The sequence below is a fragment of the Nicotiana tabacum genome, chromosome 1 (assembly GCF_000715075.1).
Source record: "Nicotiana tabacum cultivar K326 chromosome 1, ASM71507v2, whole genome shotgun sequence".
NCBI classification, from domain to species: Eukaryota; Viridiplantae; Streptophyta; class Magnoliopsida; order Solanales; family Solanaceae; genus Nicotiana; species Nicotiana tabacum.
Window position 1 is genome coordinate 91,444,748 of NC_134080.1, and position 72,089 is coordinate 91,516,836.

Here is a 72,089-nt window from a genome sequence, read left to right on the forward strand (position 1 = left end):
TTTAAGTTATTACCTAAGGCTTGCCTAGGTGCAAAGCGAAATGCTGCAGTTGTTCCAAGTCATTAAGACAGTTTGGAGATTATTTTTATTACCTAAAACATGTTGTTCTAGTTGCAGAGGTTGTTGCCACTTTTATTCAGAAAACATCACAATGTGAAAATCATTACTTACTACATTTTCATGAATCAGTAATTAGCTAGGCGTTTTAAATAGAATGCAAACAAGATCCTAGAATATGGTATCTAATATACACAATTCCTAAGAGTAGGATTTCTAAATGCACATGCCAGGAATGCAGAACTTCCTAAGAGCAAGATTTCTAAGTGCATATGGCAGGAAAGCAGTAAAGCGCCAATTATTAGCATATTTTAAAACATGATGTTGTGAAGGTGCACATGCTGAAACAATAAACATGAGACCTAAGAGCATGATTTCTAATGCATGCATGAACCTTAAGCATGGTTTCTATTGCGCAATTAGGAACATAAACCTAATAACATGTTTTCTACCCTTAACAACTGTAGCATGCATATTTCCCCATCCCTTTTCACTAGCCACCCCAATACTAGTTTACAAATTATTATAGCCCATGTGATAGAATCACATAAGAAATGAAGAATAAGAAGTTACAACTATAGGAAGCCTGATTCTGACTTCCTCTCTGAATTATGTAATAAACCACCTCAAATTCCAATATTGTTCCAAAGCCTTTCTCATATCTGGGTGTGTCAGAGTTCCCTAAGGACCTCAAGGGATCCCAGGCAGTGCGCACACCCAGATTGCATAACCAAGAGTAAGTGTAGTGTGGAAGGGCCAGCTCTCATGTGTTCAGGTTCAGAGGGAGCTCAACGGTATCAAAGCAAGGCTCACACAAGAGGGGCAGAACCTAATTATCTAAGAGTGCATGTGAGAGTGCTTGACATAGATTTAAGAGAGTTGAGTTGCAAGATAGTTTTTAAAATGATTGATGAAATAAATTTGCAACAGCAATAGAATAGTTGCTTAGGTAAAACAGTTTTTTGAAAGGGAAAGGGGATAGGAGCAACAACACACATATAGAACTGGTTCAGAGAGTATTACAACTTCAGTAATTACAAGCATGGGAGTAGGGTTTGGGGAAATAGAGGACCCAAATCAGAAACACGCAATCAATCATGAATCAAGTACATTAGGAGACATACTAGTTGAGGGACATAAACAGGAACAAGTAAACATGCTGATTACATTTTAACAAAGGAGAGAAGAATTTTAAGCATGATAAGTAAAGTAGTAAACAAGAAGTACAATTTAACAACATGAGCTATTAAATTAGTGCAGAAAGAGACAAGGATTGACAAACAAGGGAACACATAGAGTTGAGCTTCAGTATTTAAACTAAGAACATACGAGTTGAAGAGGCAAGTGTAGAAAAAGTAAAGCAATCAGTGTTCCACAGTAGGGCCTTCATTCTTGAAAGGGCTAAAAGTAGCGCCTTCGCTTTGTTTGTAATGAAAAGGAAAGAGAAGATGCCTTGGCTTTTAGCCGGCAAGACAAAGCAGTACCACAAGTAGTAGAGAAAGAAAAGAGAGTGTGGTATGTGTGTGTTCTGAACTCTGTTGTTCGTGTGTTTAAAGAAGAGAAGGTATAGGATTTATAACTTTGAAAAGAAATGGAAATAAGCTAACAAGTAAAGGTTTAACACAACTATTGAAATAATCATCATAAGAATCAATTAATACAAGTACTTCCCCGTAATCAAGAAGTTACAGCTCAAACAGATACTATAGGGATAATTAAGGAAAGATAATCAGTTTGAGAAAGATTGATTTTTACCATATAAGGGGTAGTAAAAGTATAGAGCATATAAATAAGTCTAAGTGCATAATATAGTTAATTTTGGGAAAGGATTCAGCAGAGGTGAAACATCACAACAAATAAAGGAAGGGAATCAGTCAACTTAAAAAAACGAGTAAAATTAGTGGTTTATAAGAAAACCCTACGATCAAATCGTAATTTAAGGAAGTCAAGATCAATCAAGAGGGAGTCATGATTCTGCACTTCAACATATAAATAGAAAAGAATGAACGGGCGTATCAGACATGTAGAGTCAAACATATTGACAAAAGCAGCAAACTCGATGAACACAAACATACAGCTGCAACATGAGTAGGCTAAGGGCTTAGTGGTAAAAGAACTCACTCGAAATATGGTAATCAACGAGTCAAGTAGTCATGGCTAACACACAGAACTAGAGTGGAAAAACAAACTAACAGGTAAAGAAGGTTAGAAACAAGTAAAGAAAGCCTTTAAAATCACAGTAATAAGTGACGAAAAACTTTAAAAAATTAAGGTTTTGACAGAGTTGAGTTTAAAGCAATGAGAACTCAGAATCAGTTAAGATAAACAAAGAAAAAGGATCTAACCATAAAGAACCCAATCAAATAGGTATACGTACAAAATAAACAAGGACAGTTCCAGGACCCTGGATAAAACCGAAAATACTTAGGGTTTTAAACACGATGAATCAGGTAGAATAAAAAACATAAATAAACCATTTAAACATAGTAAAATCATAAGATAATACTGAAAAATCAGAGGAGAAGTCTTTTAAAAGAGATTAAGAAACTCAAATTTTAAAGACGGAGAGTCACTTTGAAAAATCGGAAAGATCTTTGAGGAAAAGACCAAAAGGTTCATAACATTCACAAATCTAAGACAGATCTAAAAGAAGATCGAAAAATCTTTAAAGTCATGGGACTTACTCGAACGGCCATGGTTTGCCGGAAGAAGACCATGGATAGAAGTTGAGCAAAGACTGGACTAGATGTCTTCGAGATCTTTCCGCGAAATCACAAAAGCGGGCTACCAGGAGACATAGGAGACGAGTACATGTCTCAAACAACCATAGGAGTCCATGGATTGGGTGAGAATCAAAGGGGAGTAGGGTTAGTTTAGGTGGCGACAACTAGGGTTAGCTTTCAGTTTCAGAAAGAACTGGAGAGGAAAGGGTATTCAAGGGCTGCGGGTTGGTAGAAAATGAATTAGGTTAGGGGGTCATTTGGGTTTAAAAATGGTAATGGAAAAGGGGGCCATTGATTTGAATAATCAACGGTCAAGATCGAGTAGGGTAGGTGGGGATCCGGGTGGGCTTGGTCCGATGGGTTTTCAATTTAGTTGGGGTCTGGTTTTATTTAAAATTGGGCTGGGATTTGGGGTCCAATTTGGGCTAGATTTGAAAGTCAATTTTGGCTACAAGTTAAATAGCCTTTTTCCCTTATTATTTATAAAAAATAGTAAATAGTTTTTGAAAATAAATTGAAAGTATTAAAGTGTTTTATAATATGTAATTAGCAATTTAAAATTACAGGATCCAATTTTATGAATATAAGACATAATTATACCTTAAAAAGGCTAGTATTGTTGTTATGTGCAGTTTAGCTTTAAAAATACTAAATCAAATTGTAAAAATGTGTAAAAATTATTTAGTCATATTTTGGCATAAATATAAAAATCCAATAGATGAATTATAAAAACAATAATTTTGAAAATAATTATTGGGATTTTATGGATAAAAGAGGGAAATAAATTAATTAAAAAAACTTTAAAATTATGAAAAAATAATAAAACTCTTGGACATTCTTATATATGCATACATATGCTACTTTGAAGGAATTTCACAAATTGAAAAATATATAGGGAAAAATTGGGTATCAACAGGTATCACCGTCGAGGATGCATGCTCGAGGGGGCGGTGCTCGGAGATGTTGATACCGGAGATGAATCTTCGATAGTAGATTAGGTCCCAGGCTTTCACTGCGTGTGTACCCTCTCTCCTTTTTGTTTCTATGTAAGGACCCTTTGTGGGCTTTTGTAATCATATGTAAGGACCCCTCGTGGGCTTTTGTAATTGAATATTTCATGAGTACAAAGATATTTTCTCCAATTTGTCTTCCACGCTTGCTATATTCTTTTATGTTTGTGGTGATTCTGAATGCATGGCTCCGTCTTCTATTGCCAATACCAAACCTGGGTGCGAGTATTCTCTCTACCCTTTGGCCGATTAATATGGCCTCACACGGAACCCTTTGCGATCCATTGTATCGAACCTGAACCGGACCGATGGACTCGGATCACCGGGACCTTAACTTCGAGTAGAATGAAAGTAATGTTTTGGGCCTTAGAATCATGGTTTATTAGTTAAACTCCGTGGTAACCTTCGAGAAGAAATTTTCTCGGAGGTCCGTGGACAAGGATTGCCATTGATCTCTCGAGGGTAGTCCCCGAGCGGAGGTTTGTTCAACTTCGGACCACCTGGAAACTCGCTCTGGGCTTAGCGTAAATAGCCTTAGGGTGCTGTAGATAGATCTCGAAAGAGGGTTTGTCCGATCTCGTATGGTACCCTGGGGCCAAGCCCAAACGGGTAGAGTTTAAAAGCTTATTACCTTGGAGGCTTATTCCCTTTTATGGAGATCCTCGAGGCCGGGTACCACCTCGGTATTGGCGAAGGTATCATTAGCTTCCTGGAGCCTAGCCTTGTCTTGATGGAGGTCTACGTGGTCGAGTACCACCTCGGGACTGGATAAGGTGTTATTGGCTTCTAGGAGCCTAACCTTGTTCTGATGAAGGTCTTCGAGGTCGGGTACCACCTCGGGACTGGAGAAGGTGTTATTGGCTTCTTGGAACCTAACCTTGTTCTGATAGAGGTCCTCGAGGTCGGGTACCACCTCGGTATTTGCGAAGGCGTCATCAGCTTCCCGGAGCCTAGCCTTGTCTTGATGGAGGTCCGCGTGGTCGAGTACCACCTTGGGACTAGAGAAGGTTTTATCGGCTTCTTGGAGCCTAACCTTGTTCTGATAGAGGTCCTTGAGGTCGGGTACCACCTTTGGACTGGAGAAGGAGTTATTGTCTTCTTAGAGCCTAACCTTATTCTGATAGATGTCCTCGATGTCGGGTACCGCCTCGGGACTAGAGAAGGTGTTATTGTCTTCTTGGAGCCTAACATTGTTCTGATAGAGGTTCTCGAGGTTGGGTACCACCTCGGGACTGGAGAAGGTCTTATTGGCTTCTTGGAGCGTAACCTTGTTCTAATAGATGTCCTTGAGGTCAAGTACCTTCTCAAGACTGGAGGAGGCGGCATCTGTTAGTGCTCTTGACCGGCTTTGAGGAAGGTGAATCGTTGTCGTTTTCTCCATATATAAATTGGGTTGTCTCTGCTTTTTCAGGGGTTACATCATTTTAATCAGTTGCCCTTCTTTCTCTGCGTCAGCCTTTCGCACTCCAGCACTAACGCGTCTACGCATATTCCTCCCTTTTAGTTCTCTAATTTTGTTATCGCCACAGCCAATATGTCGGGGCCTGTTCGATAGGGAGAGGAGAGCTTCACCTCCGGTCTTCAGGATCAACGAGAGTACATCTTGAAGACCACTTCATTGATAGGAGAAGAGCATCTTGGGTTAGTGAGAAAAGACTGCGGATGGGGGGTGAAAGTGATGCTATAGGCATTTTCCCCGGGCGAAGGCATCATGGATCATGCTGATGGGTTTTTGAATGTGTACACGTATCCGTTCACACTAGGCCCCCTTGATAGGGTTGTGCTCGACTTCTGCTTAGAGTATCGGGTTACCATGGCGCAGGTCGATCTGTAATTTTGGTGAACGGCCATGGTTTGCCGGAAGAAGACCATGGATAGAAGTTGAGCAAAGACTGGAGTAGATGTCTTCGAGATCTTTCTGCAAAATCACAAAAGCGGGCCACCAGGAGACATAGGAGACGAGTACACGTCTCAAACAGCCATAAAAGTCCATGGATTGGGTGAAAATCAAATGGAAGTAGGGTGAGTTTGGGTGGCGGCAGCTAGGGTTAGCTTTCAGTTTCAGAAAGAACTGGAGAGGAAAGGGGATTCAAGGGTGGCGGGTTGGTAGAAAATGAATTAGGTTAGGGGGTCATTTGGGTTTAAAAAAAGTAAGGGAAAAGGGGGTCGTTGATGTGAATGATCAATGGTCAAGATCGAGTAGGGTAGGTGGGGATCCGGGTGTGGGCTTGGTCCGATGGGTTTTCAATTGGGTTGGGGTCCGGTTTTAATTAAAAATGGGCTGGGATTTGGGGTCCAATTTGGACTAGATTTGAAAGTCAATTTTGGCTACAAGTTAAATAGCCATTTTTCCCTTTTTATTTATAAAATAGTAAATAGTTTTTGAAAATAAATTGAAAATACTAAAGTGTTTTATAATATATAATTAGCAATTTAAAAATACACGATCCAATTTTATGAATATAAGACATAATTAAACCTTAAAAGGGCTAGTATTGCAATTATGTGCAATTTAGCTTTAAAAATACTAAATGAAATTGTAAAAATGTGTAAATATTAATTTAGTCATATTTTGTCAAAAATATTAAAATCCAATAGATGAATTATCAAAATAATAATTTTGAAAATAATTATTGGAATTGTATGGATAAAAGAGGGAAATAAATTAATTAAAAAAACTTTAAAATTATGAAAAAATAATAAAACTCTTGGACATTCTTATATATGCATATATATGCTACTTTGAAGGAATTTCACAAATTGAAAAATATATAGGGAAAAATTGGGTATCAACAGGTATCACCGTCGAGGATGCATGCTCGAGGGGGCGGTGCTCAGAGATGTTGATACCAGAGATGAATCTTCGAGAGTAGATTAAGTCCCAGGATTTCACTGCGTGTGTACCCTCTCGCCTTTTTTTTCTATATAAGGACCCCTTGTGGGCTTTTGTAATCATATGTAAGGACCCCTCGTGGACTTTTGTAATTGAATGTTTCATGAGTATAAGGATATTTTCTCCAATTTGTCTTCCGTGCATGCTATATTTTTTTATGTTTGTGGAGATTCTGAATGCATGGCTCCGTCTGCTATTGCCAATACCAAACCTGGGTGCGAGTATTCTCTCTGCCCTTTGGCTGATTAATACGTCCTCACACGGAACCCTTTGCGATTCCTTGTATCGAACCTGAACCGGACCGATGGACTCGGGTCGCCGGGACCTTGACTTCGAGTAGAATGAAAGTAACGTTTTGGGCTTTAGAATAATGGTTTATTAGTTAAACTCCATGGTAACCTTCGAGAAGAAATTTGCTCGGAGGCCCGTGGACAAGGACTGCCTTTTATCTCTCTAGGGTAGTCCCCGAGCGGAGGTTTGTTCAAGGTCGGACCACCTGCAAACTCACTTTGGGCTTAGTGCAAATAGCCTTATGGTGCAGTAGATAGATCTCGAAAGAGGGTTTGTCCGATCTCGTATGGTACCCCGGGGCCAAGCCCATACGGGTGGAGTTTAAATGCTTATTACCTTGGAGGCTGATTCCCTTTTATGGAGATCTTCGAGGTCGGGTACCACCTCGGTATTGGCGAAGGCGTCATTAGCTTCTTGGAGCTTAGCCTTGTCTTGATGGAGGTCCTCGTGGTCGACTACCACCTCGGGACTGGAGAAGGTGTTATTGGCTTCTTGGAGCCTAACCTTGTTCTGATGGAGGTCTTCGAGGTCGGGCACCACCTCAGGACTGGAGAAGGTGTTATTGGCTTCTTGGAACCTAACCTTGTTCTGATGGAGGTCCTCGAGGCCGGGTACCACCTAGGGGCAGGAGAAGGTGTTATTGGCTTCTTGGAGCCTAACCTTGTTCTGATGGAGGTCCTCTAGATCATGTACCACCTAGGGACTAGAGAAGGTGTTATCGGCTTCTTGGAGCCGAACTTTGTTCTGATAGAGGTCCTCGAGGTAGTGTTCCACCTTTGGACTGGAGAAGGAGTTATTGGCTTCTTAGAGCCTAACCTTGTTCTGATAGATGTCGTCGATGTCGGGTACTACCTCGGGACTAGAGAAGGTGTTATTGTCTTCTTGGAGCCTAACCTTGTTCTGATAGAGGTCCTAGAGGTCGGGTACCACCTCGGGATTGGAGAAGGTGTTATTGGCTTCTTGGAGCCTAACCTTGTTCTAATAGAGGTCCTTGAGGTGAGGTACCATCTCAGGACTAGAGGAGGCATCATCAGTTAGTGCTCTTGACCGGCTTTGAGGCAGGTGAATCGTCGCTGTTTTCTCCATATATAAATAGGGTTGTCTCTGCTTTTTCGGGGGTTACATCATTTTAATTAGTTTCCCTTCTTTATCTGCGTTAGCCTTTCGCAATCTAGAACTAACACGTCTGCGCATATTCCTGCCTTTTAGTTATCTAATTTTGTTATCGCCACAGCCAATATGTTAGGGCCTGTTCGATGGACAGAGGTGAGCTTCACCTCCTGTCTTCAGGATCAATGAGAGTACGCCTTGAAGACCACTTCATTGATAGGAGAAGAGCATCTTGGGTTAGTGAGAAATGACTGCGGATGGGGGGAGAAAGTGATGTTACAGCGAAGGCATCACGGATCATGCTGATGGGTTTTTGAATGTGAAAACATATCCCTTAACACTAGGCCCCATTGATAGGGTTGTGCTTGACTTCTGCTTAGAGTATTGGGTTACCATGGCACAGGTCCATCTGTCATTTTGGCGAATGGTGTTGATGGTGAGATTTTTCGCGGAGAAGGCAAGGCTTGAATTTTCACTCAAGCATCTTATTAGGCTATACCGGCCCTTTCACCATTAAGGTCTGCTAACCTTGCGATGTCGGTTGACCACGTCCTTCGTTGTTGATGGCGAGGAAGATGAAGATCGGGGTTGGACGAGTCGTTTTATCTAAGAGCGGACTACTGACATTATTCCCGTGGAGCTTATGCCATTCCCTAAGGAATGGAATTATACATGTAAGTGGTGTGAGCACATGATTTTTGCTCTATGAGAACTACTCCCAAAAATTCAAAATAAAATGATTTTCTGTTGTTTGTGATTTATTTGTATTTTTGTCTGTGCATGTTTATTTCTACTTTGATTAAGAAAATACAAAAATATGTGTTGCATGTGCATTTAGGAGTTAATTATGCATTTTTTGGAACTAAGTAAACCATGTCCTACTTTAAAGAATGAAAATCACAACAAATGTGAATTCCGGTAGTTTTGCCAGTTTTATTGTGCGATTTTATTTTTTCGATCTCGTGTGTTAATTGTTGATTAAGAGTTAATTAATATCTTTTTAAAATAATTTGGGTTTTACAAGTCAATTTAGGAATTTTTGGTTTTAGGAATTGAAAAAAAGAAAATAGAAGAGAAAGAAGAGAACAAGAGAGATTTCAGACTGGGCCAGTTTTAAATAGAAAAAGTCCAGGCCCAATGTCACCCCCAAATCAGCCCAATGCCCGCCCCAATCCAGCACGTCTCCAGCTCAACCAAATGACGCCATTTCAGGCACTTCAATCGGGACCATTGAAGGATGGTTTGGGGTCTAATCGACTTTAGTCGAAGTGTTCTCAGTTGAGAACACTCGATTAAGGTCCGTTCGACCTCAAACAGTTCGAGTTTGAGTTCGAATCAGGGTCGTCCAGGTCCCGTGTTCTTGAGGTAATTTCACTTTCCTATTTGTTCCAGCTTGTGTTTGTTTATTCTGTTTATTTTCTTAGTTTAGTTTTATTGGTTTTTCAATTTCTTTTATCGACTGCTTTTGCCCATCTTCAATGACCCTTTTATTTGGTCAAACTTTTTCTGGTCAAGGTTAATGAATGTGATAAAACTATATAATTGATTTGAATGAGTGTCGTCGATTAGTTAAGTTTTATTATGAATCCCTGTTTCCATCAATAAGATTCAAATCACCTGTGTGCATGTTCGATTCTTATTTGCCGTATGTGTTGTAATTCGTATAGTCGATTGAATAAGTGTCGTCGATTAGTTTTACACGCTTCAATTCTGATTAAATAACCTGATAATAACCTGATATACTAGTGGGATTAAAAGGAGATGATGGGCATAATTAGTGGGAAAAATTTCTGCCCAAAGTGCTGTTGAAAGTTGAGAGGCAGGGCAGTGTTTGGTTATGAATAGAGTCACTTAGGACAGATGGGAAGGTTTTTTTTTAAACGGGATTAATTCTGAAAAATCTGGAGAGAGAGCTTGAGAGACACACACTGCCTGACCTTGACAAAGATTGAGAAACCTATTGTTGCATTAGTGCTCCTGAGTTCGAATTAGAATTCCAGTTGATGAGTTGCATGTTTCTAGCTTGATTTCTGGTTGGGGAGGTTTCAGAGTGTTTCTTGGTTGATTTTCTAGTGACTTGGGGCTTACTCAGGCTGGTTTTGGGTCAGTCCTGGTAATCCTGTTTGGTTTCAAACACTTCTGGATTTCTGGTTTATTACTTGGGTCTGCTCGTTGTTCTATATTACTGGGCATTGATTACTGCTGTTGTTGTTTGAGTTATTGCTGTTGCTAGCCTCTTTCTTTTCTCATTATATTTACATTTCCAGGTACACAACTGTAACCCTGGTCATTTGTATATACATGAAGATTTGAAGCTTTAAGTTTGATATAGCTTTCTACTGATTTGTATATTAGGATATCTCACTCACTAATATCATGAATGCCTGCGGGATGTATAACTGGACAGTTCTTGTAATGGTTTAATCTGTGAATTTTCGAATGAACTTTATATCATGTATCTTCTCTTGTCTATTTCGAATGTATAGTTGTAATCAATAATATTTGGTTGGTTTTAGCTTGATTATTAGGTAGTGTATTTCGAATGCAGGTCCGTTAGAATCTGGCCTAATATACTATTTAATTAATACAACAATCTGATTGTAACATCAATGGCTTACGTTTAGGATTAGGCATAAACATTTAAATAACCTCTTTCTAACTATTGCTCTTCTAAAACCTGTAGTAATATACTTAATTAGATATAATCACTTCACATTTCTACATGGCAAATTGTTGAATACGAATGGAATAACTCAAGTAAGTCCATTAAGTGTTTAGTTCATTTAATGTCGGAAGGGTGATGTGTTTTGTCGAAAAGAGATCGATAGCCCGTATTTAGGATGATCGGGCCTCTACGCCTGAATAAGATGGTCTGGGTCCTGTTTTTAACACTACATTTGGTCGGACCTGCGCCCCGGTTGGTGAATAACCATGCCGGTCTGCGTACGTAGGTTCTAATTTTAAACGGGTGGCGTTCACGACCCAATTATAAAAGCTCTTGAACCATATAATTAACTAGGACTCCTCTTTTATTTTAGAAATGAACTAAGTAGAACACTATAAATTGCTTTAGGTTTACCCTTGTAAAATAAAAATGGGATGAGCCTCGCAAATAAAGCACCTAGATTGCAGGGCCCTCGATAATTGTATATATTAAAACACCTAGATTTTGGGAGAAGCCGTTTAGCGAGTTTTGCAGCCATTTCTCCAAAATAACAACGCGTTAGTCTCTTTAGGCGCGTAATTTAAATAATATTACCTTCTCAAACCTGGGTGCACATTTATGTGACCCAAGTCCAAGTCTAAACGAAGTCGAAATGTATCGCTAATCACGGGTACATTGATTGTGACGTTGTTCGAGATGCATTTCCACGACGTTGCAAATTCCTTTTAAAAATAATGAATGAGACGAGCCTCGACAAACCAAAATACACAAGCTGCGGGGCCCTCTATACGTGTTGGTAAAATTACTTAGACTTCGAGATGGGCCATTTAGCAAAATTTCACGGCCCTACCCAAAATAAGGATACGCTAGCCGCTTTAGGCACGTATTTAATAATGTTATCTTCTTAAACTCGGGTGCACATTTATGTGACCCAAATCCAAATCTCAACAGAGTTGAAATGTGTCAATAACCACGGGTACATTGATGTGACGTGGTTCGAGATGTATTTTTATGATGTTGCAATTCTCGGTAAAAATAAATAAATAATAATAATAAGAGCGGTACACAGTTAAAATTTGCACATAGATTCAACATGAATTAAAAATCAGATAAATAAGTCGAATATGACAATTGAGCAACCGTGCTAGAACCACGGAACTCCGAATTCCTAACACCTTCTCCCAGGTTAACAGAATTCCTTACTCAGATTTCTGGTTCACGGACTGTAATACAGAGTCAATATTTTCCTCGATTCTGGATTCAACCTGTGACTTGGGAATCTATAAATCTCCCAAGTGGCGACTCTAAATCTTTAAATAAAATCCCGTTTCGATTGTCCTTTAATTGGAAAAACTCTTTTATACACTCCCTCTCGAGGGTGTAGGTGAACAAGGAGGTTTGACAGCTCTGGCGACTCTGCTGGGGAGATAACCCAGAATCTCTTGTTCAGGGTTCCAGAATTCGAGCTTGGAATAATTGTTGTAATTGGATTTGTTTATTATCTGATTTTTACATGTTTGGGCCTAATGTGCTAAATGCTGCTTTTACCGCTTTGATATTATCTGAACTGTATATAAACTGTGTCAAAACCCTTCTCTTCTTACCTCCGGGGATGAGCTTGCTGGTCGAGACTCCCTATTCTGTTAGTAATATACTTAATTAGATATAATCACTTCACATTTATGCGTGGCAAATTGTTGAATACGCATGGAATAACTCAAGTAAGTCCATTAAGTGTTTAGTTCATTTAAAGTCGGAAGGGTGATGTGTTTTGTCGAAAAGAGATCGATAGCCCGTATTTAGGCGGATCGGGCCTCTGCGCCTGAATAAGATGGTCTGGGTCCTATTTTTAACACTACATTTGGTCGGACCTGCGCCCCGATTGGTGAATAACCATGCCGGTCTGCGTACGTAGGTTCTAATTTTTAACGGGTGGCATTCACGACCCAATTATAAAAGCTCTTGAACCATATAATTAACTAGGACTCCTCTTTTATTTTAGAAACAAACTAAGTAGAACACTATAAATTGCTTTATGTTTACCCTTGTAAAATAAAAATGGGATGAGCCTCGCAAATAAAGCACCTAGATTGTGGGGCCCTCGATAATTGTATATATTAAAACACCTAGATTTCAGGAGAGGCCGTTTAGCGAGTTTCGCAGCCATTTCTCCAAAATAACAATGCGTTAGTCTCTTTAGGCGCGTACTTTAAATAATATTACCTTCTCAAACCCGGGTGCATATTTATGTGACCCAAATACAAGTCTCAACGAAGTCGAAATGTGTCGCTAATCACGGGTACATTGATTGTGACATGGTTCGAGATGCATTTCCACGACGTTGCAAATTCCTTTTAAAAATAATGAATGAGACGAGCCTCGACAAACAAAAATACACAAGCTGGGGGGACCTCTATACGTGTTGGTAAAATTACTTAGACTTCGGGATGGACCATTTAGCAAAATTTCACGGCCCTACCCAAAATAAGGATACGCTAGTCGCTTTAGGCGCGTATTTAATAATGTTTTCTTAAACTTGGGTGCACATTTATGTGACCCAAATACAAATCTCAACAGAGTTGAAATGTGTCAATAACCACGGGTGCATTGAAGTGACGTGGTTCGAGATGTATTTTCACGATGTTGCAATTCTCGGTAAAAATAAATAAAGAATAATAATAAGAGCGGTACATAGTTAAAATTTGCACATAGATTCAATATGTATTAAAAATCAGATAAATAAGCCGAATATGACAGTTGAGTAACCGTGCTAGAACTACGGAACTCGAGAATGCCTAACACTTTCTCCCGGGTTAACAGAATTCCTTACTAGGATTTCTGGTTCACGGACTGTAATACAGAGTCAATATTTTCCTTGATTCGGGATTCAACCGGTGACTTGGGACTCCATAAATCTCCCAAGTGGCGACTCTAAATCTTTAAATAAAATCCCGTTTTGATTATCCTTTAATTGAAAAAACTCTCTTATACACTCCCTCTCGGGGGTGTAGATGAACAAGTAGGTATGACAACTCTGGCGACTCTGCTGGGGACATAACCCAGAATCTCTTGTTCAGTGTTCAAGAATTCGAGCTTGGAATAATTGTTGTAATTGGGTTTGTTTATTATCTGATTTTTACATGTTTGGGCCTAATGTGCTAAATGCTGCTTTTACCGCTTTGATATTATCTGAACTGTATATAAACTCTGCCGAAACCCTTCTCTTCTTACCTCCGGGGATGAGCTTGCTGGTCGAGACTCCCTATTCTGTTAGTAATATACTTAATTAGATATAATCACTTCACATTTCTGCATGGCAAATTGTTGAATACGCATGGAATAACTCAAGTAAGTCCATTAAGTGTTTAGTTTATTTAAAGTCTGAAGGGTGATGTGTTTTGTCGAAAAGAGATTGATAGCCCGTATTTAGGCGGATCGGGCCTCCGTGCCTGAATAAGATGGCCTGGGTCCTATTTTTAACACTACATTTGGTCGGACCTGCGCACCGGTTGGTGAATAACCATGCCGGTCTGTGTACATAGGTTTTAATTTTAAACGGGTGGCGTTCAAGACCCAATTATAAAAGCTCTTGAAACATATAATTAACTAGGACTCCTCTTTTATTTTAGAAACGAACTAAGTAGAACACTATAAATTGCTTTATGTTTACCCTTGTAAAATAAAAATGGGATGAGCCTCGCAAATAAAGCACCTAGATTGCGGGGCCCTCGATAATTGTATATATTAAAACACCTAGATTTCGGGAGAGGCCGTTTAGCGAGTTTCGCGGCCATTTCTCCAAAATAACAACGCGTTAGTCTCTTTAGGTGCGTACTTTAAATAATAATACCTTCTCAAACCCGGGTGCACATTTATGTGACCCAAATCCAAGTCTCAACGAAGTCAAAATGTGTCGCTAATCACGGGTACATTAATTGTGACGTGGTTCGAGATGCATTTCCACGACGTTGCAAATTCCTTTTAAAAATAATGAATGAGACGAGCCTCGACAAACAAAAATACACAAGCTGCGGGGCCCTCTATACGTGTTGGTAAAATTACTTAGACTTCGGGATGGGCCATTTCGCAAAATTTCACGGCCCTACATAAAATAAGGATACGCTAGACGATTTAGGCGCTTATTTAATAATATTATCTTCTTAAACTCGGGTGCACATTTATGTGACCCAAATCCAAATCTCAACAGAGTTGAAATGTGTCAATAACCACGGGTACATTGATGTGACGTGGTTCGAGATGTATTTTCACGATGTTGCAATTCTCGGTAAAAATAAATAATTAATAATAATAAGAGCGGTACACAGTTAAAATTTGCACATAGATTCAACATGTATTAAAAATCAGATAAATAAGTCGAATATGACAATTGAGCAACCGTGCTAGAACCACGGAACTCGGAATGCCTAACACCTTCTCCCAGGTTAACAGAATTCCTTACTCGGATTTCTGGTTCACGGACTGTAATACAGAGTCAATATTTTCCTCGATTCAGGATTCAACCTATGACTTGGGAATCCATAAATCTCCCAAGTGGCGATTCTAAATCTTTAAATAAAATCCCGTTTCGATTGTCCTTTAATTGGAAAAACTCTCTTATACACTCCCTCTCGAGGGTGTAGGTGAACAAGGAGGTGTGACAGCTCTGGCGACTCTACTGGGGAGATAACCCAGAATCTCTTGTTCAGGGTTCAAGAATTCGAACTTGGAATAATTGTTGTAATTGGCTTTGTTTATTATCTGATTTTTACATGTTTGGGCTTAATGTGCTAAATGCTGCTTTTACCGCTTTGATATTATCTCAACTGTATATAAACTGTGTCGAAACCCTTCTCTTCTTACCTCCGGGGATGAGCTTGCTGGTCGATACTCCCTATTCTCTTAGTGTCATACCTCGAAATAAGAAAGAGGCCGGACAAGTTACAAAGCCGGATGATCCCGCGGGTCCTCGGTACGTAGCCCCCTCCTCGACTCGAGTTGTCCACTCGGGTACACAGTCTAGAACAAATGCCCAGGTTATGAGCCTAGAATAACTCAGCTTCATGCCGGATCCCTAGTAGGAACGTTTATTTGCATCACGTGCATTTGACTTTGGAGGCTCAACACAGGGGTTGGGTCTGTCTAGGATAGGTGTACCAAAAATGAAAACGACCATCCTGATGCATCTTACTTGTTTCTACTTGTGCATTTATTTGTTTCGAACCAGCATGCTGATCGGCTTTTGAATCCTTTGAGGAAAGAGAAATAGAAGTAGCTAATCACCTGTTTTGAAAAAATAAAAAAATAAAAATCAATGTCCAAATAGTGTCGAAACTCTGTCGAATTTTTGAAAAAATGAAAAAAGGGGTTTTGTTTATGAAAAATGGTTTTTAATTGAAAAGTCTTATTTTCAAAAGAAGTTTGTTTTACCTACCCGAACTACGCCGGTTTAATTCACACAGGGTACGGGATACGTAGGCAACCCTCATCCGGTCCAACCTCCCCTCTTACAAAAATAGCCAAAAATGTCAAAATTTTAATTTTCGTCATAAATAAGGCGGGTGACGCCATTTTTTGTCAAAATAGCCGAATGTTCTCGAAGGGGATGCCAGAAGGCTGACTTTGCATAAACGGCCACTCATAGTCGTTTTTAGATTTTTGACCGGGTAACTTACCCAGCTTTAAAATCTTCGTTCCTGAAGCGCTGAAAAGCCGTGTGCGGAACCGGATTTTCCTTTTAATCTGTGAAAAATTTAAAAATAGTCAATGTGTTGAGTCAAATAAATTTTATTTCTTAATCACCTTAATAAATGTGTAGGATGAGCACGATGCAAAATGAATCTTTTTCAATAATGACTTAAATTCCTTTCAAGTTGCGACTATGGTGGGATGATTTAGGTGGTGAAGGGCAAGATGAGGTCAAGAAATATCTAAAATGTCTTACGGGTTTATTGGAAATCCAACCTCGGGGGGATATCATAAGAGCTTTGGCCACCTGCTGGTACCCGGCATACAATGTCTTCCACTTCTCCGATTTTGAACTCACCCCGACTTTGGAGGAAATAGCAGGGTACGTCGGAAATGCTGAAGTTCCGTTGAGGCAAAAATACCTGGTTGCTCCAAGAGCTGTCACTGTGCATCGGTTTTTAGATTCTTTAAAGATACCCAGGATGGTCCATAACCCAGATTTGGCCGCAGGGTTTTGTAATCCGCGCTTCATATACGACAGATACGGTCATGTTGGAGGATTCAACAACCCGGGTAACAAGTTATGCAGCAAAAGTAACTGTCAAAAATGGGATGAGCATAGACGAGTGGCTTTTATGATAACCTTTTTGGGCCTTTTGGTATTTCCAAGGAAAGACGGAAACATTGATCTGAAAATAGCCGGGGTCGTTAGTACCTTGCTCATTCAAGCCGAAAGCACTCTTGCGCCTATGATAGTATCTGATATCCTCCGATCTCTCACAGCCTGCAAAGACAGAGGGAACTTTTTCGAGGGGTGTAACTTGTTGCTACTAATATGGATAACTGAGCATCTCTACCACCGTTCCCAGCTCTTGAGTTATGGTTCCTCGAAGAAAAATTGTATAGAAGAGTTCTACACAAGAATCAAGGAGGTCAGTCTACCCGAGGGAGTTACGGCGTGGACATCGTTCTTTCGGACCCTCACCGCCAGCCAAATACAGTGGACACTAGGATGGTTGCCCGTTGATGAGGTCATCCATATGCCGGTAGCTACAACCTACTTTCTATTGATGGGGCTTAAGAGCATTCAGCCTTACGCGCCATATCAGGTTTTGAGACAACTCGGGAGATGCCAAACAGTGCCACAAGAGGAAGATCTTAGTGCTCAAGTAATTGAGATTAGCCCTAACGGACAGTTCCCTGAAGCAAGAGTCCGTTAGATCTGGAGTGAATGCCAATATTTAAAATCAGATACTTGCATGCGGGATCGGGCCAAAAGCGAAGTGGCACCAGGATACCTTGCTTGGTACATGAGAGAACTTGAGCACGAAAGGGCGGCTATAAAACCCCATCTCCAGGAGTTCGTCAAGGCATCGACAGTGGGATTGGTTGGTTAAAGAAAAGAGTTACAGGGCAGAAATAGGCCAGCTAAAGCAACAGATTAAAAACCTAGGATTTGAAAATAGTCTGCAAGTTGATGCCAATCAAGGAGAAAAGAAAAAATTGGCCCAAGAAAATGAGGCACTGAAAGCCCAAATCCGACAAATGAGGATAGATGCCGACAACCAACAAAGGAGTCGATCGGATGAGCGAGAAATAAAAGGGTTGAAAAAAGAAATCAGTGAGTGCCGGAATGATTTGAAGTAATCTGAGGGTACCATAGCCCAACTCCAGGCGCAATGGGCAAGAAGAACCAAAGAGCGCACCTAGTACTTACAGCAGGCGAGGAAGGATTATGAAAAGATCATTGCCGGTCTAAAAAGAGAGTTAACCACCCTAGAGAGCAAGGCGGCTAAACAAGCCAAGGCTTTTGAAACCGAAAGTAAACACTGCTATAATCTAATGGCCTCGATGGAAGATGAAATACAGCAGTTACAGAAACAACATTTGCATGACACTCGGGTTTTGAAGGTTAGAGGGGATCAGGTAGAACGCCTACTCCTGGAGAAAGACCGAACCAGGGACAAGATTATGACTATTGCTCACGCCATTACCAGGAAATACCGGGTGTGTGAAAACATGACCCGCACTACTTTCTTCTCGGCGGTGATGATATTTGTGAAGCAAATAATGCATGAACTGGAACAGCTGGAAAGGAACCTCACACCTAAACCGGCGGCGAGGCCAAATGACGCCCCGTGGGCACCCAAATTTAAAACTTTAATGTGTTCATAGTTTGAATCTGCATTTTTCTTTCTTTCCTAGAGTCTGTTGTCTATTAAAGTCTGTCTTTCTTTCGCGTCAAAGTCTGTCAGTAGTTATCGAGTTCGTACTTGGCTTGGTTTCGAGTCTGTTATTTTCCTTTCCAAAAAACGTCTGGTTTGTAATAGAATATTTATTAATGAAAAATCAAAAATTTCCAAAAAAAATTATCTCTTTTCTTTTCGCACTTGTAGGGAAGAACTACGCCCGGTCTGATTCATGCGGGGACATGATACGTAGGCAATCTCTATAGTATTCGACCACCACTAAAAAAGAAAAAGAAGGGAAAATGAAAAATGAATAAAGAAGGATAGAATAAATGAAGCTTAAAAAGGGGCACAATTATGAGAGGCCGGAATGACGCATGCAACTGAAGCAAATGCATGATAGAGATGGTTAATTGCCTAGATACATTGCATCCCAACGTTTAACCGCATATGTGTTAAACTTTGAAAACTAACAAGTTTGTTGATTTCTAGAGAATTCAAGCAGTTAGTTTATTTAGAGGATACTGGCACATTACCATTACCAAACTAGATCGAAGGGACCAATACCGGAAATCATGTCTATTCCAGATGTCGACACTAGTGTTAAAGTAGAAGAGTTAGACGTCTACAAAATGAAAGAGGAGATGCTCAAGCTCAAGCAACAGATGGCCGAAATGTACCAGACCTGGTCCAAAGAGCAATCACTGCCGGCTTACCCTGCCAACCCAACTCTTACCCCACCATTAGCTCAGTCTCAGGATCCTCCCGCCACCGATCTAGGATTTCCCATTTATCAGCACTACCATGGCACTACTTCTCATACGGCACAAGCTCCACCACCAAAATCAGTCCCATACCCTCCTCCGCCAATCACCTGTATCTTTGTGACATCTCCACCAACTGCACTCCATAAATCCCCGAGTGAACCTTTGTTCCAAGAACATGACAACCAGTATTATCCCCCGAGATTACCTTCAAAGCGCCTGGAGCTTATCCACATGATCCACATTCTGACCTACCGGAGAAAGCAGAAAAACCGGCCAGAAATCCTGAACAGGAAGAGATGTTCAGGAAAATGAAAAGTATAGAGCAATCCTCCAGGGATATGAGAGGGCTAGGAGGTTAGGTAAGCGTGTCTTACAAAGATCTGTGTTTATTCCCGAATGTACAACTACCGGCAGGGTTCAAAATGCCCAAGTTCAACTTGTACAACGGACACGGCAATCCGGTGGCTCATCTGAGAGGTTTTTGTAGCAAGATGAGGGGAGCGGGCGGAAGAGATGAATTACTGATGGTGTTTTCAGCCAAAGTTTGAGTGGATCGGCGCTAGAATGGTACACCAGGCAAGATCATAACAGGTGGTACACATGGGACGATTTGGTCCAAGCATTCGCTTGTCACTTTCAATATAATCTTGAGATCATTCTGAACCGACTGTCCCTGACCAAACTGGAAAAGAAGCACAGTGAAAGCTTTAGAGAGTATGGTTTCCGGTGGAGGGAGCAAGCAGCAAGGGTAGATCCCCTAATGAAAGAGAGCGAGATGGTCAATTACTTTTTGCAGGCTCTGGAGCCGACTTACTTTGGTCATTTGGTGTCCGCAATTGGCAAATCTTTTAATGAGGTTGTGAAAATGGGAGGCATGGTCGAGGAGGGGCTGTAATCCAACAAAATCATGAGTTATTTAGTGATCAAGGTAACCACTCAGGCCATCCAAAGCGGCACTGGGGGTGTACTTGGGAAGAGGAAGAAAGAAGATGTTACGACTGTTGAGTCCGGAGCCTGGTTCGGATCTATAGGCCCGTCACCCTACTATAGCCAACCACGACCCTACCACCAAAATTACCCCCACATTCCTCCACAACATTACTATCCACTGCCAGATCCCCATTTTTCCGTCCATCATGCACAAACCTATACCCAAACTCCAGCACACGCGCCATGTCGTACGCCAGCTCCACAAAATCCGTACCCAGCTCAACAAAACACATATCCACCCCCAAGGGCCTACATAAATCTCCCCGGGACAGGTTTTCGACCAAACCCAGCCCTCAAGAATGAGAGGTCACAGAAGCAAAAGACTTTCACTCCACTGGGAGAATCATATACCAGTTTTTTCCACAGATTGAGGCAGTTGGGCATGTTAAGTCCAGTTGAGCCCAAAATGACAAATCCTCCTCCTACATATCTTTACCATTCGGTGAGTTGTGAGTACTGTTTAGGGGCCCCAGGGAATGATACAAAGAAATGTTGGAAGCTGAAAATAGTTGTGCAAGAGCTTATCGATACTCATCGGATCGAGGTTCAAGCACCAGAAGCACCAAATATTAATCAAAATTCACTGTCAGCTCACCATGAGACACACATGATTGAGTTGATACACAAAGAGGGGGAGCCCAGGAAGCCCTCACAAACGGCAATGATGATCCGTTCCAGCAAAACCAGCTCAAAGGAAAAAGTAACCAGTGGGAAGTCCGTGGTCCAGTTGAGAGGGGTAGATGATAAGCCAGCTATGGTAGCCGAGAGAGGGTCGTCAAGTATTGTTGCAGTGAAACCAGAGAAAGCTAAAGTGGTAGTGCCAGGGGTTGCAAGTAAACATGTTGTGGTTGTGAAGGGTGCTCGCACAGAGCCTATCATTATAAAATCGGTAACTCAGCTTCCAGTGATCAACATCAAAGTTGTTCATTGGAATTATGAACGAGCGACAGTGATATACAAAGGGAAAGAAGTCAAAGAAGAAGTATGTGAAGCCCAAGGTCTAACTCGTTCGGGGAGGTATTTTGCTCCCGCAGAGTTAAGAAGGGCCAATCCAATAGCAATAAAGAATCCAGTTACCGAGGAAGAGGCGGAAGAATTCTTAAAGAAAATGAAGGTACAAGATTACTCTATTGTGGAGCAGTTGAGAAAGACCCCGATACAGATCTCATTGTTATCCTTGTTGATCCATTCAGATGAGCATCGCCAGGTATTGATGAAAATTCTGAACGAAGCCCACGTTCCGGATAAGATCTCTGTGAACCATCTGGAGAAAATAGCAAACATGATTTTTGAGGTCAACAGGGTCACTTTTTCAGACGATAAGTTTCCTGTAGAAGGTACAGAACATAATAGGGCCCCCTATATGACTGTGAAGTGTGAAGACTCGGTAGTCACTCAATTACTGATTGATAATGGTTCTAGTGCAAATATCTGTCCGTTGACCACCTTGAACAAACTGAAGGTCGATGGTGACAGAATTCACAAGAACAACATCTATGTTCGAGGGTTTGATGGTGGTGGTACAGACAGAGTGGGTGACATCGTACTTGAATTAACAATTGGCCCGGTCGAGTTCACCATGGAGTTTCAAGTGCTGGACGTTGCAGTGTCATATAATCTTCTGTTGGGGCGACCCTAGATCTACGCTGCCAAACCAGTGCCTTCTACATTACATTAGATGATCAAGTTCGAGTGGGACAGGCAAGAGATCGTAGTACATGGGGAAGACAATGCAAGCGCCGTAAGTGATGCCATCATACCCTTCATAGAGACTGATGATGACAAGGCGCCGTGGGTTTACCAGGTTTTCGATACAGTTTCAGTGGACAAAATTCCCATGGGTGAAAGCATCCCACTTCCCAAAATAGTAGCTGCAACCGTCATGGTAGCCTCGGAGATGTTGAAAAACGGGTTTGTGCCAGGCAAAGGTTTAGTGGTTGATCTTCAGGGTATTGTTCAACCGGTTTCTTTGCCCAAAAATCTGGATACCTTTGGGCTAGAGTTCAAGCCTACCGTGGCGGATGTGAGACGGGCCCGCAAATTGAAGAAAAGAGTCGGGGTCCTTCCCAAGCCAATCCCACGCCTGTCCAGATCTTTTGTCAGGCCAAGCATCAAAAAGCAATTGCTGTCCAAGATTACAGGGCCATTGACTGGTGCAGATGGAGACTTAGATGAAGGTTTCGAAAGATTATTCACCGAAATCAACATGGTAGATGTTGGGGAGGGGTCCAGCAAGGCGGATGTGCAATTTGTGTGGCCAAAGGCAAAAATCAACAATTGGATGGCTACTCCTTTTCCCATTCGGAGGGAGTCTTCGTAGTTGGCTCTGATTTTCCTTCCCGTTTTCTGGATTATTCCAGGGTTATAGTACAGATTTCTTTCATTTTGTTGTGTTCATTGAAGTGTGAAACCTTGTTATCCCGTAATTCAATAAAATAAAAAAGTTTCTTCTTCATTCCTTATTTTATTTTAATTTTGTTTTCTTCTTTTCTTTTTCTGTACAGTTCTCTTTATACTGGTCTTAATGACATGGCGTGCATAAGGAATCCTCAGCCCAGTCTTAAAAATCAATCTGATTCTGAAATGATAGTTCAAGAAGTAGATTGCGATTACTAATCAGAATATGATGATGAGGATGAAGCGTTCGAAGAAGTTAGTAAGGAGTTAATTTGCTTAGAAGAAAAACCCAAACCCAATCTGAATGACACAGAAGCCGTCAATTTAGGGGACACAGACAATATCCGAGAGACTAAAATAAGTGTCCACCTCGAGCCAAAAATTCGGGAGGAGTTAATCAAAGCACTCATTGAGTACAAAGATGTTTTTGCGTGGTCATATGACGACATGCCAGGGTTAAGCACTGATTTAGTGGTTCATAAATTGCCCATTGATCCAGCATTCCCTCCCGTCAAGCAAAAGTTGAGGAAATTCAAAACTGATATGAGTGTGAAGATTAAAGAAGAGGTTACCAAACAGTTGGATGCAAATGTTATCCGGGTCACTCGATATCCTATTTGGTTGGCTAATGTTGTGCCTGTGCCGAAAAAGGATGGCAAGATCAGAGTATGCGTCGATTACCGCAATCTCAACAAAGCAAGTCCGAAGGATAACTTCCCACAACCCAATATCCACATTTTGATCGATAATTGTGCCTAGCGTGAGATCGGATTTTTGTGGATTGCTATGCTGGGTATCATCAGATTCTAATGGATGAAGAAGACGCAGAAAAGTCGGCATTCATCACACTCTGGGGAACTTATTGCTACCGGGTAATGCCATTTGGTTTAAAGAATGTTGGGGCAACCTATATGAGGGCAATGACTACTATGTTTCATGATATGATACACAAGGAGATTGAGGTATATGTAGATGTTGTGATCATAAAATCAAAGCATCAGGCCGACCACGTCAGGGATATGAGGAAATTCTTCCAAGAGGCTTCGCAGGTACAACCTCAAGCTCAACCCCGCCAAGTGTGCATTCGGTGTTCCATCCGGAAAACTGTTGGGATTCATAGTCAGTCGGCGAGGCATCGAGTTGGACCCATCAAAGATCAAAGCCATACAAGATTTGCCCCCTCCGAGGAACAAGACTGAAGTGATGAGTCTGTTAGGAAGGCTGAACAACATCAACAGGTTTATTGCTCAGCTCACGACAACTTGTGAGCCTATTTTCAAGTTGTTGAGGAAGGACGCGGCGATCAAGTGGACTGATGAGTGTCAAGAGGCGTTTGGTTACTTGACAAACCCACCTGTGTTGGTTCCTCCATAACCAAGGAGACCTTTGATTCTTTACTTGACAGTTTTGGAAAATTCATTTGGATGTGTACTGGGGCAGAATGACGTCACCGGCAGGATGGCGCAGGCCATCTATTATCTTAGCAAGAAGTTCACAGCTTATGAGGTTAAGTACACTCACCTGGAAAGGACATGTTGCGTCTTAACTTGGGTGGCACAGAAGTTGAAACATTATTTGTCATCCTACACTACTTACCTCATTTCACGCTTGGATCCATTAAAGTATATCTTTCAAAATCCTATGTCGACAGGCAGACTTGCAAAATGGCAGATTTTGTTCACAGAGTTTAAAATAATCTATGTGACTCGGACTGCGATGAAAGCTCAGGCATTGGCCAACCATTTGGTCGAGAACCTGGTCGATGAAGAGTATGAGCGACTGAGGACTTATTTTCCTGATGAAGAGGTGATGCACATCGATGAACTAGAACAGGCTGAAAAACCAAGCTGGAAACTTTTCTTTGATGGCGCTACAAACATGAAAGGAGTCGGAATAGGAGCTGTGCTTATTTCTGAAACAGGGCATCACTATCCTGTTACGGCTCAGCTTCGTTTTTATTGTACCAACAATATGGCTGAGTACGAAGCATGCATTTTGGGTTTAAGGTTAGTTGCGGACATGGATGTCCAGGACGTCTTGGTCTTGGGAGACTCGGACCTCCTGGTGCATCAGATTCAGGGCGAATGGGAAACAAGGGATTTAAAGCTCATACCATACCGACAATGCTTGCTTTATTTGAGTAAACGATTTCGATCAGTGGAGTTCAGACACATCCTAAGAGTTCATAATGAGGTTGCCGATGCTTTGGCTACTTTAGCATTGATGTTGCACCACCCAGAAAAAATTCATGTTGACCCGTTGCATATCCAGGTTCGTGATCAGCATGCTTATTGCAACATGATAGAAGAAGAAATGGATGGCGAGCCATGGTTTTACGATGTCAAGGAATACCTCAGGATGGGGATATACCCGGAGCAGGCCACCGGAGATCAAAAGAGAGTCGTTCGGCGATTGGCAAATGGATTTTTCCTCAGTGGAGGAGTGTTGTACAAAAGAACCCCAGATTTGGGATTGCTGAGATGTATAGATACTGGTCAAGCTACGACAGTGATGACAAAGGTACATGCGGGAGTTTGTGGGCCACATATGAGTGGATATGTATTGGCGAAGAAGATTCTTCGAGCATGGTATTATTGGCTCACTATGGAGCGTGATTGTATCAATTTCGTGCGAAAATGCCATCAGTGTCAGATACACGGAGATCTAATTCATTCTCCGCCGACAGAATTGCATACAATGTCAGCACCATGGCCATTTGTTGCCTGGGGCATGGATGTCATTGGACCTATAGAGCCAGCAGCTACCAACGGTCATAGGTTCATTCTGGTGACCATCAATTATTTCACTAAGTGGGTTGAAGTTAAGACTTTCAAGTTGGTAACCAAGAAGGCAGTGGTAGATTTTGTTCATTCCCATATCATCTGTAGATTAGGGATCCCAAAAGTGATCATCAAGGACAATGGTGCTAATCTTAACATCGGCTTGATGAATGAAGTATGTCAGCAGTTCAAGATTACGCATCGCAATTCCACCCCATATCGTCCCAAGACGAATGGAGCAGTTGAATCAGCCAACAAAAACATAAAGAAGATACTTCGGAAGATGGTAGAAGGTTCGAGGCAATGGCATGAAAAATTACCCTTTGCATTGTTGGTTATCGCACTACTGTCCATACTTCAGTAGGTGCAACTCCTTATTTGTTGGTATACGGAACTGAAGTAGTGATACCGATAGAAGTTGAAATTCCATCCCTTCGGATTATCGCCGAGGCTGTGATTGATGACGACGAATGGGTCAAAGTCCGATTGGGGCAGTTGAACTTGATTGATGAAAAGAAATTGGCAGCTGTATGCCATGGCCAGTTGAATCAAAGGAGAATGGCAAGAGCCCACAACAAGAAGGTGCACCCCATATAATTTGAAGTAGGACAGCAGGTGTTGAAACGGATCCTGCCACATCAGGCTGAGGCAAAGGGCAAGTTCGCCCTGAATTGGCAAGGGCCATTCATCTTGGCTTTCATCTGTTTGGGTACCTTTGTCTTGATAGGTAGTCTGCAATAACATTCTTGTCAGTTCGTATTACTTCAATTGTAAATGTAAAATTTTGTATATTTAATACAAGTCTCCTTATTTCCTTTGTAGTTACTGAATCCTGTACTTTCTGAGTTATCCACCATTTTACTTGTGTATTATCTGTTCTTACTATAAATTTGTTATAAACAATATATGGCTCAAATGCTAACAAACATTTATATAATCCAAATAGTTCTTTCCTATTTATTTCCCATTTTAATTGTGGTTCCGTGTATGATCCGGAATAATATCTACAATGGTGTTCAATTTTTTCATTATCATATTTATATTTTAGAACTCCTCCGTAGCTGTGATCACTAGAATCAGTTTCTACAATATATGTAAATTGTTTCTTTTCATCTGGAAAATATAGTTTTGGTAATTTTTTACACATATTTTTTATCTTCTGTATATGTATTTTATCTTTTTCGTCAAAATGATATTCTATGTCCTTTTTTAATTTTTTCTGTAATGGTTTTAAGTTTTCTGCTAATTTAGGAATATATTCTCTTACTTGGTTAACCAATCCTAAAAATGATTGTAACTTCTTTTTTGTATCAAGTGTTTCATTCAAGTTAATTATTTTTTGTACTACATGGGTTTGCATTTTTATTCCGTTTTTATCTATTTGTATACCTAAAAATTCTATTTGATTTTTCATTACTTCTGCTTTCTTTTTACTTAAACTTATTCCTGATATTTCTACAATGTGTATGAATTTTTCTAGTAGTTTTATATGTTCGTTCTCTGTTCTAGAATATAGCAATATATCATCTATATATATTATACAATTTTCTAATTGGTTGAAGTAATTATCCATAAAATGTTGATACCTACCTGGTGCATTTTTATATCCAAAAGGTAATACGTTCCATTCGTAAAATCCTTGTGGTACTGTGAATGCTGTTAACTTTTTAGATTCATCTTCTAGTTTTAAATGGTAAAATCCTGATTTACAGTCAAATTTACTAAAATAGTTATATCCTTGTATTTGTCTAATTTTCAGTATTTTATTTGGTATCGGATAATTATATGTTTTTGTTTTTGCATTTAAGTTTCTATAATCTATAACCATACGGCTTTTTCCTCTTTTTTGTTCACTATGCTTATTTACTATAAATGCTGGGCTAGTATGTTTACTATTACTTTCTTGTATGTAGTTATTATCTAATAATTCTTTTATATGCATTTTAAATTCTGTTAAATCATTAAAATTGTATTTTAAAGGTTTTTGTGTTATTATGCTATTTTCATCTATTAGTTCAATCTTTATTTTTGTTTGATGTTTTTCCCATCCTTGGAGTGGATTATCATTATATAGTAATTCTAGTTTATCTTGTAGTGGTTTTATCTTATTTATTGAGAAAATGATTATCTCTATATTATGGTTACTTTGTATTACATTTTCTAATTTTTGGGTAATCTTTTCACTTCCTTTAATCCAGGGTGTTGTTTTTCTTACTTTATTATTTACTCTTTTTGCTCCTAATTTTTGTTTACACGGGGTAGTAAACCACCAATGTGTTTTTGTTATAATATGTGGGTATAATTTATCTAAAAATGGCATTCCTAATAATATATCTTTATTTGTGAATTCGTAACTATATATTTCTTCTATGGTTAATATTTTATCCCATATTTGTATTTTTATATTTCTTGCTTTATATGTTATCATACTTCCTTCATTATTAAATCCTGTTACTACTATGGGGGTTTTTAGCTTTTCCCATTTACTTTCTGGTAAACAATTATGTCTACACATATTAGCTTCTGCTCCTGTATCCACCATAGGTGTATAATATCTATTATAATATCCTTCTACTATTATTTTGGAAAGTATGTATATCTTTGGCATTATATCAAAGTTCTTTTTATTATTATTTTCTTATTTTCATAACTTATTGTTAATTGCCTATCTTCTAATTTATATGGTTTGACTTTTTCTAACCATTTTATCCCTAGTGTAATATTTTTATCTCCTTGATATATTTTAAAATTTATTAATATTGGTATTCCTCCAATAATTAATTCTTTTTCAGTTGTTTCTTCGTTTTTTCTTAACGCTTTTGGTAGTTCTGAATTTTGTTGTTCTATTGTTACTATCTCTTGTTCTGGTATTAGTTCTCTTATAACATAATTCTCTTCCTACCATGTATTTATTAGTATTAAATATTTTCTTTGGTCCATTATTCCTGTTATATAATAATGATGTGGGTTTATTTCTTCTATTTTTTGTTCTATTAATTTTTGTGGAGTGGTATAATTTATTCTTTTTGATGTACTTCTTGATGTACTTCTTGATGATGTTTCTGGCATTTCATTATTTATTCGTTTTGATGTGCTTAATCTTTCTTTTACTATTTCTAAATCTTCATCCATGTCTATTTCTGTATAACTGTAATCATTGTTGTCTATAACTGATACTATTCTTTCGAATGGATTTTCTATTTTTATTTTATTTATTTTATTTTTAGCTGTTATCTTATGTTTTGTTGTTAAGACATATAGATTTTTACATCTTGCTGTGAATATTTTACTTCCTGGTGCTAATTCTATTCCAGACATTTTCCAGTATAATACTAATGATTTATCTATATTTTTATCATCTACTGCTACTGAATAGTTAGCACTTACTATAAATTTAAATTTTTGGTATATTAAGTTACCTCTTACAGCACTTATTATACTCTTTTCTATAGGTTGTACAATCCTATCATCTGCCAAGTATATTTCTATAGGGGTATCTATTCCTTCCCTAAAACATGCTTTTATTAGGATCTCCGTTCCTCCTAAGTGTACATATTTTATTGGATTTTTTGCTTTTATATCTTGTATTTCTTTATTTAGTAGTCTTTTATTTATAATTGGTATTTGTGCTTTACCTTTGATGTATTTACAATCTATTATATGTTCTCTTTGGCTTACTACATAGTATTCTTCTTTTTGTCTTTTAAACCAATTCTTTATTGTTGGTACTTCTAATATTTTGTCTATACTTAGATCCAATTCTTTTCCTTTTATTTGTTCAAATATATTAGCAGGGGGGGGGGGGGTTGTTTGAGTTCATCTTATTTTTCATAGGATCTTTTTCATGTAGTTGTGGAATTAAATGCTTTTTCATGATTATCTGTAGCTAACGAAATTAACCTTGAAATTTCTTTTATATTTTCAAGTGTGTATTCTAAGTATTTAATATCTTTAGTTTTTTGATATTCTTCTATATTTTTTTCTAATATTATTTTGGACATATTTATATGTTTTAGAATTTCTAACCAGTACTTAAAATATTTGTAACTATCAATTTTTGATTTGTTCATATTAATACTGAGATGTATACCTGTTGATACATATATCCATGGTTTCTATATTTCTCAGTGTTATTTCTTTTCTGTGTTGATAACTTTCAAGTTTATCTTCATAAAATTCAATTTCATTTTCTATAGTTAGTAAAGCTTTATTACGTAATTTATTATATCTAATAATATCTTTGCAAGTTTTAATATTGTATTTAACACAATCTATTTTTCTATTTATGTTACTGAGGTTTTTAAGAAGTTTCCATTTCTGGGTATTATAGAATCTTATATAATGAAAAGTGTTATGTTTCATTTATAAAAAGATTTTATTAACTTGATATGTGATCATTAGTCTGAATATAAATCTAGTTCATATAGATCTAATATATCTATTTCATGTGATACAATTAGTTCCGTAAATGCTTGTTCCATTACATATATTATTTCAAAAGTAACTAAAATATCGTAAATTTTTCTTTTAACATCGTTATTAAGTCTCTTAAAGATATATAACATAAGTATTTTGTAGTCAATATTTTCTTCTAATAAATATGTGTGGTTGTTCATTCAGATTTCTATTTATCCTTATCATGTGTTTACTAAACATATTCCATCTAACCTCTTTGTTTATCATAGAGTTTATCATATTTTAATAAGTTATACTGAACAATCTTTTCTGGTCACTACCATGTTTTTCATGCTTCAATCATTTACCCTAACAGCGCCTCAACTCTGTGTACTCCCCTAAACGGCTTCCTTGCCTACTGGTTTCCACTTTAGGATGGCATAGTCTGGGCTTAACTACTCTCAGCATTATTAGACAGGCAAACTTTCTCAAGATGTTCTTTATAACAGTACTATAATATGATAATCAATTATGATATTCAAGAGATTATAAGGAATATAAGAGTTTAGTTAAACATGATTATGAATAAACTTACCTGGTTTTGTAACTCGTTTGAAGGCTCCATAGCTTTCTGAAGTTTGTATATAATTAGATATTTTATTGAGAGAAGATAAGAGAGAGAGTGAGGATGTCTGAGGATGTCCTCCTTCCTCGGATTTACATTCTATATAAAGAAAATTAAAACGACTCTTACTGTTTACAAATGACTCCTACTATTCATGAACGACCTTTACTGTTCATGATTATGACATATACTATTTACTTTATGACTCTTACTATTCATGAACGACCTTTACTGTTCATGAATGCGACTAGTACTATTTACTTTACATTATATGTTTCCAGTAGTTGTCTTCTTCTTTTGTCTTCTTTGTTGATACCTTCATTCTAGTTGGACTTCTGGTACATAGTTATCATCTCCGTTGCACTTTGAACATATGTGGTCTGGATATTTGTGTCCTACTAGTTTGCAGTATCTTGTTAATAACTCGTTTGAAATAAATTCTTTTTTCAATGCTCTGGTAGTTGGTTGCATTTCTGGCTTTAATAATGATAAAATCCATTTCTGGACTTCATCCATATCTCCTTGTCGTAGTTCCTTCGAGTTGGCATATATCATCAATTGGTCTCTGGAATAGTAGCTCCAGATAGCATTTCCTTGTAGATAATTGTTAGCTAGTTCTTGAATAATAGTTGTTATACCAATTATTCTTTTATTAGCATAGAAACTTGGTATCTCCATTTTCTGTATCTCCGGTTGTTTCTCTATCTCTTCCGGTATTATCATATCTCGTGTTAGTCCTATTTTTATCACCTGTATTATGGGTTTTATTTCATCATATAGTATTTCCGCTGGTGCTGTATAGAATTTGATGAAGAATAGGTTGCCTTTTGTAATTCTCTTGAAGGTGACAAATGCTTTGTATAGCTCTGGTATTCCAATTATTTCTTCTCCGTCATGGGTATATACTGTGCTGAGTAGTCCGTAGTTGTAACATGTTTTTACTAGGTTTGCTTTTGTTTTTGGCTGGGCTATAAGCCTATTATATCCCTGTAGTTTTTGGGTTACATAATCTTGTGTTGGATCTGTAGTAGTTGTTGATCTAGGGTTTAGGTTCAGAAATGTCTGGATTTTATATATATTCTCAATATATGTTTGAGTAATATGGTTATATACCTTTTTGTTGTGGTGTAGGCTATTAGCATAGGTTGAAGTTTGTGGGGCTATAACTATTGCTTCTCTTGGCTTTTTTGATGTAAATGGCTTATCAAATACGGTATTTAGGTTTACATTGATATGTGGCTTTTTGCTAACTTGTTTGCTTGTACCTGCAGCTGTATATAAAGCAACTGTGTTATGGGTTTTTTGGAGTTTCCCAACGTCTCCTTCTACCTCTGGAAGTTTAGAGTCTTCCGATTGACTTAGCTCCGCATTTTTATAGTCATGCTGCTGACTTTCTAGCTGTTGTAATCTTTTTCCCATACTCTCCATCTGTAAGGATAGAGTAGTAAGGATTGTAAATATGTCTTTTGATTCTTGGCTTTCATCTGTTTGGGTACCTTTGTCTTGATAGGTAGTCTGCAATAACATTCTTGTCAGTCCGTATTACTTCAATTGTAAATGTAAAATTTTGTATATTTAATACAAGTCTCCTTATTTCCTTTGTAGTTACTGAATCCTGTACTTTCCGAGTTATCCACCATTTTACTTGTGTATTATCTGTTCTTACTATAAATTTGTTATAAACAATATATGGCTCAAATGCTAACAAACATTTATATAATCCAAATAGTTCTTTCCTATTTATTTCCCATTTTAATTGTGGTTCCGTGTATGATCCGGAATAATATCTACAATGGTGTTCAATTTTTTCATTATCATATTTATATTTTAGAACTCCTCCGTAGCTGTGATCACTAGAATCAGTTTCTACAATATATGTAAATTGTTTCTTTTCATCTGGAAAATATAGTTTTGGTAATTTTTTACACATATTTTTTATCTTCTGTATATGTATTTTATCTTTTTCGTCAAAATGATATTCTATGTCCTTTTTTAATTTTTTCTGTAATGGTTTTAAGTTTTCTACTAATTTAGGAATATATTCTCTTACTTGGTTAACCAATCCTAAAAATGATTGTAACTTCTTTTTTGTATCAAGTGTTTCATTCAAGTTAATTATTTTTTGTACTACATGGGTTTGCATTTTTATTCCGTTTTTATCTATTTGTATACCTAAAAATTCTATTTGATTTTTCATTACTTCTGCTTTCTTTTTACTTAAACTTATTCCTGATATTTCTACAATGTGTATGAATTTTTCTAGTAGTTTTATATGTTCGTTCTCTGTTCTAGAATATAGCAATATATCATCTATATATATTATACAATTTTCTAATTGGTTGAAGTAATTATCCATAAAATGTTGATACCTACCTGGTGCATTTTTATATCCAAAAGGTAATACGTTCCATTCGTAAAATCCTTGTGGTACTGTGAATGCTGTTAACTTTTTAGATTCATCTTCTAGTTTTAAATGGTAAAATCCTGATTTACAGTCAAATTTACTAAAATAGTTATATCCTTGTATTTGTCTAATTTTTAGTATTTTATTTGGTATCGGATAATTATATGTTTTTGTTTTTGCATTTAAGTTTCTATAATCTATAACCATACGGTTTTTTCCTCTTTTTTGTTCACTATGCTTATTTACTATAAATGCTGGGCTAGTATGTTTACTATTACTTTCTTGTATATAGTTATTATCTAATAATTCTTTTATATGCATTTTAAATTCTGTTAAATCATTAAAATTGTATTTTAAAGGTTTTTGTGTTATTATGCTATTTTCATCTATTAGTTCAATCTTTATTTTTGTTTGATGTTTTTCCCATCCTTGGAGTGGATTATCATTATATAGTAATTCTAGTTTATCTTGTAGTGGTTTTATCTTATTTATTGAGAAAATGATTATCTCTATATTATGGTTACTTTGTATTACATTTTCTAATTTTTGGGTAATCTTTTCACTTCCTTTAATCCAGGGTGTTGTTTTTCTTACTTTATTATTTACTCTTTTTGCTCCTAATTTTTGTTTACACGGGGTAGTAAACCACCAATGTGTTTTTGTTATAATATGTGGGTATAATTTATCTAAAAATGGCATTCCTAATAATATATCTTTATTTGTGAATTCGTAACTATATATTTCTTCTATGGTTAATATTTTATCCCATATTTGTATTTTTATATTTCTTGCTTTATATGTTATCATACTACCTTCATTATTAAATCCTGTTACTACTATGGGAGTTTTTAGCTTTTCCCATTTACTTTCTGGTAAACAATTATGTCTACACATATTAGCTTCTGCTCCTGTATCCACCATAGGTGTATAATATCTATTATAATATCCTTCTACTATTATTTTGGAAAGTATGTATATCTTTGGCATTATATCAAAGTTCTTTTTATTATTATTTTCTTATTTTCATAACTTATTGTTAATTGTCTATCTTCTAATTTATATGGTTTGACTTTTTCTAACCATTTTATCCCTAGTGTAATATTTTTATCTCCTTGATATATTTTAAAATTTATTAATATTGGTATTCCTCCAATAATTAATTCTTTTTCAGTTGTTTCTTCGTTTTTTCTTAACGCTTTTGGTAGTTCTGAATTTTGTTGTTCTATTGTTACTGTCTCTTGTTCTGGTATTAGTTCTCTTATAACATAATTCTCTTCCTGCCCTGTATTTATTAGTATTAAATATTTTCTTTGGTCCATTATTCCTGTTATATAATAATGATGTGGGTTTATTTCTTCTATTTTTTGTTCTATTAATTTTTGTGGAGTGGTATAATTTATTCTTTTTGATGTACTTCTTGATGATGTTTCTGGCATTTCATTATTTATTCGTTTTGATGTGCTTAATCTTTCTTTTACTATTTCTAAATCTTCATCCATGTCTATTTCTGTATAACTGTAATCATTGTTGTCTATAACTGATACTATTCTTTCGAATGGATTTTCTATTTTTATTTTATTTATTTTATTTTTAGCTGTTATCTTATGTTTCGTTGTTAAGACATATAGATTTTTACATCTTGCTGTGAATATTTTACTTCCTGGTGCTAATTCTATTCCAGACATTTTCCAGTATAATACTAATGATTTATCTATATTTTTATCATCTACTGCTACTGAATAGTTAGCACTTACTATAAATTTAAATTTTTGGTATATTAAGTTACCTCTTACAGCACTTATTATACTCTTTTCTATAGGTTGTACAATCCTATCATCTGCCAAGTATATTTCTATAGGGGTATCTATTCCTTCCCTAAAACATGCTTTTATTAGGATCTCCGTTCCTCCTAAGTGTACATATTTTATTGGATTTTTTGCTTTTATATCTTGTATTTCTTTATTTAGTAGTCTTTTATTTAAAATTGGTATTTGTGCTTTACCTTTGATGTATTTACAATCTATTATATGTTCTCTTTGGCTTACTACATAGTATTCTTCTTTTTGTCTTTTAAACCAATTCTTTATTGTTGGTACTTCTAATATTTTGTCTATACTTAGATCCAATTCTTTTCCTTTTATTTGTTCAAATATATTAGCATCAAATATTATTTTTTGTTCTGAAGATTGTTCATCTTGGTGTTCTTCTTGTATAATTTGTATATCTTTTTCAGTCATAATTTTCTTCATCTGACTCTTCTATATCCTTGTTTATTTCATTTTCAGAGAACTCGTTTTCTGATATCTCATATATGCTGTCTTCACTGCTTAATTCATAATCTACATATTCTACTTGTGTATATTTATCATTATCTATCAATATTTCGGTAATTTGTTTCTTCTTTGGGTTTTTTGGTAATTTACAATCTTTGGCTAAGTGTCCTAGCTTTCCACAATTATAGCAAGTACATTCTGTTAGTTTTTTCTTTTTCCTATATGGTTTTTTATGTTTATAATTTTTTACATAATATCTTCTTCTTGGTTTCCTATATTTATACTTTGAATATTTTGATTTAAATTTCTTTTTCTTTCCTTCTTTTTTGTAATATTTATCTGTGCAGCCAAATTGGGGTGCTATTCTACTTTTGCAACATGCCAAATTTTTTACTAATATTTTTTCCATTTTCATGTTTTCTTTATATTTTTCACATAATTCTATAAACCAGTTTTGTAGAAATTTTATCCTTACTCCTAATGTATCTGCTAGTCCTGCTTCGTTCCAACTTTTTATTATTTTTGAGCTAAAGGGTTCTGGTAATTTTGTAAAATATAATTTTCTTATCTCTTTACTTTCATCTGGACTATATGTTCCTTTATAATAATAGTCTCTAAATGCACAAGTATATTCATCTATATAACACATATTACATATTGCTAATTTTGTCATTAAATTTCTATTTGTAATTTTTTCTTTATTTTGTTCTTCTACTTCTGTTGTCATACTACTAAATTCATTTCTTATTGCTATTTCATATTTATTTAATATATCTGTAACTGTTGTTGTAGTTGTATCGTCAAGTTTTTTATTACTCCTTAATGTGTCTAAGCTTTCACTTGATAAATTTTGTAACCATAATTTTACAGTTCCTATTAATGTTCTTTCTATATATCCAGGTGTTTCCGTTATTGTTATTTTATTATCTATTAGTTGTTTTGAGATATATCCCATCCATAATTGTATTGTTTTATTTATATCTGCTACACAATCTAGATCTAAAAAATTATATTGTTCAGTTATCTGTCTTGGTGCCCATTTCTTATTTAACCTTTTATCCCATAATATTTTGTTTCTGTCATATGCATCATAACTTACTCTGTAATAGGTTGGGTTTAATTGTTTTGGATTTTTTATTCCTGATATGCTAGGTTTATCTTCGTTCATATCTCCTGTATTTATTTCTGGGTTTATTTTTATCTTTTCTGTTTTTTCTATAAGTTCTGTGTATGTTTCACTTGTTTCTGAATAGTTTTCTCCTAGTTCTGTGTCTTTATCACTTTGGTCATTTATTTCGTTTATCCTTATTTTTGATGGACTCTCCTGTACTTCTTCTAACTGTAATTTGAATCTTTCTATCTCATTTGTTAGTTTTAGTTCTTCTTCTTCTTCTTTACGTTTTTCCTTTTCTTTTAGTTTATTTGCATACATCTGTTTTAGCATCTCTAATTCTTTTTCTAATTCTGTTATTTTAGTGTTTTTTACTTCCTCTATCTGTTGTATTTTTTCTTTAGCTTGCTGTTGTATTTCTTTAATCTCTCGTTTTCTATCTATTTCTTCGTTTTCTTTTGTTATTCTAACCATGGCGGTTTAACTATCCTCTAGTTTTACAGTTTCTTTTTCTAACATTAAGTTTAGGTTATTTCCTATTTTTTTATATCTTCTTCCTAAGTTAGAAAATATTATTGTTATTTTTAATCCTTCTGGATTCTCATATGTTTTCTCTTCTAATGCGAATTCTTCTTTATTCATCTTTTATCCTTTAGATAACAAACATATTTATATTCTGTTTTAGATATTATATCGATTAATTTGGACAGCCTGGCTTTGTTTATTTTTGTGATACTTAAGTATTCATATTCTATATATAGTTTCTTTAGTTTCTTCCTAATTTTCTGCGATTTCTTAGTTATTTTGATTGTTTCACTGTTTTGCGGGTTTGTACTATTAATGTCAGTGTTATTTTTCATGATTTGCTTCTTAATATAAATGTTTATTTTTCATAGCTCTGATACCAATTTGGGGGGGGTTGTTTGAGTTCATCTTATTTTTCATAGGATCTTTTTCATGTAGTATCACAAAAATAAACAAAGTCAGGCTGTCCAAATTAATCGATATAATATCTAAAACAGAATATAAATATGTTTGTTATCTAAAGGATAAAAGATGAATAAAGAAGAATTCGCATTAGAAGAGAAAACATATGAGAATCCAGAAGGATTAAAAATAACAATAATATTTTCTAACTTAGGAAGAAGATATAAAAAATAGGAAATAACCTAAACTTAATGTTAGAAAAAGAAACTGTAAAACTAGAGGATAGTTTAACCGCCATGGTTAGAATAACAAAAGAAAACGAAGAAATAGATAGAAAACGAGAGATTAAAGAAATACAACAGCAAGCTAAAGAAAAAATACAACAGATAGAGGAAGTAAAAAACACTAAAATAACAGAATTAGAAAAAGAATTAGAGATGCTAAAACAGATGTATGCAAATAAACTAAAAGAAAAGGAAAAACGTAAAGAAGAAGAAGAAGAACTAAAACTAACAAATGAGATAGAAAGATTCAAATTACAGTTAGAAGAAGTACAGGAGAGTCCATCAAAAATAAGCATAAACGAAATAAATGACCAAAGTGATAAAGACACAGAACTAGGAGAAAACTATTCAGAAACAAGTGAAACATACACAGAACTTATAGAAAAAACAGAAAAGATAAAAATAAACCCAGAAATAAATACAGGAGATATGAACGAAGATAAACCAAGCATATCAGGAATAAAAAATCCAAAACAATTAAATCCAACCTATTACAGAGTAAGTTATGATGCATATGACAGAAACAAAACATTATGGGATAAAAGGTTAAATAAGAAATGGGCACCAAGACAGATAACTGAACAATATAATTTTTTAGATCTAGATTGTGTAGCAGATATAAATAAAACAATACAATTATGGATAGGATATATCTCAAAACAACTAATAGATAATAAAATAACAATAACGGAAACACCAGGATATATAGAAAGAACATTAATAGGAACTGTAAAATTATGGTTACAAAATTTATCAAGTGAAAGCTTAGACACATTAAGGAGTAATAAAAAACTTGACGGTACAACTACAACAACAGTTACAGATATATTAAATAAATATGAAATAGCAATAAGAAATGAATTTAGTAGTATGACAACAGAAGTAGAAGAACAAAATAAAGAAAAAATTACAAATAGAAATTTAATGACAAAATTAGCAATATGTAATATGTGTTATATAGATGAATATACTTGTGCATTTAGAGACTATTATTATAAAGGAACATATAGTCCAGATGAAAGTAAAGAGATAAGAAAATTATATTTTACAAAATTACCAGAACCCTTTAGCTCAAAAATAATAAAAAGTTGGAACGAAGCAGGACTAGCAGATACATTAGGAGTAAGGATAAAATTTCTACAAAACTGGTTTATAGAATTATGTGAAAAATATAAAGAAAACATGAAAATGGAAAAAATATTAGTAAAAAATTTGGCATGTTGCAAAAGTAGAATAGCACCCCAATTTGGCTGCACAGATAAATATTACAAAAAAGAAGGAAAGAAAAAGAAATTTAAATCAAAATATTCAAAGTATAAATATAGGAAACCAAGAAGAAGATATTATGTAAAAAATTATAAACATAAAAAACCATATAGAAAAAAGAAAAAACTAACAGAATGTACTTGCTATAATTGTGGAAAGCTAGGACACTTAGCCAAAGATTGTAAATTACCAAAAAACCCAAAGAAGAAACAAATTACCGAAATATTGATAGATAATGATAAATATACACAAGTAGAATATGTAGATTATGAATTAAGCAGTGAAGACAGCATATATGAGATATCAGAAAACGAGTTCTCTGAAAATGAAATAAACAAGGATATAGAAGAGTCAGATGAAGAAAATTATGACTGAAAAAGATATACAAATTATACAAGAAGAACACCAAGATGAACAATCTTCAGAACAAAAAATAATATTTGATGCTAATATATTTGAACAAATAAAAGGAAAAGAATTGGATCTAAGTATAGACAAAATATTAGAAGTACCAACAATAAAGAATTGGTTTAAAAGACAAAAAGAAGAATACTATGTAGTAAGCCAAAGAGAACATATAATAGATTGTAAATACATCAAAGGTAAAGCACAAATACCAATTTTAAATAAAAGACTACTAAATAAAGAAATACAAGATATAAAAGCAAAAAATCCAATAAAATATGTACACTTAGGAGGAACGGAGATCCTAATAAAAGCATGTTTTAGGGAAGGAATAGATACCCCTATAGAAATATACTTGGCAGATGATAGGATTGTACAACCTATAGAAAAGAGTATAATAAGTGCTGTAAGAGGTAACTTAATATACCAAAAATTTAAATTTATAGTAAGTGCTAACTATTCAGTAGCAGTAGATGATAAAAATATAGATAAATCATTAGTATTATACTGGAAAATGTCTGGAATAGAATTAGCACCAGGAAGTAAAATATTCACAGCAAGATGTAAAAATCTATATGTCTTAACAACAAAACATAAGATAACAGCTAAAAATAAAATAAATAAAATAAAAATAGAAAATCCATTCGAAAGAATAGTATCAGTTATAGACAACAATCATTACAGTTATACAGAAATAGACATGGATGAAGATTTAGAAATAGTAAAAGAAAGATTAAGCACATCAAAACGAATAAATAATGAAATGCCAGAAACATCATCAAGAAGTACATCAAGAAGTACATCAAAAAGAATAAATTATACCACTCCACAAAAATTAATAGAACAAAAAATAGAAGAAATAAACCCACATCATTATTATATAACAGGAATAATGGACCAAAGAAAATATTTAATACTAATAAATACAGGGCAGGAAGAGAATTATGTTATAAGAGAACTAATACCAGAACAAGAGATAGTAACAATAGAACAACAAAATTCAGAACTACCAAAAGCGTTAAGAAAAAACGAAGAAACAACTGAAAAAGAATTAATTATTGGAGGAATACCAATATTAATAAATTTTAAAATATATCAAGGAGATAAAAATATTACACTAGGGATAAAATGGTTAGAAAAAGTCAAACCATATAAATTAGAAGATAGACAATTAACAATAAGTTATGAAAATAAGAAAATAATAATAAAAAGAACTTTGATATAATGCCAAAGATATACATACTTTCCAAAATAATAGTAGAAGGATATTATAATAGATATTATACACCTATGGTGGATACAGGAGCAGAAGCTAATATGTGTAGACATAATTGTTTACCAGAAAGTAAATGGGAAAAGCTAAAAACTCCCATAGGGTTGTTTGAGTTCATCTTATTTTTCATAGGATCTTTTTCATGTAGTTGTGGAATTAAATGCTTTTTCATGATTATCTGTAGCTAACGAAATTAACCTTGAAATTTCTTTTATATTTCCAAGTGTGTATTCTAAGTATTTAATATCTTTAGTTTTTTGATATTCTTCTATATTTTTTTCTAATATTATTTTGTAGTTGTGGAATGAAATGCTTTTTCATGATTATCTGTAGCTAACGAAATTAACCTTGAAATTTCTTTTATATTTTCAAGTGTGTATTCTAAGTATTTAATATCTTTAGTTTTTTGATATTCTTCTATATTTTTTTCTAATATTATTTTGGACATATTTATATGTTTTAGAATTTCTAACCAGTACTTAAAATATTTGTAACTATCAATTTTTGATTTGTTCATATTAATACTGAGATGTATACCTATTGATACATATATCCATGGTTTCTATATTTCTCAGTGTTATTTCTTTTCTGTGTTGATAACTTTCAAGTTTATCTTCATAAAATTCAATTTCATTTTCTATAGTTAGTAAAGCTTTATTACGTAATTTATTATATCTAATAATATCTTTGCAAGTTTTAATATTGTATTTAACACAATCTATTTTTCTATTTATGTTACTGAGGTTTTTAAGAAGTTTCCATTTCTGGGTATTATAGAATCTTATATAATGAAAAGTGTTATGTTTCATTTATAAAAAGATTTTATTAACTTGATATGTGATCATTAGTCTGAATATAAATCTAGTTCATATAGATCTAATATATCTATTTCATGTGATACAATTAGTTCCGTAAATGCTTGTTCCATTACATATATTATTTCAAAAGTAACTAAAATATCGTAAATTTTTTCTTTTAACATCGTTATTAAGTCTCTTAAAGATATATAACATAAGTATTTTGTAGTCAATATTTTCTTCTAATAAATATGTGTGGTTGTTCATTCAGATTTCTATTTATCCTTATCATGTGTTTACTAAACATATTCCCTCTAACCTCTTTGTTTATCATAGAGTTTATCATATTTTAATAAGTTATACTGAACAATCTTTTCTGGTCACTACCATGTTTTTCATGCTTCAATCATTTACCCTAACAGTGCCTCAACTCTGTGTACTCCCCTAAACGGCTTCCTTGCCTACTGGTTTCCACTTTAGGATGGCATAGTCTGGGCTTAACTACTCTCAGCATTATTAGACAGGCAAACTTTCTCAAGATGTTCTTTATAACAGTAATATAATATGATAATCAATTATGATATTCAAGAGATTATAAGGAATATAAGAGTTTAGTTAAACATGATTATGAATAAACTTACCTGGTTTTGTAACTCGTTTGAAGGCTCCATAGCTGTATTAGATACTTGTAAATAACTCAGATATTTCTTAAGAGAGAAGAGAGAATATTAGAGAGAGAAGGTAAGGGTGAGGATGTCTGAGGATGTCCTCCTTCCTCGGATTTACATTCTATATAAAGAAAATTAAAACGACTCTTACTGTTTACAAATGACTCCTACTATTCATGAACGACCTTTACTGTTCATGATTATGACATATACTATTTACTTTATGACTCTTACTATTCATGAACGACCTTTACTGTTCATGATTATGACATATACTATTTACTTTATGACTCTTACTATTCATAAACGACATTTACTGTTCATGAATGCGACTAGTACTATTTACTTTACATTATATGTTTCCAGTAGCTGTCTTCTTCTTTTGTCTTCTTGTTGATACCTTCATTCTAGTTGGACTTCTGGTACATAGTAAATAAACTAAAAGAAAAGGAAAAACGTAAAGAAGAAGAAGAAGAACTAAAACTAACAAATGAGATAGAAAGATTCAAATTACAGTTAGAAGAAGTACAGGAGAGTCCATCAAAAATAAGTATAAACGAAATAAATGACCAAAGTGATAAAGACACAGAACTAGGAGAAAACTATTCAGAAACAAGTGAAACATACACAGAACTTATAGAAAAAACAGAAAAGATAAAAATAAACCCAGAAATAAATACAGGAGATATGAACGAAGATAAACCAAGCATATCAGGAATAAAAAATCCAAAACAATTAAACCCAACCTATTACAGAGTAAGTTATGATGCATATGACAGAAACAAAACATTATGGGATAAAAGGTTAAATAAGAAATGGGCACCAAGACAGATAACTGAACAATATAATTTTTTAGATCTAGATTGTGTAGCAGATATAAATAAAACAATACAATTATGGATAGGATATATCTCAAAACAACTAATAGATAATAAAATAACAATAACGGAAACACCAGGATATATAGAAAGAACATTAATAGGAACTGTAAAATTATGGTTACAAAATTTATCAAGTGAAAGCTTAGACACATTAAGGAGTAATAAAAAACTTGACGGTACAACTACAACAACAGTTACAGATATATTAAATAAATATGAAATAGCAATAAGAAATGAATTTAGTAGTATGACAACAGAAGTAGAAGAACAAAATAAAGAAAAAATTACAAATAGAAATTTAATGAAAAAATTAGCAATATGTAATATGTGTTATATAGATGAATATACTTGTGCATTTAGAGACTATTATTATAAAGGAACATATAGTCCAGATGAAAGTAAAGAGATAAGAAAGGCAGTTCAAGATTCGATGGAAAAATAATGCGAAGCTCACAAGAAGGAAATAAGCAGTTCGAGATCATCACTCAAGGGAGAATACAAGACAAATCAGAAGTGAAGAAATACCAGAGGAAACACAAGGCGACAAAGGCAGCAACAGTCACATGACCAAGTTTGAGGATAAATCTTTGTAATTCATGGATCATAGCTTAGTATAACTTCTTTATCTTTCATCAAGGTGTAATAAGGAGGTCAGTAAGCGGTAACATCAACAACAACGGCAGTAACAGCAAAATAATAGCTCCATGGTGGTCCTAGCTACCGAAACTTCCCGAACTACATTAACATGATTCTCTTTTAGCCAGCGCTATGTAGGAAACCTTTGAAGCAAAGGTTCGGTTAAATCTCTTCAAAAATGCTTCTCACGGAGTATTCCAACGGGCAAAAATCGCTCGTATCCGCTCACTTTATCTTTGCACGAAAACTCTTTGTGTTTTCGGACAAAGAGGGGCAGTTGTGAGCACGTGATTTTTGCTCTATGATAACTACTCCAAAAAATTCAAAATAAAATGGTTTTGTGTTGTTTGTGATTTATTCGTATTTTTGTCTGTGCATGTTAATTTCTACTTTTATTAAGAAAATACAAAAATATGTGTTGCATGTGCATTTAGTAGTTAATTATGCATTTTTTGGAACAAATTAAACCATGTCCTACTCTAAATAATGAAAATCAAAAAAAAAATGTGAATTCCAGTAGTTTTGCCAGTTTTATTGTGCGATTTTATTTTTTGCGATCTCGTGTGTTAATTGTTGATTAAGGGTTAATTAATATCTTTTTAAATTAATTTTGGTTTTACAAGTCAATTTAGGAATTTTTGGTTTTAGGAATTGAAAAAAAGAAAATAGAAGAGAAAGAAAAGAACAAGAGAGATTTCGGACTGGGCCAGTTTTGAATAGAAAAAGTCCAGGCCCAGTGTAACCCCCAAGTCAGCCCAATGCCCGCCCCAATCCAGCCCGTCTCCAGCTCAACCAAACGACGCTGTTTAAGGAACTTCAATCGGGACCGTTGAAATTAACTTGATCAACGGTCCTAAAGCCTTGACCAAACCCGACCCCGACCCATCTACTCCAAACCAAACCCGCCTCTGTACTTAACCAAAATGACCTCGTTTGACCCCCTAACCTAATCTGGACCGTCTATTTTCACTGATCCAACGGATCACATTAATCCCCTCAATCTGATACACCGAAAGACCCCAGACCCATTACCCCCCTCTCATTTCCAAACCCCCCCTTGTTCTGTCGTCTGTCTCAAAGACAACCCCTAAAAACCCTAGAGTTGCCACCCCATACCTTCGCCTGAAACCCGGCGGCAACAACGCCTCCGGTCACCAAATTAACACCCCTAAGCCATTTGATCACCCTCGTTACAGATCTGCTAACCGTTTGCCTCGAATATACATCCAGATTCTCGAATCTTCAATCAAAGATTCGAGCAAAACTAGATCTACCCCAACCAGTCCCAAACTCATACCGAACATGTCCCTGACCTCCCTCGTTACCAAACCACCGTTGGTTTGGTTCGAATCAGACCAGAACCACTCGAACCCCAAATCAAACCTCCAAGAACCCTAGAAAGCCAGAGGTTGAAATCTGTCCCAACTGAAGGATGGTTTGGGGTCTAATCGACTTTAGTCGAAGTGTTCTCAGTTGAGAACACTCGATTAAGGTCCGTTCAACCTCAAACAGTTCGAGTTTGAGTTCGAATCAGGGTCGTCCAGGTCCCATGTTCTTGAGGTATTTTCACTTTCCTGTTTGTTCCAGCTTGTGTTTGTTTATTCTGTTTATTTGCTTAGTTTAGTTTTATTGGTTTTTCAATTTCTTTTGTCGACTGATTCTGCCTATCTTCAATGACCATTTATTTGGTCAAACTTTTTCTGGTCATGGTTAATGAATGTGATAAAACTATATAATCGATTTGAATTAGTGTCGTCGATTAGTTAAGTTTTATTATGAATCCCTGTTTCCATCAATACGATTCGAATCACCTGTGTGCATGTTCGATTCTTATTTGTCGTATGTGTTGTAATTCGTGTAGTCGATTGAATAAGTGTCGTGGATTAGTTTTACACGCTTCAATTTTGATTAAATAACCTGATAATAATGTGATTCGTACTGCTTCAATTCTGACTGAATCAGGGTTCTCCTCTTGATGCCATTCGATCTGATTTAAATGCCAGTTTGAACAGTCATTTGAGTTCGAATTGAGTTGGTTATAGCTGATGGGTTGGGCACAAATTGAAAGGGGCTGGGGTATGATAATACATAGGGGTTTAGGGGGTAGTTTGGGGATTGAAAAGTTCAGAAATTAGCTAGTTTAAGTGGGCTGACAGTAGGGTACTAGAATACCATTAAACTAATACAATTGTTTAGTACTAATGGGGAACAAGACCTAATGGTGGGGAAAAGGTTTAAAGAAAATGGTGCTCATACCTATTTGGATTTAAAGAAAGAAAGGACAAGTGTAGTGGGGAACAAAACATATACTAGTGGGATTAAAAGGAGATGATGGGCAGAATTAGTAGGAAAAAATTCTGCCCAAACTGCTTTTGAAAGTTGAGGGGCAGGGCAGTGTTTGGTTATAAATAAAGTCACTTAGGACAGATGGGAGGGGTTTTTTTTACACGGGATTAATTCTGAAAATCTGGAGAGAGAGCTTGAGAGACACACACTGCCTGACCTTGACAAAGATTGAGAAACCTACTGTTGCATTAGTGCTCCTTAGTTCGAATTAGAATTCCAGTTGATGAGTTGCATGTTTCTAGCTTGATATCTAGTTGGGAAGGTTTCAGAGTGTTTCTTTGTTGATTTTCTAGTGACTTTGGGCTTACTCAGGCTGGTTTTGGGCCAGTCCTGGTAATCCTGTTTGGCTTCAAACACTTCTGGATTTCTGGTTTAATACTTGGGTCTGCTCTATGTTCTATATTACTGGGCATTGATTACTGTTGTTGCTGTTCGAGTTATTGTTGTTGCTGGCCTCTTTCTTTTCTCATTATATTGCCATTTCCAGGTACATAGCTGTAACCCTGGTCATTTGTAAGCTGTAAACACAAGCATGAATATACATGAAGATTTGAAGCTTTATGTTTGATCTAGCTTTCTACTGATTTGTATATTAGGATATCTCACTCACTAATATCATGTAAATTCCTGCGGTATGTATAACTGGAAAGTTCTTGTAATGGTTTAATCTGTGAATTTTCGAATGAACTTTATATCATGTATCTGCTCTTGTCTATTTCGAATGTATAGTTGTAGTCAATAATATTTGGTTAGTTTTAGCTTGATTATTAGGTAGTGTATTTCGAATGCAGGTCCGTTAGAATCCGGCCTAATAGACTATTTAATTAATACAACAATCTGATTGTAACATCAATGGCTTGAGTTTAGCATTAGGCATAAACATCTAAATTCCCTCTTTCTAACTATTGCTCTTCTAAAACCTGTAGTAATATACTTAATTAGATATAATCACTTCACATTTCTGCATGGCAAATTGTTGAATACGCATGGAATAACTCAAGTAAGTCCATTACGTGTTTAGTTCGTTTAAAGACGGAAGAGTGATGTGTTTTGTCGAAAAGAGATCGATAGCCCGTATTTAGGCGGATCGGGCCTCCGCGCCTGAATAAGATGGCCCGGGTCCTGTTTTTAACACTACATTTGGTCGGACCTAGGCCCCGGTTGGTGAATAACCATGCCTGTCTGCGTACGTAGGTTCTAATTTTAAACGGGTGGCGTTCACAACCCAATTATAAAAGCTCTCGAACCATATAATTAACTACGAATCCTTTTTTATTTTAGAAACGAACTAAGTAGAACACTATAAATTGCTTTAGGTTTACCCTTGTAAAATAAAAATGGGATGAGCCTCGCCAAATAAAGCACCTAGATTGCGGGGCCCTCGATAATTGTATATATTAAAACACCTAGATTTCGGGAGAGGCCGTTTAGCGAGTTTCGCGGCCATTTCTCCAAAATAACAATGTGTTAGTCTCTTTAGGCACGTACTTCAAATAATATTACATTCTCAAATCCGGGTGCACATTTATGTGACCCAAATCCAAGTCTCAACGAAGTCGAAATGTGTCGCTAATCACGGGTACATTGATTGTGACGTGGTTCGAGATGCATTTCCACGACGTTGCAAATTCCTTTTAAAAATAATGAATGAGACGAGCCTCGACAAACAAAAATATACAAGCTGCGGGGCCCTCTATACGTGTTGGTAAAATTACTTAGACTTCGGGATGTTCCATTTAGCAAAATTTCACTGCCCTACCCAAAATAAGGATATGCTAGTCGTTTTAGGCGCGTAATTAATAATGTTATCTTCTTAAACTCGGGTGCACATTTATGTGACCCAAATCCAAATCTCAACAGAGCTGAAATGTGTCAATAACCACGGGTGCATTGATGTGACGTGGTTCGACATGTATTTTCACGATGTTGCAATTCTCGGTAAATAATAATAATAATAATAAGAGCGATACATAGTTAAAATTTGCACATAGATTCAACATGAATTAAAAATCAGATAAATAAGCTGAATATGACAGTTGAGCGACCGTGCTAGAACCACGGAACTCAAGAATGCTTAACACCTTATCCCGGGTTAACAGAATTCCTTACTCGGATTTCTGGTTCATGAAATGTAATACAGAGTCACTATTTTCCTCGATTCGGGATTCAACCGGTGACTTGGGACACCATAAATCTCCCAAGTGGCGACTCTAAATCTTTAAATAAAATCCCGTTTTGATTGTCCTTTAATTGGAAAAACTCTCTTATACACTCCCTCTCGGGGGTGTAGGTGAACAAGGAGGTGTGATAAGTGGTGTATTTTGCGCTTGCTCATTTTTGCATATAGTGAGAACTGGTTTCATAACCGTGTCTTCCTTTCTTCCTCTGCACTGGTTTCATGGGCGCTCGGCGATGTTTCTGATCTACCGGATTGGGTCCGAGAATTGGTGACCCACTCGAGTTGTAAGGAGCACAAGTGGCGAGCTTTGTCCCAGGGCAGATGGGGAGAAAAATACCATAGTGAGTGTTGTGCTATTCGTTCCTCTCCCTTCTTTCATGTGGAGAAGCATACCCCCTTTACACGTATTAGACTTACCGTTGTAGGCATTAGAGAGCCTTTTGAGGCGAGGCCGTGCTCTTTCTTAGAGGGGGAAGGGTTGCCGACTTCTGGGTTGAAGAGCAGTAACAATGAACACGAGGTGCTTTCACAGGGCGATGGAGCTCAAAGTAAGGCAGAGTGGGACTGGGACTTCGGAGTGGAAGCATCATCCGAGCCTGTCGTGTCCACAGCTCCTTGTTCGGGAAAGAGGGTTTCTCCGTTGTTGTCACCTTCCTTTTCCGTCGATAGCATTTCGGGAGATACTAGAAACCGAGGGTCACATATACCGAGCGGCCTTGCTTTGACCGAAATAGGCTATTTTAGAGCCGAAGGGACTAGATTGGAAGGTGTACGTTCGGCCTTCGAGGAAGGACAGCAGCTTCACTGCGCGGTGAGTTTCGGCACAAGTTTTGCGAGCTTTGCACCTTCCCTTCCTTATTAAGTTTTCTTTTGCAGGCATTCGACAAGCTTAAGTCTAGGCTGCTTCGTTGTGAAGCCATGCTACGAAAAGCTCTGGATGAGGAGAGATCCCTGAGGCTCCTTTGCGATGAAAAGGAAGTCGAGCTGGTACACTTGCAATATGAGGTGGGCTGGAGCCTGAATTACGAGAACAACCTGAAGGAGCATGTAGTTTTCTTTCCCGGGTGGGTGTGCATTTCGCCTCCTAGTTCTCGAGGCTAATACATAGTTTATTTCAGTTGCAGAAAAAGACGAAAGCCCTGGAGCGCCTTCGAGATGATGTTGGCCGGGTAAGGCATGTGCATGATGAATGGAAAGCTCGGGTTGAGGACCAGGCTTTAGGGGGCAAGGATGCCATAGCCAAAGTTCCTACTTTTGAAGTTCAACTTTGCATAGCTCGTGACAATGCTTTGGTTCAGACACAAATGATTGCAAAGCTTGACTCCGAGTGTCACGCCCCAACCTCGGGAGGCGCGACCGGTGCTCAATCGAGTGAACCCAACTGAGCAAACCTTTTTAACAAGTTCTACCCAGCTCAATATTGTTGATTCATTTCACATCACAACCTTAAATCGTAGTTAAGTTTCCAAGATCCCATATAGTTACAGTTTAGAGAAACACGAGTTTAATATTTCAACCTAGTTCATAGACCCGTCCAACACCCATACATAACCCACACAAACGTCTACGGAGCCTCTATGGATACAAAAGTCATATTATAACAATGCCGGCAACAAGGCCCCTATCACACCCCAACCTCGGGAGGCGCGATCGGTGCTCAGTCAAGTGATCCCAACTGAGCAAGTCTTATCAAACACTACCTTCCCAACTCAATATGAATAATGAAACTATGCTTCCGTTTATTTAAACAAGGGAAGATAGTACATCCCACATTACTAGTTCATTTTAAATCACCACATTAGACTGTAAATGAGTTCTGAGATTCCATACATTTATACTTTAGAGACACTGGAGTTAGAATTACAACACAGTTAGTACACCCATCAAACACCCGCACATGACCCACAAATATGTCTACGGATCCTCTAAGGATACAAAATATAAATGTGACAACGCCGGCAATAAGGCCCCGGCTATACCTCAAAAGTGAAGGTCCACAATAAAAAGATGTGCAATATAGCCCCTTGAAGGAGGAAAGGGCTCACCAAGTTCTTGAGAAGAAGGATGCTCCACTACACATGATCGGCACTATCCGCAATGGAGCCACCTATATTCATTTAAAAATGTAGCGCCCCCGACAAAAGGGACGTTAGTACCATGGAATAGTACTAATATGTATAACTAAACTCCATCTAGTTAGAAAGAACCATACAAGAATAGGAATTCACAAGTACACAAATATAGCTCAAACTTCGAATGATTACCAAAATATCAATCAAAAGAATTGTACAACTTTCACATTATTTTTCCATAGCTTTTAGTTTGGGGAATTCCATATTGTTCATCATTTGTTTCCAATACCACCGCTATCTTGAGCGGAGTCCGATCTCGACCCGATCGGCTAGGTTGCCTCATTCGAGACAAACATTCCAATAACAATATCATTTTCCTTTTTTCCGGAATTTATTCACAATACCACCGCTATCTTGAGTGGAGTCCGATCTCGGCCCGATCGGCTAGGCCGCCTTGCCAAGGCGTTGTTACCTTCTCAGTAATCATTTCATTGGCACTTGGGGCCACCACTTATCACATCATTCTTGGCACTAGGCCTCATTATACATTATTCCCAATTCCAATATTAGCTTTTCTATTTAGGACAGAAGGAGCACACAAGAGCAACTTTAAATTGTAAGCATGGAATCTCGATTTAGGGTCTAGACATTTCAATAAATAATTCATACCTTTGCCCCTTTCAAGTTGTCAAGATAGCATGTTGATCATGTTGAGACACATTTTTCACACATAAGGTTACAACACCAATTTATGTAAAATAACAAGCAATGCAACAATTCAACTTTAATCTTACCATGTTCATACAATCACCGATGAAGCTCAATTTCTAAAAGACGGGGTTTTAGCCATACATACCTCAACCGAGCTTTCCTTAATCCTATAATGTTCCGAAATGTTCGCACATCAATCTATTTAAGCAATATAGCACAATTTAACTCATAATCAAGAAAACATCATAATCTAAGCTCTCTTGAGCATTTTACTGAGCAATTAGTGTTCATTAAGGCCTTATGGTTCTTTTATGCAAGATTACACTAGCCCATTACCCATGCCTCTTTTTTTATAATTCCTCATACTCTTCAAGAACACATGCATGCAATGCAAACCCCCATGAATTACCTCACTAATGACCCTTTGTAGCTATGTGTAAAAATGAGAGCTGAGGTGATGAAGCCTTACCTTTTGGGATGAGGGTTTAGGTCCCTCACATGATTATCTTCAATGATTTACCAAGAATTAATGGAGTAATTTTGATGAGAAGCACTTTCTCTCTCTTAGACCCCTCTTTCTCACTCTAGAAAATATTAGGAAATAGGCTAAAAATGAGCTATTACACCGAATATAATGATAGGGGGTCGGGTTAAAAATTTAGAAAATTGGAGCCCTGAGTCAGATCTGCGATCGCCTTTTGCGATCGCAAAGTCGACATGCGGTTCTCATAATGGACCGCAAAAACACTCCCCAACACCTGAACACATTGTCTGGGTATGTGGTAGAAATGCGGTCCACATACCTGTTCTGCGGTCACATAATGCACCGCAGAACTGCCCCTTACAAAAACCAAGGGAATCATGCGACGACTATGCGGTCCGCATATCGGTTATGCGATAGCATAATCAACCGCATAGTTAACCTCAAATTGACCAACAGACGGACTCACTTTGCGGAGACTATGCGGTCTACATACCTGATATGCGACCGCATACTCGACCACAAAATCGCAATTTTTTGGAAAATATTATTTCTTGACTTTTACGCATCTCTAACACATAATCCTAATTGCCACTACGAGATTTCGGGTTTAGAGTGGAAATTTTCATGGGGCCTCACATCCTCCCCCACTTAAGATCATTCATCCTCGAATGAGGATCAAGGTTCACTTATTAGCAGTCTTTGTATAATCTTCTGCTCTTTGCAACCTGAAACATATTCATAGACCCCAAATTTAGCTAACTCCCTAAATTTCCGAATATTTCGCCATAGTTTCCTTTGTATTTGGGCCTTATCCACCTGTCAGAGAGCCCCAACAACACATCCTAACAGTAGGTACACATTCCATACACACAATATAACCTGTGCAGTATTAACCATGGCCATATAGGCAATCATATAACCAAGACAAAACATAGCAGTTTTACATAGATCAAATCAAGGATACAAAGTTCATAGGGACCAAATGGATGAAAACTATTATATGGCTATAAAAACAAGTATGGGTGCTTCCTTTCATCTCATCCTCGGCTTCCCAAGTGGCTTTCTCAATTTGCTGGTTCCGCCATAATACTTTCACGAATGCAATTTCCTTATTTCTCAATTTTCGAACTTGCCGATGAAGAATGGCAACTTGAACTTCTTCATACGAAAGCTCTTGATTAACCTCAATAGTCTCAACTGGCACAATAGAGGACGGATCTCCCACTACCTTTATCAACATGGACATATGAAAGACCGGGTGTACATTGACATCTCGGGTGGCAGCTCGAGCTTGTATGCAACCTGACCAATCCTCTGAATGATTCTGTACAGTCCGACATACCTCGGACCCAATTTTCCCTCCTTTCTGAACCGCATGATGCCGTTCATAGGGGAAACCTTAAGAAATACCCTGGGCCACCACTTATCACATCATTCTTGGCACTAGGCCGCATTATACATAATTCCCATTTCCAATATTTGCCTTGCCATTTAGGACAGAAGGTGCACACAAGAGCAACTTTAAATTGTAAGCATGGATATGACTTCACATAGATAGCACAACATATTCAGCCACAATCTCGATTTAGGGTCTAAACATTTCAATACATAATTCATACCTTTGCCCTTTTCAAGTTGTCAAGATAGCACGTTGATCATGTTGAAACACATTTTTCACACATAAGGTTACAACAACAATTCATGTAAAATAACAAGCAATGCAACAATTCAACTATAATCTTACCATGTTCATATAATCACCGATGAAGCTCAATTTCTAAAAGACAGAGTTTTACCCATACATACCTCAACCGAGCTTTCCTTAATCCAATAACGTTCCGGAATGTTTGAAATTCAATCTATTTAAGAAATATAGCCCAATTTAACTCATAATCAAGAAATTATCATAATCTAAGCTCTCTTGAGCATTTTACCGAGCAATTAGTGTTCATTAAGGCCTTATGGTTCTTTTATATAAGATTATACTAGCCCATTACCCATGCCTCTTCTTTTATAATTCCTCATACTCTTCAAGAACACATGCATGCAATGTAAACCCCCTTACCCCCATAAATTACTTCACTAATGACCCTTTGTAGCTATGTGTAAAAATGAGAGTTGAGGTGATGAAGCCTTACCTCTTGGGATGAGGGTTTAGGTCCTTCACTTGATTATCTTCAATGATTTACCAAGGATTCATGGAGTAATTTTGATGAGAAGCACTTTCCTTATCTTAGACCCCTCTCTCTCACTCTAGAAATATCAGAAAATAGGCTCAAAATGATCTATTACACCGAATATAATGATAGGGGGTCAGGTTTAAAACTTAGAAAATTGGAACCCCGAGTCAGATCTGCGATCGCCTTTTGCGATCGCTAAGTCGACATGCAGCCCACATAATGGACCGCAATTACACTCCCCAATACCTGATCACACTGTCTGGGCATGCGGCAGAAATGCGGTCCGCATACCCCTTCTGCGGTCGCATAATGCACCGCAGAACTGCCCCTTACAAAATACCAAGGGAATTGTGCGACAACTATGCGGTCTGCATATCGGTTATGCGATCGCATAATCGACCGCATAGTTGACCTCAAATTGACCAACACACTGTCTCACTTTGTGGCGACTATGCGGTCCGCATACTTGATATGTGACCGCAGAATCGCACTTTTATGGAAAACATTATTTCTTGACTTTTATGCTTCTTTAACACAGGATCCTAATTGCCACTACGAGCTTTCGGGTTTAGTTTGGAAATTTTCACGGGGCCTCACATCCTCCCTCACTTAAGATCATTCGTCCTCGAATGAGGATCAAGGTTCACTTAATAGCAGTCTTTGTATAATCTTCTGCTCTTTGCAGCCTGAAACATATTCATAGACCCCAAATTTAGCTAACTCCCTAAATTTCTGAATATTTTGCCAGAGTTTCCTTTGTATTTGGGCCTTATCCACCTGTCAGAGAGCCCTAGAAACACATCCTAACAGTAGGTACACATTCCATAGACACAACATAACCTGTGCAATATTAACCATGTCCACATAGGCAATAATATAACCAAGACGAAACAGAACATTTTTACATGGATCAAATCAAGGATAAAGAGTTCATAGGGACCAAATGGATGAAAACAATTACATGGCTATACAAACAAGTGTGGGTGCTTCCTTTTCATCTTTTCCTCGGCTTCCCAAGTGGCTTCCTCAATTTGCTGGTTCCGCCATAACACTTTCACGGATGCAATTTCCTTATTTCTCAATTTCCGAACTTGCCTATCAAGAATGGCAACTGGAACTTCTTCATTTGAAAGCTCTTCATTAACCTCAATAGTCTTAACTAGAAAAATAGAGGACGGATTTCCCACTACCTTTCTCAACATGGACACATGAAAGACCGGGTGTACCATTGACATCTCGAGTGGCAGCTCGAGCTTGTATGCCACCTGACCAATCCTCTGAATGATTCTGTACGGTCCGACATACCTCAGACTCAATTTTCCCTTCTTTCCGAACCGCATGATGCCCTTCATAGAGGAAACCTTCAGAAATACCCAATCATCTTCTTTGAACTCTAAATCTCTACGCTGCATATCCAAATAGGATTTTTGGCGACTCTGAGCAGTTTTCAATCTCTCTTGACTTTTTTCATGGATTGATGCAAGAGGTCCGGCCCTATCAATTCCGCTTCTCAAACCTCGAACCACCCAGTGGGAGACCTACATCTCCTACCATACAGTGCTTCGAATGGTCCCAAAACCTGAACAAACTGTTTGGGTATGCGACAAAAATGCAGTCTGCATACCTGTTCTATGGTCGCATAATGCACCGCAGAACTGCTTTCACAAAAATTCCTAGGGGATTAGGCAATGACTATGCGGCCCGCATATTGATTATGCGATTGCATAATTGGCTGCATAGTTGACCTCAAATTAACCAACAAATTGTCTGGCTCTGCGGCGACTACGCGGTCCGCATAGCTATTATGCGATTGCATAATGGACCACAAAAATGCATTTTCCTGGAAAACATTATTCCGTTACTATTTAATGCACAGATCAATCCAAAGGGTCCGAACCACGATGAGCTTGCTCGCAGTGAAGAACATTATGAATTTCTAACACATGATCCTAACTTGGCACTACGGGATTCAGGTTTTTGAGTAGAAATTTCATGGGGCCTTACATCCTCCCCGATTTAAGATCGTTCATCTTTGAATGAGGATCAAGGTTCACTCATCAGCAATCTGTATGCAACATCAGCTTTTCACAACATGAAACATATCAAAAACCCCAAATTTAGCTAACTCCCTAAATTTCCAAAAATTTCGCCAGAGTTTCCTTTGTAACTAGGTCTATCCACCTGTCAGAGAGCCCCAAAAACATATCCTAACAGCATATACATGTTCCATAGACATAACATAATTGTACGACACCAACCATGGCCGCATAGGAAATATATAACAAAGACAGAACAATTTTACATAGATCAAATAAAAACATAAGAGTTCATATGGACCAAATGCACAAAAGCTATTACATGGCTATACAAATAAATGTGGGTACTTCTTTCTCATTTCTTCCTCGGCTTCCCAAGTGGCTTCCTCAACCCGCTGGTTCCGCCACACTTTTACGGAGGCAATTTCATTATTTCTCAATTTCCGAACTTGCCTATCAAGAATGGAAACTGGAAATTCTTCGTATGAAATTCCTCATTAACCTTAATAGTTTCAACTGGCATAATAGTGGACGGATCTCCCACTACCTTCTTCAACATAGACACATGGAAGACTGGGTGTACCAATGACATCTTGGGTGGCAGCTCGAGCTTGTACACTACCTGACCAATCCTATGAATGATTATGTACGGTCCGACATACATTGGACTCAATTTTCCTTTCTTCCCAAACCGCATGATACCCTTCACGGGAAAAACCTTCAAAAATGCCTAATCATCTTCTTTGAACTCCAAATCTCTACGACGAACGTCCGAATAAGTCTTTTGGCGACTCTGAGTAGTTTTTAACTTCTCCTTAATCATTTTGACTTTTTCCATGGCCTGATGCACAAGGTACAACCCTATCAATTACGCTTCTCCAAACACGAACCACCCAATAGGAGACCTACATCTCCTACCATACAATGCTTCAAATGGCACCATCTAGATACTAGTATGGAAGCTGTTGTTATAAGCAAACTCTATGTGTGGCAAATGATCATCCTAACTACCCTTGAAATTGAGAGCACAAGCACGCAACATGTCCTCAAGCGTCTGAATAGTCCGCTCTGCTTGCCCGTCGGTCTGAGGGTGAAAAGCTGTGCTAAGATTTACCTGCGTGCCCAAACCTTGCTGAAATTTCTTCTAAAAGTTGGTCGTGAATGGAGCCCCTCGATCTGAAATGATAGAGACTGGAGTACCATGCAACCTAACTATTTCCTTGATATATAACTAAGCATATTGTTCCACTGTGTTGGTAGATTTAACTAGAAAGAAGTGCGCTGATTTGGTGAGTCAGTCCATGATCACCCAAATTGAGTCGAACTTGCACGGAGTGCGCGGTAACCCTACCAATAAATCCATGTTGAGCATCTCCCATTTCCACATTGGAATTTTTATGCTTTAAGCCAATCCATCGGGCCTTTGATGTTTGTCCTTCACTTGCAGATAGTTCGGACATTTTTCCACAAAGTCTGCCACCTCCTTTTTCATGTTGTTCCACCAATAAACTTCCTTGAGATTATGATACATTTTTGTATATCATGGGTGCACGGAATACCTGGAAGTGTGAGGTTCTTCCATGATCCTTTTGCGAAGACCATCAATATCTAGAACACATAGGCGGCCTTGGTACAATAGGGTACCATCATCTATGCCAAGGAAAAAGTTGTGGTCTTGTGTTTATGAATCCCCTCTTTCAGTTGTGCTAATAATGGATCATCGAATTGCTTCTCCTTCACCTCTGCATCAAGCGATGATTTAGCCCTATTTTGTACAATCACTCCTCCTTTATTAGTGTCTGCAAGGCGAACTCCCAAACTAGCCAACTGGTGAACCTCCCTGGCCAACGACCTCTGATATGACTCCAAATGAGCCAAACTTCCCATAGATTTTTGACTAAGAACATCCGCCACAACATTAGGCATTCCCGGGTAATAGAGAATATCAATGTCATAGTCCTTGAGTGACTCTAGCAATCTTCTCTGTCTCAGTTTCAATTCCTTCTTCTTGAAAATATATTGAAGGCTCTTGGATCTGTAAATACATCCACATGGACCCCATATAAATAATGTCGCCAAATCTTTAGCGCAAACACAACATCCGCAAGCTCTAAGTCATGGGTTGGATAGTTCTTTTCATGATTCTTGAGTGTCCTAGAAGCATAAGCTATAACCTTGCCATGTTGCATTAACACACACCCAAGTCTGATCCTTGAAGCATCGTAATACACCACAAATCCCTCTGTACCCTCTGGCAGGGATAATACAGGTGTTGTTGTCAATCTTGATTTTAATTCTTGGAAACTCCTTTCACAAGCATCGGACCATTAGAATTTAACTACTTTCTATGTCAATTTAGTGAATGGAGAGGCAAGTGTAGAAAACCCCTCCAAAATCTCTTGTAGTACCCAGCGAAACCTAAGAAACTATGAATCTCCGTTGGAGTGGTAGGTCTAGGCCAATTCTTCACTGTTGCAATCTTTGGAGGATCAACCATAAATCCTTCCCTGGAGATGACATGACCCAAGAACGTGACAGATTCAAGCAAAAATTCACATATTGAAAATGTTGCATACAATTGATGTTGCTGGAGAGTCTGTAGAACTGTCCTGACATGGTAACCATGTTCCTCCCGACTTTAGGAATACACAAGAATATTTTCAATAAACACTATCACAAAGGAGTCTACAAAAGGTTTGAAGACTCGATTCATAAGATCCATGAAAACTGCTGGGGCATTTGTTAGCCCAAAAACATCACCAAAAATTCAAAGTGCCCATACCGAGTCCTGAAAGTTGTTTTTTGGAATATCTTGCTCCCTTATTTTCAATTGATGATACCCAAACCGCAAATAAATTTTTGAGAAACACGTAGCACCTTGCAATTGATCAAACAAATAATCTATTCTTGGTAGAGGATATTTATTTTTGATTGTGACCTTGTTGAGTTGCCGGTAGTCAATACACATCCGTAGCAACCCATCTTTCTTCCTTACAAACAAGACCGGTGCGCCCCACGGTGACATACTCGGTCGAATGAAACCCTTCTCTAGCAAATCCTTCAATTGTTCCTTTAGCTCTTTCAATTATGCTGGTGCCATTTTGTAGGGTGGAATTGATATAGGTTGCGTGCCTGGCATCACATCGATCCCAAAATTAATCTCCCTGTCTAGTGGAATCCCAGGGAGCTCATCTAGAAAGACATCCGGAAATTCATTCACAACTGGCACAAACTCAAGGCTAGGCGCCTCGGCATTATGTTGATACCCAATTTTTTCTTTTGTATTTTTACATGCAAATACTTTCAAAATAGTATATATATGCATATATAAGTATGTCCAAGTGTTTCAATAATTTTCCTAATTTCTAAAAGATTTTTAAACTAATTTATTGCCCATTTTTCGTAGATCTGTTATATATCTATGCTCTACTTGAGTTTTCAAACCATTTCCCCAATTTGTTCTTTAAAATTTTTTTTAATGTCTTTCTTTTCTGATCTAGGGTTTTCTAAAATGTTTATGTGATTTCTGACTTTCCTTTTTCTTAACGTGTACTTGCTCCTACTGTTCTTGTATTCTTCCTTTTACCATGCCCTTGTATGACTATCTTACTGTGTTCTTCTATATGTGCTTTTCTGCTATAATTTTCTGATGTTTTTGTGTTTTTCTACTGTATTTTCCTACTAAGTTCTTAAAGTTCTTTGTTTGCCTTCTACTGAGCCCTGTTTAAGTTCCTTTTAGAAAACTCCTTAAGCATGTTTCTTCTACTATTCCTACCAGTATTTCCATTATGTTCTGTGAATATCTCTACTGTATTTTTCTACCGCGTCTTAAGTGTGCTTGCTACTTTTCTTCTACTGAACTTTGTTTGAGTTCTTCTAAAAGAACCTCTTATGCATTTCCTGCATTGCATAAGGATACCATTCTGCCTCTCGAGGTTAAGCTTTACCTCCATCTCGCATGGCTGAAACATTGCCACCTTCATTTACTCCTTGCATGGCTGAAAGATCGCCGCCTTCATTTACTTCTTGCATGGCTGAAAGATCGCCACCTTCATTTATTTCTTGCATGGTTGAAGGATCGCCACCCTCATTTACTTCTTGCATGGCTGAAAGATCGCTACCTTCATTTACTTCTTACATGGCTGAAAGATTGCCACCTCATTTACATTTGCATGGCTGAAAGATCTCCACCCTACTGCATCTCATGGGCTGAAAGATCGCCAAATTATCCGAGGGCATCATCGTTTAGAGGCACCATTTGCATAGCCCGAAAACACCATGCCATGGCCCGAGGATCCCTTTTAATATTTTGCATATCATTATTCAAAGGTATCATGGTTCGGAGGCATCATCCTCATAGCCTGAGAGCATCATTTCATGACCCGTTAATCCTTTATTGTACGCTTCATGGCCCAGGACATCATGGTCCAAGGACGTCATCCTAACCGTCCAAAGACAACATTCATGGTCCAAAGGGAACTTGCATCATGTTTAAATTTACGCACAATATACACTTGTATTGCTTATTTGCAGGTAAACCGGCGAGCAACAACCGTCTTAGCAGGAGCAACCCCGCTCCAGTTCCCAAAGCTCTACTATCCATCCCAACCCGAATATCTCGTCCGTTCTTGAAAAATCTCCATCGGCATATTCCGCTGACGAATCCTGAACTACACATGGCCTGATTCCTGTAAGCCCAGGGATATGTAGGCAGCTTAGGAACCAGAGCATGGTTAAGTTATTCAAACCATTTCGTTCGGTCAAATTGGCCATCATATCTTTACCCGATAACTCTTTCATCTTTCCCGGGTATAGAGGGGCAACTGTTGATACCCAATTTTTCCCTATGTATTTTTACATGCAAAATACTTTCAAAATAGCATATATATATATATATATATATATATATATATATATGCATATATAAGTAAGTCCAAGTGTTTCAATAATTTTCCTAATCTCTAAAAGATTTTTAAACTGATTTATTGCCCATTTTAGCAGCACGAACACCAATAATTATTCCCTAAATTATTATTTTGGTGAATAACTTACTTTATTCTCATATTTATACCAAAATATAGCTAGGGTAATTTTTATACATTTTTTACAAATTCATTTGGTATTTTAAAAGCTAAATTGCATGTAATTGCAATTTTAGTCTATTTTAAGACTAATAGCATTTTATAATTATGAAATTGGTTCCAGTATTTTTAAATTAATATTTATGTATTATTAACTAATCCAGCACTTTTAATTTGCTTTCAAAGTCATTTTTACTTTTTTTATAAAATAGAAAGGGAAAAATTGGCTATTTAAAATCTGACCCATTTTTATTTCAATTATAGCCAAATTTGATCCCCTTAATTGACCCAATTTCAAGCCCAATTTCGGACCAACCCAATTTCAATTTAACCCGCCCCTGACCCAACTAATTTAACCCGTCCGACCTTCCCTTTTGATCCAGGTCGTTGATCATTTTGATCAACGGCCACAATTTCCCCTTTCCTTTCTAATTCACAAACACCCCCCAACCATACTTCATTTCTCACCAACCACCGCCTCTGAACTCTCAAACACTCTCGAATCTTCCCTAACCCTAGCCCCATCTCACCGTCTTCCATCTTAAACTCACCGGAATCTATGGCTTCTCAGGCCATGGGAGTCGGATAACATTATTAAATACGCGCCTAAAGCGACTAACGTGTCATTATTTTTGGTTAGGGCCATGAAATTTGCTAAACGGCCCGTCCCGGAATCTAAGTACCCGAAACAACTATCCCTTGAGGGCCCCGCACTTCCGGTATTCTCATTTATCGAGGCTCGTCTTATTCATTATTATTTATTATTATTATTATTATTAGTATTGGGCGAATTTGCAACGTTGTGAAAATACATCTCGAGTCACGTTACAGTCAATGTACCCATGATTAAAGACGCATTGCGACTCCGCTGAGATTTGGATTTGGGTCACATAAATGTGCACCCGAGTTTAAGAATGTAATTTATTAAATACGCGCCTAAAGCGACTAACGTATTATTATTTTGGGTAGGGCCGTAAAACTTGCTAAACGGCCCGTCCCGGAATCTAAGCAATTTTAAAGCAAATATTTACTGAGGGCCCCGCAATTTTTGCAATTTTATTTGGCGAGGCTCATCTCATTCTTATTATTAAAAGGGCAATCCTAGAAGTGGCTAAGGTTTTCTAATGGGTTTATTTTTAACAATGAAAAAAAAAGAGCGGTTCAACTTTATTTACATGCTCACAAGTTAGTTATAGTCGGGTTCCTAATATGATTTGCCAAATCCGAACATGAACGCGTGTTTGGGCAGTTGTTTAGATATTACGGGCCCAGGCCTAATGTGCATAAAATTAAACTCGGCCTGGGCCACCCTTATTCCAATTGGGCCTATTCAATGTGTTTGATATATGTTTGACATTTATAAACAATGGGGGGGGGGAAACTGAAATGAAACGTACTATTTACCTTAATCAAGTCATATTCCTACCAACCTAAAACAAGCCATTTGTTTAAAGCAGGAACTATTGGGTACCTAACATGCTTCTTGACAAAACAATAAGGCACTAATAGAACATGGCTGCTACAACATTAATCACTTTCAATTATAAGCAACACACAGGGTTTTCCAACTAAATGGCATGCATAAAAGTTCAATTATATCACAACCAACTACATAGTTCTATTAGGGAAAGTAAATTATCATGCTGACAAACTATTTTTCAGTAAATTTCTAAGCTGAATCAGAATAACTTCAACTCTTCCAATTTTCTTTGTATTCAAGCTTCAAATTTCAGCTTACATTGACAGTGTATCAGTCGTGTACCTGGTATAGGAAAGCAAAAGAAAAAGAGGAATGATCAGCGGGGCAGTATGCAATAACGCAGCAACAGCAGCAACGGGGATAGCCCAATAATAGACCAAAACTCAACAACAACTTAAGTTAAAACCCAGCAGAAATTTCAGAAAACCCAACAGCAACAACTAGTGGACTTTCAATCCAAACAGAGAACCAAGACACTCAACTGAAACAGTTTTTAGCAAGTAAGAAACCAGGATATCTAAACTGAAACCCAGCAGTGTGCCCAGCCAAACCAGACCAAACAGAGAAAGAAAGCAGGTGCAGAACACAGTGATTTCTGCTTGTTATGTTCAGAACTCCAGCACTCTTTTAACTCTCAACACTTAAAATTGTCCAGCCCTTAATTTCTGATTCCCCCCCCCCCTTCAACTCTGATGTGTAACCTTTTTTTTCTTTTGATGTATGACCCCCTTTTTTCCCTAAAATGAACGTATTTATAGGCTAAATACAGGCTAGCCCTACTGCCTTGTTTACCCCAGCCCTCACATTCTGCCCATAACTCCTTAAAACTAAAAAAAATGCCCAATGCCCATCCTCGTGACAGCCCCTTAGCATGTGCTTTCTGCCCAAAGGCATGGGCAACCTATAACTTTTAATTACCTCCATGCTACCAAGTTTGGTTCCCCACTATTGTATTAGTTTAATGCTATTTTAGTACCCTATTGTCAGCCCATCTTAAACTACTCATTTTTGCTCTTTTCACACCCCAAACTACCCCTGTTAGCTCCTAATTGTTACTGTATTACCCCACTGCAGCAGTAGGACATTTTGAACTTCTGCAAGTTTGAATTCAAGCTGCCCCAAACTGAGTTCTAGCTATTATAGTGTAGCTACAATCCATTCCCAGATAATGTCAGACAAATAGCTAACGTCAATGATTCGATCAGTCATACAAAGCTATATGAATCAGAATATTTGAACATTCAGTTTTATAAACTAATCAACGACGTTTATCTAATCGACTACACTAATTATAACATAGAACAAACAGTCGACCAAACAAACAACATGAATAGGGCATCAACTGCCTTTGACAATTTTGCACGACACAGGGAAACTACAAGCACTATCGATTCGACGATATTAATTAAATTGAAATATGTATATCACTATACGTATTCAACCATAAACAGAATAACAATCGACCGAATAAAAGGTCTTATGAAGATGGAGAACAAATTGGAGAAAATATCAGAAATACCAAATAAACCAAACAAACATGCTGACAAGCCTAAACAACATTTAAACAAAAACAAAAGAGAGAAAAGGAACTCACTCTGGAAACTCAAACACAGATGACCCAAGCTCGAACTGGATTTGCCCATTTGAGGTCGAACAGACCTTAATCGAGGTGTTCTCAACCGAGAACACTTCGATTAAAGTCTATTAGACCCCAACTGTCCGTTTAATCTGGTTGACTCCAAAAATTCTTGTGTTCTAGGGTTCAAACAGTCAGATTTGGGGTTTGGGGATTTGTGGGTAGATTCGGACCAAACCAAGCTTGGTTTGGTCATGAGCAATGCTAGGGTAATGGCTGGTGTGAATCTGGGGTGGGTTGGTGTAGATCGGGGTTTTGCTCGAATCTTCAAATCAAGATTCGAGATGAAGGGAGATGATTTGAGGCAAGGGGGTAACAGATTTGGGTTCAGGAAGTGAAGGAAATGCTATGGTGTTATAGGGGTGACCGTCGGCGTAGATGCCGCCGGGTTTCAAGCGAAGGAAGCTTAGGGCGGTTAGGGTTTGGGAGGTCTGGGTTTGGGTTTGGGTTTTGGGACGATGAAGGGGGGGGGGGGTGTTCGGATGGGGACGTGGGGTAAGGGTTTAAGTTTATATATGGGGTGGGTGGTTTAATCCTAGCCACTGGATCAATCAGGATCGATGGCCAGGATTATGGGGGCTCATCCATACGGTGTCGTTTGGTTAAGTGGGGGGGTCGGTTCGAATCCAGGCAATGGGTGGGGTTCAAGGCATGGGTAAGGGAGATGAGATCTTGGTCGTTGGATTGATTTAAACCAACGGCTCCGATTAAAAGGGGCAAAACGACGTCGTCCCAGTGTCCGGGTAGAAAGGCATTTGGACTGGGTCTATGTATTGGCTTTGGGCCTGATTTTTTTGGGCCCAATCCGAGTTTTTGTTTTTCCAACTCTTTTTCTTTTCTTCTTTTAATTAATAATCAACAAAAAATTCTAAAATAATGTGTAAAACCAAAATTATCCTAACACTGTTAAACTTTAACAACAATTGTCACACAAGGTTAAACATTTAACTAATTTAGCACAAAATTACATAACGGCACACATGACTGACAAAACGCAACAAAACCGTATTTTTTGTAACTTTCTTTCTTTCCATAAAACGTGACTCAATTAATTCCAAGACGTACACTGAAATCTTGAACGTGTGTGCAACATGTATTTTCGTATTTTTTAATTAATCATAGCAAGGGTAAATATTTGTGGACAAAATAATTACCAAACATCATGAAAATTCTCACAATTGTACACAGATGAAATTTATTTTATTTTTTATTTCCTTTTGGAGTAATTTTCCTGAAGCAAAAATCGCGTGTTCACACTCCTTAAGCATGTTTCTTCTACTATTCCTACCAGTATTTCCATTATGTTCTGTGAATCTTTCTACTGTATTTTTCTACCGCGTTCTTAAGTGTGCTTACTACTTTTATTCCACTAAACTTTGTTTGAGTTCTTCTAAAAGAGTCTCTTAAGCATGTTTCCTCTACTATTCTTATCAGTATTTTCCATTATATCCTCTAAATCCTACTACTGTTTTCATGTTACTTTGCTATCATGTTCTCTCAGGATTTCTGAAAGAATCATGTTAGAAGCTTCAATTCTCTTATGAAACCTCTACACATGTCTCGACTTAACTTGCTTGCCCTCTTCTTTATATTTTCTGGTTTGTTCGAACTAGGGCTTTATTTCAAAGACCCGTTAGCTCTTTCAGACTGGTTTTAAACCTCTGAATTAATTTAGATATCTTTGTTTTCATACAATGTTGAACCTTTTCTTTCTACTAATTTTACAAAGGCATGACAATATTTTCTTGTTTAAGCATGTCTGTATGCTTTTATATGTGTGTTGAACCTTTGTCCAAAAGGCTTTCCAACTTATGATTGATTCAGAATCTTTTTTTTTTGGATTGATTGATTGTTACTGATTTTCCTTAAGTAAAACCTTTCCTCACTTTTCCTGACTTGGTTCATTCGTACAAAGCCTTCAATTTTGATTTCTTGGCTTTTAACTGATTTCCTTTCCTTACTTGCGCAAACCGTGTGCTATCAGACTTATTCCTTAAATAAATCTCTGTGTATTTACCCTTCTTGTATTGCTTTGGAAAAGGTTTTGATCAATCTTTTTCCTTAATTATTTTTACGTTTGAAATTAGAATCCCTTAATCAAACGGAAATTTTTGTAATTGATTTTCAAATCATTCTCCTACCTTATTCTGCTTGCCTTCTACACTATTAAACGGCACGACCCTTCTGCACTTTAACACACTCTCTCTATTTAATACTTTTATACTACTCAAGTGTCATAGTTCTCTAATCATAGCATTCTGACTATTTGCTTGCACTTTAGGTTCATATGACTACTGCTTTCTTTTCTTGTTTCACTAAAACAGGTATGTTGTAGTTTGATTTTCAGCCTCATCCCAATGTGTTTATTTTACAGCTTCTACACCCATGTCTACTTTAATGCCAATGTTTAATGTTATTTAGCATATGTTTCTACTGTGTATCCCTGTACCCCTGTTCCCTTCTATGTGTTTGAGTTGAAGTATAAAATATGGCAATATCCAAGTTGTTGCCCATGTCTGTACTTGATCCCTTAGGGATCCTAACTCCCAAACAATGTGGCTAACAGACTTGTTAGGGTGTGCCGGCACTCCAATTGCTAGGTATGACCACTAGCTTGTCTTGGTTTTCCCCAAAAACTCCTCTCTGCACTTACACTCTCTCTTAGATTCTATGTTCTGCCCCCCTCCTATGAGCCTTGCTATGGGACCTTGAGTCCCTCTAAACTTGGACATTTGAGGGCTGGCCCTTCCACACTACACTATGACTCATATTCTGCAATATACTTGGGTGTGAGCACTACCCGGAGTCCATTTGAGACTCTTAGGGAGCTCTGACACATCCCAAGTAGGAGATAGGCTTTGGATATTTGATCTTTGGAGTTGGTTCATTTCATATTTCAGACCTGGAGTCTGAATTAGGCTCCCCTTGATTGTACTTTAATTTATGATGTAATTTGCTTTTCTTATTCATTCTGGGCTGTAATAATTTGTAATAACTTATGGGGTTTTAATGAAAAGGGGAGGGTAAATCATGCATGCAAAAGGGGTAAATATCATGTTCATAGGTATTTATTATACTTCTGCAATCATGTCCTGCTTTCAATTCTGCATTTTCATATAGAAATCCTATTTATAGGTCTGTATTTTCATATAGAAATCTTGTTTATAGGTTCTGTATTTTCATATAGAAATCATCTTTACAGGACCTACATTTCCATAGAGAAACTATGTCTATAAATTTTTGCATTTCTGTATTATCTAGAAAACATGTCTATAGTTTCTAAATTTCATAACACTGCATATCATATATATAACCTGTCTATAGGACTTCTTGAATTCTGCATATGCATCTATCACTAGGCAAGCGTGTTCACAAGTACAAACAACATTTTAGATACCATGCCTGTAGGACTTCTGCATTTTTATTTCGACTATAAACGTTTTTTTAAAATAAATAATGCTTAGAAAGCATGCGTATAGGAGTAATCAACCGAATCTGAATCATCTATCTCGCTTATAAGTCTAAAAAAATAGTAGTAACATTGCTTAATATTTGCAGAACTTATGTTCCTGCAATTAATAAGTCCTTTTTCGTTGAAATCAGTATATTTCTGTTATACATAAATGTCTTGCCTATAGGTTTCACCTAGGCAAGCTTTAGGGTAAAGGTTATAACTGCATCAATCTTTGATAATTACAACTAGCGGGCATGCCTAATTCAGACTTCTTATCGGAAAATATGGGATAAATCAGCTTGCTTTAACGTTTTTTTTAAGTTTAATTAAGACCATAACCAGTACATGCAAGACATGCTAAACAATCTGTCTTTAAGTTGACGAGGCTTGTTTGAGCCTTTAAATGTTATGTGTTTTCCCATATCTGCTCTATGTGTTTTGTTTGTCGCCCTAGATTTTGTCCTTTAAACCATAAAAGCCCAATCTCCCTTCCCTTTAGGAATATTAGTCCCAAATTCCTCCGGGACTGATAGGATTGGGACGGGTAAGAGAATGCAATAGGTAACGAAATGATTCCGCGTTTTAATACCTTAACGGGGTGGGAAAGGGTTGATATGGATATGATGACCGGTGCGCTAATACCACCTGTAACCCCTCTTCTGAGGAGTGATTATCGGGTATTGCATTGATGTGATCCATATTATTTGTAAACCTAGGACTCCCTTCCCTTTACTTGTGTATTTTATTACTTTTCAGAATTTTCAAACTATTTCCTCAAAATTTTAGCTTTCTTTGTTTCATCAAACTTTAATTTATTTGTAGCCATAATGTGACAATCCCTCATATTTGAAACCTTTATTTGCTTACCTGTTACTTTTACTTAAAGTCACAATTATAGCATGGCCGGGAACCACACTAGTGGATCATGAGGGGCGTCTAACACCTTCCCCTCGGGATAATTTCTAGCCCTTACCCAATCTCTAGATTTCTAGATCAATTCCTTCCTAGTGTCCTAATGCACTTTAATCATTTGGTGGCGACTCTTCAATTCAAACCCAATTCCCAGAAAGGGAACGAGTTGTCCTCCCAAATGTCATAAACTCAATTTTGCGAGAAAAAGGGGGCGCGACACATTGGTGTCCGTAACCCAAACTAAATGATAGATACACCCCTTCTTGATCATCTTTGCGACCTTAAGGTAAGAAATAAACCAACCTTTTGGCACTACATTATCTCTCTTCCATTCAACAATGGTCTTATTAGGAAATTCAAGCCTTATGGTTCTAGTATGATAATCAAGTTTGGAAAAGCATGAATAAATACAATTCATTCCCATTATTACATCAAAATAAACCATCCCTAATTCGACAAGATCGGCCATGGTATCCCTACCACGCACTGTGACAATACAACTTCTACAAACTCGAGTAGCCGTAATTGACTCAACGACCGGAGTAGATACCGAAAACAGCTCGTGAAGCTGATATGCTTTTATCTAAAATTTCATAGCAACCAAAGGGTTAACATAGGACAAGGTGGATCCAGGGTCAATAAGTGCATACACATCATGAGTTTGGACAGTCCGAATACCTATAACAACATCTGGCGAAGCCTCTGCGGTCTGACGACCACTCATAGCATAGAACCGGCTGGGTCCTCCTTAACCTTGCGCACCACCCCTAGCTGCACCATGCCCTGTGGGTGTTGGGGAACCTCGAGCAGGAGAAGGGGTTGAAGATGTAGCAGCTGCTAGACTGGATGACTGTGTTGTGCCCCTACCCGCTCCCTAGAGGGATACACGACAATGCCTTTGAATATGACCCCTCATCCCACATCCATAACATACGGGTAACTCCAAATAGCAAACCGCTGAGTGCATCTTCCCGCATCTGGGCACGGGGACCTCTACTGCTGCTGGGACCTCTCTTCTGACCGACCCCGCTGGTGGGATCCCCTGTTGCCCTAACCGGGCCTGAAACGACTCCATTGCTGCTGCTGGCTGGGCCCTATTGGCGGTGCACTGGCTGAAGAATGCACAATAAAATGGGACGGCCCTGATGATCCTCCCCTAAAAGTTGATCTTCCCCCACCTAATTACTCTCCCATGTTGCCCGTAGATCGGGCCTTGCTATTACCCTCGCTCTCCATTTTGTTCTTCAGGTTACGGTTCTTTGTGGCCTGAGCAAATTCTACCATCTTCCCATAATTCATGTTAGAATTCAATGTAGCCGTAGAAGCCTCATTAATAGTCAAAGGATTAAGGCCCTGAACAAGCCGTCGCACCCTAGCCTCCACTGTGGGAAACTTATGAATCGCATACTTGGACAGGCGAACAAACTTCATGTGGTACTCCCACGCACTTCTATTACCTTGCTTCAGATTTTTAAACTCTGCTGCACAGGCTGCCCTTGTCTCAGCAGTTAGAAAATTATCTATAAAGGCATAGGCAAATTCGCTCCACCTTGCCGGAGGGCTCCCCTCCTCACGGGAATCTTCCCACAACTCAAACCATGAATAGGCCACCCCTTCTAGACGATAGGTAGCCAACTCTACTCCCTCTGCCTCTGTTGCACGCATAACCTTGAGGGTCTTGTGCATCTCATCAATAAAATCCTGGGGGACTTCTTCTGGATCGGCAACCATAAACACTAGAGGGTCTAACTGAAGAAATTTATTCACCCTGGAACTGGTGGAATCCCCTTGCTGGCTGGATGAACTAGGCGCAACATAGGACCTCTGGGCTTGAGAGGCCACTAACTAGGTCAACATCTGAATGGCTCCCCTAAGATCCCAATCAAAAATTCTAAAACTTGAAGCTGCGGCTGGAGGCGGAACATGAGTATCAATGGTAGGGATAGTGGTACCCTCCGCAGGTGTAGGAACTGGGGTAGTCTGCTCTGGAATAGAAAAACCAGGCAAGGTGATAGCAGGGCGACTACCCTCACCCGCATTATCAAGCAGTGAATCACCAGCCACTCCTGAGGTGGCATTAGCTTGTTGGCCAATTCTCGCTTTCTTCTTAGGTGCCATTTACTGAAAGATAGAACAATGCACTAATTAGAGAGGGAATAGTTTCATAACAAGTTTTTGCCGCACGATCCAAAATATCAAAGAAGGGTGTTATTCCTAAATGCCCAAGTAGCCTCCAACTTATAGATGTGGTCGACTACACACCAATAAGAAGGACTCTACTAGACACGGCTCCAAGACATCCTAGGACACTTTAAAACCTTAGGCTCTGATACCAAGTTTGTCACGCCCCATCCTCGGGAGGCACGACCGGTGCTCAATCGAGTAAACCGAAGTGAGCATGCCTTTTTAACAAGATCTAACCATCTCAATACGATTGAGAAACCAATCTTTCTTTTATCTAGACAATAGCAAAATCGTACATTTAACATTGTTGATTCATTTCACATCACAGCCTTAAACCGTAGTTAAGTTTCCAAGATCCCATATAGCTACAATTTAGAGAAACACGAGTTTAAAATTTCAACCTACTTCATAGACCCGTACATAACCCTCACAAACGTCTACGGAGCCTCTATGGATACAAAAGACAAATTATAACAACGTCGGCAGTAAGGCCTGGGCTATACCTCAAAGTGGAAGTCTACAACAAACGATATACAACATAACCCCTTGAAGGAGGAAGGGGCTCACCAAGATTTTAAGAGGAAGACACTCCGTTACGCGCAATCGGCACTATCTGCTACGGAGCCACCTACATTCATTTAAAAATGTAGCGCTCCCAGCAAAAGGGACGTTAGTACCATGGAATAGTACTAGTATGTATAACTAAACACCATCTAGTTAGAAAGAACTTTCATACAAGAATAAGGAAATCACAAGTATAACTCAAACACTTTAAATGGTCACAACATTATCAAATAAATGAATCATACAATTTTCACATCATTTCCCATAACTTTTAGTTTTGGGGCATTTCATACTGTTCATCATTGTCCACAATACCACCGCTATCTTGAGCGGAGTCCGATCTCGACTCTATCGGCTAGGTTGCCTCATTTGAGACATACAGTTCAATCACAAATGCAATACCACCATGTGTGTGGCATGGCGTCCGATCTTAGCCCGATCAGCTAGGCCGCCTTACCAAGGCGTTTCCCTTTTCCATCAATAATCTCATTTCTATCTTTGTTTCACATATATCATTTCATAGGCACTTAGGGCCACATCTATCACATCATATATTTGGCACTAGGCAACATCTCACATCATTCCCAATTTCAATGTTAGATTTGTAATTTAGGATAATATGTGCATACAAGAGCAAATAAAATTGTAATCATAGATGAAGACTTCACATAGATGACACACCATATGCAACTTTAATCTTAATTTAAGGTCTGGGCATTTCAATACATGATTCATATTCATTGCACCTTTTGAAGATATCAAGAATAACACTTCGACCAGATTGAGACACATCTTTCACGCCTATAAGGTTGCAACTCCAATTCATGTGAAACAACAATCAATATAACAATCCAACATTAATCTTATCGCATTTACACAAACACCAACATAGCTAAATTTCTAAAAGACGGAGTTTTAGCCATACATACATCAATTGAGCTTTCCCTTAATCCTATAATGTTCTGGAATGTTCGCACTTCAATCTATTTATGCAATGTAGCACAATTGAACCCATAATCAGGAAAAGATCATAATTTAAGCTCACTGAGCATTTTTTCAAGCATTGAGTGCTCATTAAGGCCTTATGGTCCTTTTTATGCAAGATTACACTAGCCCTTTCCCCATGCCTCTCTATTTATAATTTCCCCATATCTTCTAAGAACACATGCATGCAATGTAATCACCCTTATCCCCATGAATTACCTCACTAATGGCCCCTTATATCTATGTTTAAAATTTAGAGCTTAGGTGATAAAGTCTTACCTCCT